The sequence below is a fragment of the Miniopterus natalensis genome, chromosome 7 (assembly GCF_054644295.1).
Source record: "Miniopterus natalensis isolate mMinNat1 chromosome 7, mMinNat1.hap1, whole genome shotgun sequence".
Classification (NCBI taxonomy): Eukaryota; Metazoa; Chordata; class Mammalia; order Chiroptera; family Miniopteridae; genus Miniopterus; species Miniopterus natalensis.
Window position 1 is genome coordinate 83485488 of NC_142087.1, and position 57595 is coordinate 83543082.

The following is a 57595-nucleotide window of genomic DNA, read 5'->3' on the forward strand; positions in this document are numbered from 1 at the left end:
GGGTGGGAGCCTGTGGGGAGGCCAGAGGTCTTGGAGATCAGCAGGCTCTGTGGGGGTGGGGTGCATACTTAGATGTCTGCCTGCAGACACTGGGGGGGGGGGGGGGGCTCCTGGAACTGAGAACTGACAATCAGGGATATACCCCTACCTTCCGGAAGCAGATGGGGGGGCAAAAGAGGTCACTGCAGCGGGTCCAGTCTGGGGGCTCTCCTGGAGGGGACAGTGGGAGGAGGGCTCCCTTCCTGTCACATGCTTTCCTGTCTTAACAGAGCTGGTGGTTCTGGGGCACACAGGCTCCCATGAGTTCAGGGTAGGGCTGGGGGGGCAGGTCAGGGGCCAGGCCAGACACAGGGAAAGGGCCCCAGGGGGCCAGCAGTTCTAGCCTGCTGACCTCTGCCCCTTAGAATCTATCCCTCCCCCTCCAGTCCTGCTCTTCCAGGGGAGCCAAAGACAGGTGAGCCTGGCTAAAGGAAAGCCAGCTGGGAGACTGCCCCAGGACAAGACTCCTGGGGAATCCGAACAAAATGTGGTGTGTCCCACGTACTGTGTGGACAATCCTCCAGGACACCCCCACTGCATCTGCTGTATATGCCTGAATTCAGGCTGAGGACACAATGAGCCCCTCTGCTCTGTTGGGGTCACTCCTCTGATCTCACAAATGAGCCTGGGTCTGCACTGTGCCTCCCCTGGCACCTGAGTTTATGAAAGAGGTTCCTGGGAGAGTAAATGCCCCTGCCCCCCCCCCCCCGCTTCCATCTCCGCCCCTAACCACAGGGCCAGGGTGGGTATTTAACAGGAAGAGGACCACCAATCCCCACGGGCACCTCCACCCATCCCTGGACCCCAGGTGTGGTACCCTGGGGGCTCCCTCTTGGGGCAGTACTCCCACTGCCCTTCAGGACCCAGTGAAGAGGTGAGATAGTTGCTGGGCAGAGGAACATTGGGGACACAGCCCTTACCCAGGTGCACCCATGGACTCTGAGATACCCTCTGGGTCCTCAGGACCTGACCAATGAGCAGAGCAGCCCAATCTGGATAAAGAACTGGAAATCTGGATCTCAGCCAGCTGAGGGGAGGGGTGCAGGGGTAGAGTTGCCAGATTTAGCAAAAATCAACAAACCTACTAACAGGATATCCAGTATGTTCCATGCAATATTTAAGACATACTTAAACTGAAAAAGGAGTTGTTCTTTTTCTGACATTCAAATTTAACTGGCTATTCTGTATTTTATCCTGAAACCCTGGGGGATAGTCAACCCTCCCGACCCACTGACCTTCCCCATTGACCTCTCCTGCCCCCAAACCCTAATGGCAGCAATGTTCTCAGCTCTGCTTCCCAAACCTGGTGGAGGCTGATTGGGCCAGCAGTGCCCAGGACCCAGACACACAGGGAAGCAGAGAGTTGCTAGTCCTGGAACCCCATCCCCAAAAGGCTGGGGACTCTGAGGGAGGCCTGGCTCTTGGGCTGCAAGGGTCTAGCTGGCTTTGCCAAATTCCTGTTTCAGGTCCAGACAACTGTTGAATGAGTGACCCCCCCCCCCCCCGTAGCCTCTAACTCTGCCACCTTTGCCCTCAGGTGGGCTGGCCCCCTCTGGTAGAGAAAAGGGGGAACCCGCCAGAGCCTTCTAGAAAAGAGGAAGATGCAGCTTGTGGGGTGGTTTGAGGCGGAGGAGGGCTCAACCAGGGGCTGAAAATGAGGAACACTGGCCAGGAAGGGCCCACCTGGAGAAGGTCACCGGCTGTGCTGGCGCCAGTGGAAAGAGGATCCAGAACCGGCGGGGATTTCCAGACTGAATTCGTCCCCTTTCCTGAGAAGGAACGTGTGGAGGGGTGGGGGCCGCAAACCATGAGCACAGGCTGCCTCCCTGCCCCAGCAGAGCCCCACCAGCCAGCAGTGTCGGGTTTCCTGGGCTGCTCAGTGCACTGGGAGGCTGGGGGCACCTAGCACAGGCCTGGGCAGGGAACCATGACACCCCAGCTTTTCCAGGAGACTACTTTGTCTTTGCAAACGCTCACACAGCCTGACCCCACAGTTGCTTAGGCCTGCCCTGGCTCCCTTTACCGCCAGTGTGGGTACCTCCAGAGGTGGGGATTTCCTGCCTCTCTGTCCACCTTCAGTTTAAGGAGGAGGAGTGGATGCTGCTCAAGGTGTGGGTGGATGAAGCAGGAACAGGGGAGATACAGGCAAAAAGGGCATAGGAAGGGTCTGGCCACCTCAGGGTCCTAAGGCTTGTGTCCCAGGGGTGGGGCAGAACTTGTGGCCCCCCCACACCTGGGAACCCTTTGTGAGCCCATCACAGGGTGTAACCCCTCCCCCCAGCAACAGTGACTCACAAAGCCAGCTGGTGAAGATGCCACGGCCCCTGGGCCCTGAAAGGCCCAGGTAATAAAGGCCGCTAAGACCAAGCCCTGAAGCGGGCCTCCCCAAGACAGCCCCAGCGGAGCTCACCTGTGCAGCCGGGCGCTGCGCGCAGGGCTGCGGAGCGCGGCGGCCTCACGCCCATGTGCGTCGTCTGCTTCGTGAAGGCGCTGCTGCACGTGTTCAAGGTCTACCTGACTGCCAACTACACCTACAACTTCCGCGGCTGGCCGGTGGACTTCCGCTGGGATGACGCGGCGGCCGCGGGCGCGGGGGGCAGCGGCCGGCGCGCGCTGACGTGCACCGCGGCGGCGGCCGGCGTGTGGCTGCTGCAGGATGCGGCGCTGGGCGGGGACGCGCCCGGGCGGCCGCTGCACGGGCCGCGAGGCCAGGTGCAGTGCCTCCTGCAGCAGCTCCGCGAGCTGCCCGGCCAGCTGGCCAGCTACGCCCTGGCGCACTCGCTGGGCCGCTGGCTCGTGTACCCCGGCTCCATGTTCCTGATGACCCGAGCGCTGCTGCCGCTGCTGCAGCAGGGCCAGGAGCGCCTCGTGGAGCGCTACCACGGCCGGCGGGCCAAGCTGGTGGCCCGTGATGGCAACGAGATCGACACCATGTTCATGGATCGCCGCCAGCACCCGGGCAGCCAGGGCCGCGGCCTGCGCCTGGTCATCTGCTGCGAAGGCAACGCCGGCTTCTATGAGATGGGCTGCCTGTCGGCACCGCTGGAAGCCGGCTACTCGGTCCTGGGCTGGAACCACCCGGGCTTTGGGGGCAGCACCGGCGAACCGTTCCCTCAGCACGATGCCAACGCCATGGATGTGGTGGTCAAGTACGCTCTGCACCGCCTGCACTTCCCGCCGGCGCACGTGGTGATCTATGGCTGGTCCATTGGCGGCTTCACAGCCACCTGGGCCACCATGACCTACCCGGAGCTGGGTGCGCTGGTGCTCGATGCCACCTTCGACGACCTCGTGCCTCTGGCCCTGAAGGTCATGCCCCAGAGTTGGAAGGGCCTGGTGGTGCGCACCGTGCGCGAACACTTCAACCTCAATGTCGCGGAACAGCTGTGCAGCTACCCCGGGCCGGTGCTGCTGCTCCGGCGCACGCTGGACGACGTGGTCAGCACCTCGGGCCACCTGCGCCCCCTGCCGTCCGGCGACGTGGAGGGCAACCGCGGTAACGAGCTGCTCCTGCGCCTGTTGCAGCACCGCTACCCGGCTGTGATGGCACGGGAGGGCCTTGCCATCGTGACCCGCTGGCTGCGCGCGGGCAGCCTGGCACAGGAGGCAGCTTTCTATGCGCGCTACCGCGTGGACGACGACTGGTGCCTGGCGCTGCTGCGCTCCTACTGCTCGCGCTGCGAGGACACGCAGGAGGACGGGGAGGCCTGGGGGCCCCATGGGCTTGCCTTCCCGTGGCAGGTGGGTCAGGGCCTGAGCCCTCGGCGGCGCCGGCAGCTCGCGCTCTTCCTGGCGCGCAAACACCTCAAGAACGTGGAGGCGACTCATTGCAGTCCGCTAGAACCCGAGGACTTCCAGTTGCCCTGGAGGCTGTAGCCAGAGGCTCCGCAGCAACCGGTCTTTGTGCTTTTGCTCACCTCAAGGGCCTCAGGGCCGCTCCCCTCCCCGCACCCCATCCAGTAAAGCTGGCCTGCCCTGGGGATCCCAGCCTAGTGTCTGCGAGAGAGTAGGGCGTTCCCCACTCCCTTTCTCTTCCTCCCTCAAACACTTGTGGATGTCCCAGTCTGCTCCCAGCTCCTAAAGGGAATGCAAAGATTAACTTGTGTGATGGGTGCTTTGAACACCTCAGAAAGATGGTGGGAACATGGGCTGTGGGGCCCAAGGAGGTGCTGTTTACCCAGCCTGGGTGACAGGATGGCTCTGGGAAAGATGAGTGTTGAAGAGTCTGTACAGTCACCCTTACCTGTGAAAGGATATTGGCGTCTATAAAGCAGGTCTTAGCAGCGGGACCTTCCTGGACCGTGATGCTGCTGCTTGTAGGGTCCTCTCCCCACCTTCACTCCTGGCTGCTGCTACAAGAGGGGTTCAGTGGGACCACAGGCTCAAAGTCACAGGTACACACCACATGGCATGTCCCTGTAGGGCTACAGGCTCACCTGCACCAACCGCTCACCCCTGAGCCAGGCCTGGGCTGGGACTTGTTCCTAGCTCAGGGATGCAATACAGAATGAGAGAGAAGCCCTCTGCTCACCATTTTCTGTGATGCAGTCACTTTCTTACTGTCTGCTCTAAACTGTGTGAAGCAGGGACTGCTGGCTGTCCCCAGCCTCTGGGCACAGGCTGGCCAGGGTGGGTAGAGCAAGAAACTCTGGAAAAAGTGAAAGTCAAGTGGGGCAAACATATAACTGATGGCACCAGAGAAGGACACGGCCATGATGCGCCCGGGAAAGTACAGGCAGAAGTAGGTACATAGGTGATCTAAGGTGCCAGGAAGACCCCTTGGGCCTGAGCTTTGAGCTGAGTCTGGAAGAGTTGGGTGGAGGAAGCGGCGTCCAAGCCTGGGGCAGAGTGGCCAGGCCGAGCTCCCCCAGTCAGATCCTGAAGGCTTGAATCCCGAGAGGATTTGCTTCCAGGGGCACTTAGAGAAGGGAGGTTACGGGACTTGTCTTTGCAGGATTGGCTGCCTACCGGTCACACACCTCTGGTTTGAGAAGTTAGGCAAGTCAGACTCCGCTGGAAGCCCCCCGACTAGCTGAACGACCTTGGCGGTTCCTCTAACCGCGGCTCACTCTCCGTGAAGCGGGAGGGCGCCCCTGGCGGGGGCGGGGGCGGCGGGGCCGGGGCGCGCCCGGCCCGTCGGCTGCGCGGCGGGCACCGCGTCGCCCCCAGCCTGATGAGGGCGGCGGTGTCTGAAGGGCAGGAGGATAGAGCATGGACACGCCTTTTTCTGCGCAACCCCCATACCAAAAAATAAAAAATCCCCTAAATAGGTGTACTAAAAAAGAAAGAACACGGACTTAGGGGAGAGGCTAACCCCAAAGTCAGGGGGTCAGGCCTCGGAGGGATCGCAAGCTGTCTGAGCCTGATCCGTCAAGATGTACGAGCTCCGGCGACGCAGGCGGCGAGAAGCACCCTCGAGGCCTCCCAGGGGCCGCGGGGAGGGGGAAGGGTTTCCGTGGCGCCATCTTGGCCAGTCCTCCCACTTCCCACCTTCCCCGGGCTCCTCCGGACCGTTCTACCTTTGCGTCTCGCTGGTGGATCCGATCTGGGAGGGATTTCCTTTGAACCCTGCCTCCCTTTCGGGCTTCTTCCGCAGCCTTAGCCAATCATATTGGAGTAGATGGACCGGGATTGGACAAACCAACGTCCTTATTGGACATCGCTCGTGGGGGGGGAAGAAGGCGGAGCACGTCTCAAAGCGGAAGTGGGCCGTCGCATCGCTGATTAGGTAATGCCACGGCGGCGGAGGCGGTTCCGCTGGCTGCTGTGTGCGCGGCGAGCGACTCCCAGCGCGGCCCGCTCGGCTCGTACACCCGCTACCCGATCTCGACTCTAGCTGCGGCCGGGCCGCCGCCTGAACATGGACTCTGCTGGCCAAGGTAGCTGCTGGCCTGGCGCCTCCGCCGCCTCCGGGTCCGACTGGCCCACGCTCCGCCCCTCCCCGGGTCGCGCGTGGAACTCGGTGCTCTCCTCCTCCGCCTGTCCCGCGGCCCCCAGGCGCCGGACCACGATGCTCCCGAGGGTCGCGGCGTGCGTCTTCCGCTCCCATCGTGGACCGCCGCGAGGACGGGGTCCCAGGCACCCTCCCCTGGTCCCCAGACTTTTGGATTTCCTCTCTCCAGGCAGCTCCCATTATGCCCCCGCCCGGCGCTGGCCGGGTCGCTCCACTGTCTCTGCGCAGGGCCCTCGGAGACACTCGATGGGGACCTGGGCCGAGGTGTTGTGCGCGGCGCCCCTGGGGTGGCGACGCTGCTCAGAGCCCAGCCTACTAAGAGCTGGTCTGGTGGGGGAGGGGAGTGCAGTGAGTCAGGGGCACACCCAGCGTACCTGGCCTGTTGACAGACACGCCCCAGACCAGTTTGAGATGGCGGGTGGGGGTGTGGGGAGGTCTCAGGAGATTAAAATCTTGAGAAGGCGATAAGTCTGCCACCCCTTATAAGGCTTTAGAGAGGGGATGGTAGATTTCTATGTTGACATAACTACACTGGATAATTTGCAGGGTGCTCTTCTACAGTTTGACCATATCAGCATATTAATTAAACATTAGAACTCCTGCGTTCTGATACTATTCTGTAGGTTTCCCTACTCTTGATGTCTATTTACAAAATAGTTGAACCTCAAAAGCCCCCGCGGTGGAGAGACTTTGATACCCTCTGGAGGCCTTTCACTCTTTGGCTTGCATCTCTAATTAGTTTAGCATCACCAGCACTGGATTCTGATCATGAGAATAACAGAGAACATTCACAGAGCACCTACTGTGTGCAAAACACCGTACAAAGCCTACTTCTCAAATGATCTTTTTCTATTTTCAGAACAGCCCTTTGAGATTGGTCCTTGTATTGCTCCCATCTGCAGGTGGTTACACAGGCTTAGAGATCAGGAGCTCTCCCAGGGTGAAGGACCAGCCCCATGCTTATTCTCTGTGCTGGCACATTTGTTGAGTACTGTTTCTGCCTGGGAGTGACTTCCATGAGACCCAGTTTTAGCTTTATAGCCAGAAACTGTCCAAGGGCCTTCATTTATTTTTTTAAAATAAAAGAGAAAAATTGTAGAGATTTTAAGGCATTTCCTGAATTTAAGTAGGTTCAACATAGTGGATACAGATGGTGAAGTAAAGTTATGTCGGTTGACCCAAGTTAAAAATCAGAATCAAAATGATTTAAAAAAGGTTATGTTTTGGGGCTTTTCCTTAATTCTCACCCAGGGGAGGATATTTTTTCCATTGCTTTTCAGAGAGAGCAGAAGGGAGAGAGAAGGCAGTTGGTTGCCTTTTACACGTGCCCCAGCCAGGGCTGGGGATCGAGCCTGCAACTGAGGTATGTGTGTTTCCTTGACTGGAATCAAACCAGAGACCCTTCCGGCTGAGGGCTGGTGCTCTAACCCCAGAGCAGAACTGGGTAGGGCCATTTTGTAAACATCTATTGAGCACCAAGGAAGTGCCCAGCTGGAGCTGTGTGGGTGGGGCATGTGAAGGGAACAGGACTGCTAAGTAGAGCACCTTTGGTTTTAAGTACATTCCATCTATTTTTAGCAAACTTCGATTTCTGTGTTAGACAGACATGTCTGCAGTTCAAGATGCATTTACTTCCCTCTAACCTTATGCTTTTTATTTCATTTACTTTTAAAGGTGCCAGACACCAAACAAAGGCTGTTTCTTCACAGTGTGCTGATTAAAGGGAAGATGTTTTTAGTGCTGATCGTATAAAAGCATTACCTGACAGTCATGTGATCAGAGTAGAAAAGAACTGAAGTGCAGATATCTTTTCCTTATGTGATGTCTTGTAAATTTTCAGTGACTGCCGAATTGAACCCAGTCTTGGTGTAGCAGAGGAGTGTGAAAACAGGTTGCGAGTCCTTGCTGATGGACGGAAGGGGATTTTTGTGCTGCCGACTCCCTGTAGGGGCTGGATGATTAGCATGTGCTCCTTGCTTGTAATTGTAGCATGGGCTCTGGCAGGTCAGTTGCTTGGAAAGTGGTGCTTGTGTTTACAGCCGTATTATGTTCCTTTGCTCTAAAAATGGCAAGTCTGTTAGATTTGCTGCTTTTTAGCAAAGTTTTTCTGTCTCAGAACATAGCATTCTCACAGGGAACCAGAGATAGGGTATGGCTGCCTTGCACCAGCATTTCTAGGCCCTGAAGCAGCATCTTGGGTGGTCTGTGGTGTGGCTGCCCTCAGTCTGATGGCCCAAACCATCTTCACAGAACCTTTCAGAGAAGAGGGATTGTTAGTCTCCACCCTCCTCCCCTGCCACCTGTCCTTTCACTCTTCTCTACCCCATGTACTTCTCCATAACTTCTTACTTGACACTTTCTGGCCTCATTTTGTCTCTGGCAGATATCAGCCTGAATTCTCCTAACAAAGGCCTGCTGTCCGACTCCATGACGGATGTCCCTGTTGACACAGCAGTGGCTGCCCAGACCCCTGCTGTGGAGGGTCTGACGGAAGCTGAGGAGGAGGAGCTCAGGGCTGAGCTCGCAAAGGTGCTGTGTCTTGGCTGGCCATGAGTCGAGGTTCTCTCAAGCTAGTGAGGGCCAGAGTGCTGGCTGTGCTCTGGAGAAGTTGGATGTCATCCCCAAGGCCCCAAAGAAACTGCTCTTTGCAGCCCTGGCTTTGTATGTGCCCGGCTCCTCCTGGGTGCTACAGAGGGAGAGTGTCCACACAGGGACAGCTGCTCTGAGCACACCATCCACTGGGAATTCCTCTTTGGAGTTAACACCTGATATTTTCAAGACCCCACAAACCTTATCACTCCTGGATCATAATTTGTCTTCCAGAAATACTTCTTTCGTGAAAAGTGCTGCTTGTGATCTTTTTAAAGTGAGGATCCCTTAACAGGAAGTAAGAGTTAAGAACAAACGCCTCCAAGTTTAATTTTTATTCAAACCAACTGCCAAGAGTATTTTTACCATGTGATGCAGAGTCTGATAGTGACTCAGCTGAGATTCCAGAGTCTGGGGAAAGAACTTGTTAATATCTGACAGTAGTGTCCAGTCAGGCAGAGGCCGAAGCCCTGCTTGTCACAGGCCTCTGCTGGGTCTCCAGAGACAGGCCCCATCTTACTATATCCTGGATCCAGTCCTAGGTCTAAACAGAGCTAGTTGTGCAGACAAACCTCAGCTCCAGGACCAGGTTTTAGATCCAGAAAGCATGTGGCTGTTTCTGAATTGAATAGCTGTTAAGAGAAAAGCAGAAGTCCAAGGACATGTATGCTTTCCCTTTTACTTAAGATATGGTGGCATTGAGACTAAAACCACCAGGTCTTTTTCAGAGTTGAATTGCAAAGTGGAACCGCTTTTGTGTTACTTAAAAGTTTCAACTTGCACGTTCCCAGGACAACTTGACCACATGCCCCTGTCAGTCATTATACCAGGAGTGGAGCATTTTGGTCACTGGTTGTAATTGCTTGAGCAACTGGTAATAGTTTGGCCTTAGATAATGCTGTGTTTTTATTTATTTTTATTGATTTCAAAGAGAGGAAAGGAGAGGGGGAGAAAGAGACAGAAACATCAACGATGAGAGTCACTGATTGGCTGCCTCCTGCACGCCCCTGCGATAGCCCACAACCCAGGCATATGCCCTGACGGGGAATCAAACCACAGTCTTCTGGATCATAGGTTGATGGTCAACCACTGAGCCATACTGCAGGGTGATACTGTGTTTTTAAATTATTTCTTGTTTCAACTGTTTTCTAAAGCAGAATCTAGGGATATACAGGGCTCTAAGCTGTTTTTAGTGCCTTAATCAAAACAAGCATTTTTTTAAAGAAAGGGGCATTTTCAGAATAGCTGTTCACATGGGAGCTGGAAATACTGAAAACTCTAAAATAGTAAGACTTTAATGCATGCTCCCTTCTAAGGTCACTGTGGTGATTTTTAAATCCTCACCTGGGGATATTTTTTTCCATTGCTTTTTAGAGAGAGTGGAGTGGGGAGGGGAGAAACATCAGTGTGAGAAAGACATCAATTGGTTGCCTCCTGCGTGCACCCAACCGGGGCTGGGGATCGAGCCTGCAACTGAGGTACATACCCTTGGCCGAAATTGAACCCAGGATCCTTTAGTCCCTGGGCCAACACTTTAAGACTTGAGGAGGTTCAGGGTTCTCTCTGTTACTCAAGCTACCTTAAACACAAAAGCAAATTTACTTTTGGCATGTGTAACTGGCTTTTGCCAAGGCCTGGAGCTGACCTCAGGAACACAGATGTCATGAGGGCTGTTTCTCTGTCACTTGGCTCTCTGGCCATTCATCTGTTTGTCAGCTCTGCTTCCTTCCTACTGCATATGGAATTCCTCCCCAGTGGAGATGGGGCTGGCTGCCAGACACTCCATCTTCTGTTACCCAGGTCCAGGGCCCAGAGGAAAGGGGGCCTCCCTCCTCTCACTCCTATGCCCAGTCCCAGGGCAGAGCTCTGGCAGGCCTTGCTTAGTTGTCAATGGGTAGGCATGGTGATTGGTAGCCCTAGCAGAACCACTTGGCTTGGGGGGCGGGGGGGCGCGAGACAGTTCTGCAGAATAAGTTGGGGGGCTGGTACCAGATAAAAACAGATGTCTGCTATAGATGCTATTTCTGAGATGAGTTATGCTTCTGTAAGTGGACAGTTTTTACATAATTGAGAAACCCCTCATTGCATTGTATAAGGATGTCAGTCACTTCCTGCGATAGTGTAGGTAATCATGTCCACTGTGTGCTTATGCAGGTGGAAGAGGAAATTGTCACTCTGCGTCAGGTCCTGGCAGCCAAGGAGAGGCACTGTGGAGAGCTGAGGAGGAAGCTGGGTCTCTCTGCCTTGGAGGGCCTGAAGCAGAACCTGTCCAGGAGCTGGCATGATGTACAGGTCTCTACCGCGTAGGTACCTGCCTGCGGCAGGGGCTCCTGGTGGTTGGAGAGAGTGATCACGGCGTGGTGCCTCTGCCCTGTCAGTGGGTGTAAGTTCTTGGGGACGAGGCTCCTCGCAGGAACGGGATCAATGTGCCTGCTTGGAAGCAGCCAGCCGGGCCTTGCGTCCTTGCTGTAGCAGCAGTACTCGGTGCTCTCATTTATTCAGCTCGGGGTCTGAACCTCCTCAGGTCTTAAAGCGTACACATACCGTAGAAGGTGGGTGGAGACGCAGCCCGTTGTCCAAGTGGAAATTGACAAGAATATGTTTTGTATCCGAATTTGAGAGAATGCTAATTAGGTCCTCGATGAGATTGACTCTCCTGTGGTCCCCATAGCTGAGTGTCTGCTCAAGTGGACATGAGTCCTTCTTGTGACTAGGATGTGGTCACAACCCAGGGCCATTGCACAAGACGTCACTCAGCTCTCTGAACTTGGGCAGTGCGGCTCCTTAGCTCCTCTGAAACATAACCTCCTAGGTGGGAGTGAGAAGTGTCCCTGCTGTCTCAAAGGCCTGTCCCACTTCATAAACCATCTGGGAAACCCGTTTCTGTCATAGGAAATCACAGGTTCTGAATTTCAAAGGGTGACTGTCATGGAAATGTTTTGGGGCCACAGGCTATGCCCTTCCTTCCCCTCAGCAGTGTTCCCCAAGAGCCATCTTACATTGAATGACCCAGGCACTCCCTTGGCCTGACAGGAAAGAACTGGTCTTTTCTGCCATCACCTCACCTGGCCTCACCTAGGGCTGCACAGCAGGCACTAAGCAGGAGCCTGGGACCCTGTTCTCAGGCAGGCTGAAGATTTCATATTCCTGCCAGTCAGTCAGTCCTCTGTTTTCCCTGGAATTTTACCTGCAGTTTGAAACCTGAGTTGAAATAATTTTTCTAAATCATTTACTACAGACTTTTTGTTTTTAGCTATGTGAAAACTTCTGAAAAACTCGGAGAGTGGAATGAGAGAATGACCCAGTCGGACCTGTGAGTGCCTTTGCCATCAGCACCTCCCTCCTCGCCTCCTGACACATCTTTTAGGGACAGGCAGGCAGCGTGCACTTGGCACAGAGCTAGTTGTGTTTCCTGGCTATTCTGTTTTTCATACAGTTCTTTCCCCTCAAACACAAATGAAACTATCCTTCACACTCACACAGCCATCAAGCCGCACAGAACACTTCTCTTTGCCTGGTATATATGCCTTAAAGAAGAGACTGAGCTAGCCCGGGCAGGATCTCTGGCTCATAGACGCTCCTTGGCTTTCAAAGTGGGCAAATGGTTGAGTGCCACCTGGACCAGTGTAGGTAGTACCTTTTTTTTTTTTTTTTGGTCCTGCTTCCTTCTCCTGCATACCTAACTCCAGCTGCTGGGGTCTCCAGAACTTCACTAGTACTTAGGGGGTTCCTTGAGTTGGGATGTAGGCCGTGCCTATGGGATCCTGAAGGAGTCCCTTTGTTCTAAGAGGACCAAGCTCTCAGCCACACAGAACTAACAGTGCAGAAGACACAGCTCCGGTTGAAAAGGACTGATGTTTTACCTGAGATCCTTAAACAAGATAATAGAACTTCATTTATACTGCAATCTGATTATAACTCTTCAAACCTTGTGAGACAGTATATAAAAACTGGTTTTCTGGGATTTTTCTGTCTCATTTAGGAGGAAGTGCTGTTATGGTTGCCCACAGAAAGCCCTTCTATGTTGGGCTAAAAGGAAACAGGTGCTACTCCGCTTATCCTGAAGGTGCCTGGGACCCCAGGTTGGCTAGCTGTGCGTGGAGCCTTTGCAGCCTGGTGTCCAGGGGACTCTGGTGGTTCATGTTTTATGCCGTTTGTGTGGTGTGATAGACAGCGGGTCGTGGCAGTGGCTGTTGTAGGAGTGTGGTGGTATTAGGCAGTACTGATAGGTCAACTTGGTGGCTGTCATCAGCCCACTCACAATGCAGATTTCACCTGAAGATAGCCTTCGGAGACTTCAGTGTGCTCTGTGAAACCAGCCAATGTACCATTTCAAATCACTACAATTTTGACTCCTCTGAGAGGAGCCTGTGGCTCTGGGTGTGGAAGTATGTAGCCGGCAGCACAGCCTTTCCACACATTTTGCCAGGCAATGGCTGTTCCCGAGGTCTCACCTCATTCTGTCAGTGGGAAAGTTGTCAGAGTGATGCTTCCAGGCTGGAGGCATTTTTCCAGGGACCATCCAGGAGGAGGGCCACATGGCCAGGGATGGGGTGGCTGGCTCTGGCTGAAGGAGCACTGGGGTGCCCAGTTGGTGCCCCCAGGGTGTCGCTGCAGGATGGCTGGCAGAGTGTCTTGATGGGCAGACACAGTGGGGGTGAACCCATCTCCCCAACTGTGGGTCAGCTGGCAGTGCTGTATGGCACTGGAGGGCCTGCCCTGGTGCTTAGTGTTATGGAACTGTGCTGGAAGGAAGCAATTTAGATGCTACTGATCCTTCGGTCAGCCAGCTGCTCCTTTTGATTTAGACAGCTGTGCTTGAGAGCAGCCATGTTTTGTTGATAGTGAAATGATCACCTCATTGGATTCATTTTATAGGTAGATCTTAGCTAAAGCCGTACTGAGAGTGGGCACCAGGTGAATTCCGCAGTCACTACTTGATTCAGTGTAGTCACTGTATTGAGATCTTTGGTTGCAGGTGACGGAAAGCACAACTAAAAATAGTGTCAACCTAAGAGGGTGGGGGAGGCCTTGCTTGTGGAAAAGCCCCTTCTCCAAGCCCACTGACCAGGGCTCCCATGGAGCGCTGGGGACCTTCCGTCCTGCCCATAGTGGCTTTCTTCTCAGCTCCTCCTTTATGATGTGAGCCCATATGTGGGTCTCACTGGACTTAGAGTAGACCTTTGGCTGTCCAGACCAAGACCTCATGCCCACCTCCATTGGGGGGTGGGGCAACCCCTGCGGGAAGGTTCCTCTAACAGATAGATGCTCCAGAGGAGGCTGGCATTTCTCAGGGCTCTACACCTGTGGTTTCCTAAAAGGTAGATGTGATCCCCAAAGTGGTGCTGACCAGGCGGCATAGACTGGCACTCAAGCATGGTGGGGGCCAACTTGCTTGGATACAGATGCTGGCTCTGTGCCAAGAGCTTCACCGTCTGAGCTTGGCCTTTGCACCTGTTTCAGTTTGGAGGTTCCTGGAGAAGTCACTGGTGACACCTGTTTGTATATCCCAGAAACGCTGAGGGCTGTGAAGGGTGGGGAAATTGTCTCCAGTTGGTCTCCGGTGGGGTGCTTGCCCGAGGAGTCACCCACAGGACGCCCTTCCTCATCACCAAGAACGCATGGCATGCGCTCATTCTCTTGGACTTCACTTTCCCAGCTTGACCGTGTGGGCACACACAGAGGTTCTGTAAGACTCTTTAAATCCTCTGCTTCTGACTGTTTTCCTTCAGCAGACCCTTGGATGTTAACGTGGTCTCTTGTACTTGCTACTTTGGGAAAGACTGGGCCTAAAGATGTGTTCTGAGTTTGTAAGGAGATGTTGGGTGTCCTTAGTTCCCTTGCACTTGGTGTTTTATCATGAATGCCTGTGGCTCCAGGTGCATAGAAGTGTGTTTCTTGCAGATAATCTTATTAGCTCCCTCTGAAATGGAAGTACGTCTTCAGGTGAACCTTGAGTTTGTAGGCTTAGCAGGCACTGCGATTCAGGCCTTAAAGAAACTCTAGTGCCTTTCCTCAGAAGGCTGTGTTGTGGGGATGTGCTATTACACCTGCCACAGGTGCCTCTTCACCTTGATTGCCACAGTTTTGCTGGACCCTGAGACAGGTCGTGGTGTAGGTGGCAGCCCTAGACAAAGACGTTGTCAGGTTCGAGGGTCACAGCAGAAACTGAGCCAGTGTGGGCAGGCTGAGTGCTCAGGAAGCTGGCCCAGGGGAGGAGGGCAATGGGCACTCACAAGGGAGGAGCGGAGTGGGCATTCACAGGAGCCTCCCACAGGTAGCAGTGTGCAGCGGATGGGCAGGAAGGGCTCAGAAGACCCACTGCTGGTGCCGTCTGACCCTGCATTCACCTGTGCCCATGTGATGCCAGCAGGGCCAGTATAGGGTGGTATTTTTTTATTGTTTTTTTTGTTTAAAATATTGCAGATGTTCTTTTTTCTCCCCAATGACCCGTTCCACCCTGTCCCTTAGGGTGGTATCTTGAGAACTCAGCTATCTGAAGCCATTATTTTCTCAGGATTGCCAGGTTGTCCAGAAAGGAGTTCTTGGGTTCAGGCTGCTGTGACTTGTTTGTGGTAGCAGCTGGAAGAGGGCTGGTAGCTCCAGGTGTTCGCTCTTGAGGTCTGCCTAGTGGTGTCCTTGTTGTGAGCCAGGAACCACCCCCTAGAACTGAGAATGGTGGCATGAGGTGTAGGTTACTGGGTTCTGAAAGGACAGAGTGAAAGTGCAGCAGGTGGAGGGCAGAAGGGGCCCTCAGTGTGAGAAGGCCGGCACTGCCCGGGCTGCACGTCACGGGTGTCAGTGGGCTGCAAGGACTGTTTTACAGGAGATTGTAGGAAGAAGCTTCCTGAAGGCAGCAGCAGGGAGCCCAGAGGACATTTCTAGCTTCTGCCCGAGATCCAGGGCCTCTGCAGCCCCAGGTGCTGCTTCCCAAGAGTCAGAGTCGCTGTGCAAATACAAAGTGGGGCAAGTAAGTTTCGAATGAGGTGGGAGAACAGATGAATATCAGATCAGAAAACAGTGCTTTTGTGGTCCAGGAGGTCACAACCTGGCAGTGCTGCTTCTTTCCCCCGGGGAACCTGGAGCTTGGGCATCTGGCTCCTCCATGGTGCTTAGGCCAGTGTTCGTGATCCACTCCTCGGTGCTGTCCAGGCGCTCTGTCCTTGGCTGTGGGTGGCGGCTGCCCCTGTGTTTGGTTGGTTTAACTGTGTATCTTTTTCCCAGCTACAAGAAGACTCAGGAAACTCTCTCTCAGGCTGGACAGAAGACTTCAGCTGCCCTGTCCACAATGGGCTCTGCCATCAGCAGGAAGCTTGGGGACATGAGGTGAGACACCCCCACCCCCCCGCCCCAGCCCCTCCACCCTGGGGCCTAGACCAGTCAGCTGAGGTTTTTGGGATTTTCGATTCCTTAGAGGTTCTGTGGGGAGGCCGCCGAGCCACAGGCTCAGATGCCCTTGCCTCAGCAGCCCCTCAGCACCCACAGGTGTGGCCATGCCAGCCCCCAACATTCAGTTCATGGACCCTTGTTTGCAGGTTGTGCCTGCTTTTCTATATTGCTCAGGGGAGGGCAGTCACTGGTGCCCTTGGCTAACTTCTGGTGCTCGGGGTCAGTGAGAGTGGATGCTGCTCTTTGAAGTTCTGTGGAGAGAGAATGGCTCCAGCCTGGAAGTAAGCATCTGCCAGGACATGTCCAGAACAAGCTCGGTGTCTCCCTTGGGGGTATGCCCATGTCAGAGAGTGTGGTTCCACGCCAGGGGCCCCCACCAAATGTTCTCTCCAAAACTGACCAGACCCTCACGGCCACCAAAGGTGGCCTGGGGGCAAGGGAGTGCAGCTTGGCTCAGGCACTTGGTGACTCCCGGCAGCACCTGCCCTCAACCTGATGGACACGACCTCTGCCACCTGGGCCTCCTCTGGGCTTTGGAGCCAGAGGCCAGGATGTGGATTCTGGCTTGGCTGTCTCAGCTGTACCCTTGGCAGGGCCTCAGTCTGGGGTTGTTAGGACGAGATGTGCATTGGTGAGTGACTGGTGTGGAGTGCAGGTCATCGCCAGTGCTCTGGCCCTGCCCCACACTTGAGACCAGGCCCCTCACTTCTCCATTTCAAGGAATGCCTCCCTGTAGCCCCCACCCCATCCTGAGAGAATCACACAGTGGTGTTACCCATGGGCTTGGCTTACTGAGCGTGGCATTGGGAGTCCACCCTGCTCTGACCCCTCACCTCTATTCTGCTTGGGTTAGGCATTTCCCCATCTCTCAGGCCTGGCAGTTGCCACTTAGCCAGAGGCAAAGACAGATGCTAACCACCCTGGGACCCACCCAGCCCAACAGATGACAACTTATGCCAGAGCCCTGCTCACCTTTTTTTTGTATGTTTGATGTAATTATTCCTCCCCCAACTTTATATTGAAAAATTTGAAGCCTCTGGAGATGCTAAACAGCCAGAAGGCAGTCTGTGTTTCCCCTGCCCCAGAGGGTTGCACCCTCCCACACTGGGCTCTGGTTGCTTCCTTAGCAGTGAGGGTCCCTGTGGGGCACCCTATAAATGCAGTCCCTGCCCACCGTGGCCATGATGTGGGCCATGTGTGCACTGCCAGCAAGGAGGATCTGCGGCCATTCCTCCACAGGCTTCACACTGCTGCCAGTACCTGACTGGGTGTGCTCCTGTGTTGAGTCTCGTTTGAAATTAGATGGGACGCCGGCACTGCTGCACTCTGGGATGCCTGCTTTGGCCATGTGAGCCGTGCTGTGGTAAGCCCGGTGACAGACTGATCATGCCACTGGTGGTCTGGTGAGGGCCTGCCAAGCAGAGCAGGCTGCCCTGGCACCACCGAGTGAGCAGTGTGCATGTTGTGCCTGTTTTTTCCTCAGATGCTGGCGTGGTAACAGCATTAAAGGAAGCAACGGGTGTGCCACACTTACGTGCATCCGCCACTGGGGAGGTGCTCTTCATGTTCTCACTCCTGAGTGTGTTCAGGATGTCCTAGTGGGGAGGGTGGAGCCCCGGTGCTGAGGAACAGGGCCACTTTGATGGGCAGTTCTGCAATGTCTTCTGCTCTGGGAGGACTGATGCGTTTGTTTGTCTGCTTGGAGAACTGGGATTGGCTGTTAACTTGTGGCATGGCCAGCAGTGAGCAGGTTTCATGTCACAGTGATGGTGAGGCTGCTCTGTTCACATGCCCTGCTTCACTGTACCTGCCATGTGTGCGGTTTGCACATGAACTCTGTGTGCCTGGGCCAGCCAGGGGGAGGAGCCAGATCATATTTAAGGTGCCTGGAGGGATCTATTTGCTGGTGTGTCTCACCCTGGGGACTCTTCCATCTTCCAGTGGTGCAGTGAACTCTGACTTCTCAGGGTCCTTGATGTGTCCCATTGTCTCTCCATGTGGTCTCAGGTGGTTGATGCTGAGGTCCATTAACTTCCCCGGTTTAGAGTTTGAGGTTGGTAATTCACCACTTCTTAAACAAAAGTCAGCTTCAGAGAGGTTTACACCATTGAGTTTAGGGCTGGGCAATCCTTAACTGGCCACTTTTGAGATGTTTGGGGCCAGGTCCTTCAGGACCACTGTCCCATGCTGGAGTCCACAATGTGCCTGGGTAGGAGCAGCCCTAGTCTGGCCTGAGAAGCCTGTTTTTTTTCGTGGTTTTTTTTTTTTAATCCTCAACTTAGGATATTTTTTCCATTGCTTTTCAGAGAGAGTGGCAGGGGGTGAGAAGGGGGGGGAGGGAGAAATGTGAGAGAGACACATTGATTGGTTGCCTCCTGCACATGCCCCAACCAGGGCCGGCGATCAAGCCTACAACCCAGGTACGTGCATGCCCTTGGCCGGAGTCGAACCCGGGACCCTTTAATCCACGGGCTGACACTCTAGCCATTGAGCCAAACTGGCTAGGGCCTGAAAAGCCTTTTGCGTGCACTGGGGTGTGAGGTGAGGGTGGGAGAGGGGACTGAATTTGGATAAAAGGTCACGCCATCACCTTCTTTGACCCTAGCCCTTCCCCCGCAGAGAGTAGCAGGTCCTACTGCCCACTGAATGGTAGGGACACATCAGGCTGTACAGCTGTGCATGTTTCACTTCCAAAACGAACTCCATGTTGGGGCAGCCTCCAGAGTGTTGTGGGTAGTGGAGGAGGTGGCCGTGTCCCTCCTGCGCCCCATCCTTGGACACATGCTCGTTTCTGGGATGGCTTCTGTCATCCATGGTGATGGAGCCAGAACCCAAAGGACTCAGCCCTGAGGGTGCTCAAGTCCTGTTGTGGTGTGTGCTTGTGTGTGTGTGTGGAGGATGCAGGGCAGTCTGCGGTGCAACGTGTTAGCCGAGTGTGGCTGGCTCAGGTTCCAGGTGGTGGAGCCCACCAGGCATATCTCACACCTTTGCACTGCTCACTTCTCTGGGGCTTTTTCCCTCCGTCCTCCAAATGGATATGACGCATGGGTCCCTCCTACGTGACTGGACCGAGGAAGGCAGAGCCACGAAGGCAGAGCCACAGCTACATAGTTTGCAGTCATATGTGGGAGGGAGTGGCAGCCTCTGGAGTTGGGACTTAGGAAGATTGGAGGTGGGGGCGCACATCCTGCCCTGCCAGCTGTGCGTCAGGACAAGAGGGTGGCCTTTTGGAGCGGAGTGGAGGGGCTGGGCAGGCACTGGCCTCCCTTCCTAACATGCGTTTCTTCTCTCCTCCTGCTGCCACCTGTCAGGGCCCGTCCATTCTCACATTCCTTTAGGTAAGACTGACGCTGGACACACCTGTACACGGCCTCTCTGCTTCAGAGAGGGTGGACTCTGCAGGCCTGTGGGAGGCTTTGCTGGACGAAGGTGGTGAGGGGCCAGGAACTGCCCCACATGGCCCCTGTCCAGTAGCAAGGCCAGCACTGCGTATGAGAGTGCGTGGTGGCTTTTCGAGCTGTGGTCCCTATGGGTCGTCCCTGGCCAAATGGTCAATGCAGCGACGCCTCTGCAACAATGTCGTGTCTATACCTAGGCCCTGTTGCTTACCTGCTCCAGCCAGCCCATGGAACATGTCCATCTAAGTCCACCCGAGTTTATTCCTGAAAAGAACCATGTCCTTGTGAGAGGGTCATGCTGACCCTGGGCTTTTGTGCTTTCCGCTGCTTCTTTCTCCTGAGAAGCAGCACTGTCCCCCCAGGTTGAGTTTTCCACCTTTGACTTGAGAGCTCTCTCTGCACCAGCACAGCACTGGCCCAGCTCGGTGTGGGCATCGCTTCTCTAGGCAGCAGTGGCACTCAGAGCCACACATTCTTCTGGCTCGCAAATTCAGAACAGTCTGTGATTTTTTTAAGTGCTTTTTACTTACTTGACTTGGTTGTTTCTCTTTTTCTAAGAAGTCCTTTAATTTGCTGGGAAGTCAAGTGAGGACATCTCATGGCCATTTCTTTCAAAGCTTTTCTGAAGCCCCAGGCCCAGGTCTCTCCCTCAGCATTGTCACACTTCTGGGACGGCTTTGGAGGGCGGAGAGGAGCTGTGGGTCGAGTTTTTCTCCTGGTGAGGGGCCTTATAAGGCTTCTTTGATCTGTTCCATCTGTGCCATCTGTGCTGGGGGAGGGGTCCTGCCACTCCTGCTGCAAAGTTGGGTTTCTCCATGATCCAGGCTGATGAGCCCGTGAATGCCAGTCTATCCTCACCTTAACTCTTGCTTCCTTCTCTGCTTTTACCATGCTTCCAAGCAGCAGCTACTCCATCCGCCACTCGATAAGTATGCCGGCCATGAGGTAATGTATGCTTTCGCCCTGAAGCTCCCAGAGCTGGGGTAGGAGCTGGGCGGGAGCAGGCAGCTTCCCATACCCCTTGAACCAGGCCCACATGCCCCTGCCTCCTCCTATCGGATAAGGGTTAGGAAAGAACCCTCCTAGGCCAAAGAACTAACGGGAATGAGGCTCAGAGACTAGTGCGCCAAACTGGGTTCCACTGGAACTTTCCAGGACTGCCTGCAGGGTCAGCTATGGAGGGGCGGAGAGGCTCCCACACATACCTGGCACCCAAGAGGCTGCAGGTGTCTCCAAGCCTTTTATGGAGACTTTTATCTGTTTTGTGACCAGTTTTCTCCTGCTTGCTCCGTGTTGTAGCCTTGGCTCTCAGTGGAGTCCCATCCTTGTTATAGGACTAGCAGCTGCATGCCACAGACCTTGCTAGGAGTCCTTGATGGATGGGTGGTCTGCAGGAACCTAGCTGCATGCCACAGACCTTGCTGGGAGTCCTTGATGGATGGGTGGTCTGGCGGCTCTGAGCAGTGAGGGGAGCTGGTTGTGTAGGAGGGTACTGGGTGGGACCAGGGCTGTGTGCCTGCTCCTCCTGCCTCTTTACCATTTTCTTGTCCCAGAATGCTTCAGTTTTCCTTTGGCTTCATTCTGAGAGAGATTTGTGTGAAGCACATAGCTTTTCTTAACCCCGGCACATTTAGGGTGTAGCAGAAATGTGTCCCGCATCTACCCACTTCCCAGGCAAGGGGTCTGCAGCTCGCCCACGTCAAGTCTGGGTCTCACCAGGTGGTGGCATGCAGGTCTCCCCATGGCTGGCGAGCATGGCTGACCTGGTTCTGACCTGGTGATGCCTCTGGAGTGACCTTGGCTGGGTTCTCTGCAGGGGGTGCCCCTCCCTTCCTTCTGGCAAGTCACGTCTGCAGTGAGACCCCAGGATGCTCTCAGGGATCTTTCCGGAGGACAACCCTAGTCCTAAGGCCCTTCAAATAGGGGGCAACACAGCTGTGGGCTCCTAACAGTGACTTCTGCTCCCTCTCTTTTTTAAAGGAATTCTGCCACCTTCAAGTCACTGGAAGACCGAGTTGGGACCATAAAGGTGACTACCTTGATCATTCCCCTTTCTTGCTGGGGGGTGCGACCTGTCACTTAGGTAGACTTATTTAATCGTAGATTCCTGTGCAGTTACGGGAGCTAACACCGAGGCTCTGCCTTTTACAGTTTCCCCAGAAGTAGCACTGCAGTGTCACAACCAGGATGTGGCATGGACACTGTCAGGGTGGAGAGCAGTCCTCCCCACAAAGATCCTTCACAGTGCCCACCCTCTGCCTGCTCTACCCCAGCATCCACTGATGTCTTCTCCACTTCTATAATTTTGTAATTCAAAAAAGTCATAAATGGAACCATACAGTGTGTTGCCTTTGGGGACTGGCTCTTGTCACTCAGCAGAATTCCCTAGAGATACGTCCAGCCTGTTGCCTGTGTCAGTGGTTTGTTCCTTTTTATTGCTAAGCAGTGTTTATGTCTCGAAAACTTGTATAGAGAATTGAACACCATCAGGGGCCCTGGGTCTGCCTGGCATTGTGGGCTCTGCCTCAGGCTTTTCCTTCTGGTCTTTTCCTGTCTGTAGTCTAAGGTGGTGGGTGGCAGAGAGAATGGCAGTGACAGCTTTCCCTCCCCGACTGGGAGTGGCGACAAGCCCCTGCCTGATCACGCGCCCTTCTAAGCCTGAAGCAGCTTTGCCGGCCACGGAGCAAGTGCGGGCACGCCCTCATCACCACGACTGCCACAGTGCAGCGGAGCAGCAGCTGCGGGAGGACACCGAGCGGCTTTGGGGACTGTCGTGCCGTCACACAGACGTGGCCGCTGCACGCGCATGACTTAGAACAGTCTTGTACACAGACGCTTCACACTAAAGTTGGCAGATGCAACAATCACTATGCCGTCCTTCCTGGGGCAGGAAGTGGGTGGGTGGGGGACAGGGCCTTTGGCAGTCTTGTTAGTTCATCAGAATGCAAACTCCTTCCGTATGTCGCAGTAGGAAGCATCTTCCAGAAGCCCCATCTGACCTGCAATTATTTCGAAATGCTAAGAAAACTGTCCATTTTCTGAGACCCTCCAGAAAGAAACTGATTATCGGCAGCTGCCTAATTATTACACTAATGATCTAGCTTTAACAAAAGCAAATTATTTTTAAATGTAGTGGATTTTTCAAAATTTAAAACTAAGCAAAGCAGCTTTAGCCTCATAGTTACAAAGTATTATTTGTTTGGATTCAAGCTGAAATACAAGCCTTATATCACCTTATGCTTTGTTTATAATGTTTTTACATGTAAAAGTGAGAGTTCTTTAGTGGGTTCTGAGTACTACACAGAATTCTGCATCTCCCCGAGGGCCGCATGCCTGTACCAGTAGTGTGTTTCATTTCACTAACTCCCACTATCCTAGTGTATGGAACTTGCCTCTTCCCTCAAGGACCCTGGCAGCTCCTGCTGCCCAAAGGGCTTCTGGGGTTCGGGGGGTGGGAGGGCAGGAGAAGAAAGCCAGCACCCATACAGTGCTGCCCAGCTGCCCTATGGGCCTGGCCTAGCCTAGCCTGACCTGACCAGGCCCGGCCAGCACATTGCTGTCAGTGGCTCCAACTGTCTGTGTGCTGCATGCCCAGGACATGCAAGAAGCGCATGGACCAGGCAGGGCAAGGCTGAGTGTGGCGTCAGCTGGACCTCTGCTGTTGCCTTTTCTCAGGAGCTACAAAGATCTCTTTCCAGTTTTGAAGCTGCCTCACCCAGGGCCCCAGGTGTCGGGTGTGACTAGAGGGGCAGCTTGTGCCTTACTGGCTCTTACTGGGCACAGACCTTGCCTGCGTGTGTTCTGTGGACCCCCTGGGGAGGAGCCAGCAGCTCAGTGTATGCTCTGGTAGACTGCTGTGCTCTTGTACCTGAGTGTGTGCGGGTCACTTCAGACACCTTGGGGGACTATGGTCCACTCTCATGTTCTTCAGAGGTAGAACCTCAGACTCCTGGTAGGAGGCAGAAGCCCGGGCTAGTCTTTTCGGTAAAGTAAATAATGAGTAATTTGTCAATAAAGTATTCCTTTGGGGGAAATGAACTTCAGCCTGTGTGGTGTGTCTTACTTCGTTCAGGAAGATGACGAAAGAGTGGCACATATCCCAGCCAGGCGTAGCTCAGCGGTTGAGCATCGACCTAGGATCCAGGAGATCAGGGTTTGATTCCTGGTCACGGCACATGCCCGGGTTGTGGGCTCGGTCCTCAGTCAGGGGTGTGCAGGAGGCAGCCGATCAATTACTCCTCTATGTTTCTCTCTCTCCTTCTCCCTCCCCTTTCCTCTCTCTGAAATCAATAAAGATATATTTTAAAAAAAGAAATGGTGGCACATAAACCACATTTGGGCCTGCACCCTAGGAAGAGGCAGGGAGGAAATAGATGATCTCAAATACAATTGCAAATCTTCGATGCTATGAAGAAAACAGCACCTGAGAGAATATAAATATGATAAACCTGTGGGTTCTCCGGGAAAGGGATGTGGAGGCTGAAGGGGAACTACCAGGTTACAGGTTGGGTCAGGGCTGAGCTGCAGGAGTTGAGCAAGCATCTAGCTGCAGTTGTCACAACTGGTGCAGAGCAAGGTAGCCAAAAGCATCCCTTGGGCAGGTGCAGGGAGTTCACTGAGTCGGGGGTGGGCTGTTGACCCTCACGACCCCACTCTAGAGCTGGAACCACATGAAGATAATGACAGGTACATGACAAAGTCCAGGAGAAGACAAGTAGGCAATGAGCTGAGGGCACGCTCCGGACAGCAGTGTAGGGTTGGCCAACAGCTGTTGCTGCAGGCCTGCCTCCGATGGGGACTCTTCAGTGACTCAGAATGACAAGGCATGCTCAGAAAACCACCTGTTCCCTGCCCATCCCGCCCAGCCAGCCTCTATTGTTCAGTGTTTCTTCATGCAAATATAAATGTGTATTCTCGTTCCCTTCCCCTTGTTCCAAAGATGTGACACTGTCCTTATTGCTATGCCCTGGAGTGCTAGCTGCACCCACCAGTAAGGCCCCTGCAGGAGAGCCTCTGTTCTTCGATGCCTGCTACTTCACAAGTGCCCATTCCTGACATCTTGGGTGTTCACAGTAGGAAACCCCTTTACTGGGTGCATTGGACTTATGTTGGTGTCAGAGAGCCAGGCTTGCCCCAGATGTAACAGGAAAAGTTGGTGACTTCCTATTGTCCCATAATCCCCAGCATGACTCCATTACAACAGTGAGCTGGCACAGAGGGTAGAGAGCCCCACAGCTGCCAGCAGTCAACATTCACCCCCATTTATACTGGAAATGGGTTTCACGTAGTCTGTTAAGTACTTAAATAGCCTGGGAGTAGAGTCTGATTCTGTGGGGTGCAAAGGTGAATTTCATGTGGACCCAGACCTCAAGGGCTTTGCACTTGCATTTTTTGGGAAGAGATGGTGTTTCCCTAGATAACTGACTTGTATGAGATGAGCTTTGAGAGCTTGGAGACAGTAGAAGCGGTGGGGTGGGTGGAGCCAAGGGCACCACTGAGGCTGCCCTTAAAGGGCAGCAAAACCTGCATCTCCAAAGCCTTGGGTGAGAACATTGTGGTCCGCCTGGTGAAGTACAGGGCCTGACTGTAGCCACTGTCCACATTTGACAGGTATTTCTCTTATTTTCTCTGAACAGGTTGACTTGTTTGTTTAGAGAAAATGCTTTCTTTAAAAAAATGTTTTAATCTTAGAGAAACATGGAATTTTTGTTTCACTTATTTGTGGATTCATTGGTTGATTCCTGAATGTGCCCTAATCAGGGATCAAACCTGCAACCTTGGCTTATCAGGACAACACTCTAACCAACTGAGCTACCCAGCCAGGGCTGGCTTGTTTGTTGGTAAACATATTTGTAATGTACTTTTTATATATCACGTATCTTGCTCATTTTACTTTCAGGGGGTATCACAAGAATTGTCTAGGTTATGTAACCTTTGTGTCCATTTTTAATAACTACACTATTTGAATGTGCCTGTAGGCAGGTTTTCATTTTCACTGTTTTAAATAACACCAATAAGAGCAGCCCAAGCCCGGCTGGGCGTGGCTCAGCGGTTGAGCATCGACCTAGGATCCAGGAGATCAGGATTCGATTCCCTGTTGGGGCACATGGCCAGGTTGCGGGCTCCATTCCCAATGACTCTCTCCTCATTGGTGTTTCTCCCTCTCCCTCTGCTGCCCTCTCTCTGAAATCAATAAAGATATATTAAAAAAAAAAAAGGAGCAGCCCAATGCACGCACCTTTTTCTGTCTTTGGGAACGTTTTCTTAAGGCCTGGTTCATTCACTCATGCTGCTCCAGCACAGGTGAGCACAGCTGCAAGCTGAAATTGGTACCAGGTCTGTTTTGTTCTCTCATTATTCCTGTGATTCTGGCCCGAAATCTCATCCTGGGTGTGTGTGTGAATCCTCACCCAAGGATATTTTCCCCCCATTGCTTTCCAGAGACGAGGGGAGACACCGATGGGAGAGAGACACATCAATTGGTTGCCTCCTGGCCATTGAACCTGCAACCCAGATACCTGCCCTTGACCGGAAATTGAACCCTGGAACCTTCTGTGGGCAGGTCGAAGCTCTAACCACTAAGCACACCAGCCAAGGCACTCTCTCATCTTCTTGAATCAAGAGATGCAGGTATCAATCTGGCCTTTCTGCTTCTTTGTTTTCGTGGGCCTTTTCTTGCGCCTGCTTGACGTTGCACAATGTATTAATGACTGCCAGGAGATGTCCTGAGCTCTCTGCCACTTCCCGAGCCTGTGACAAGCTGGACGGTTCAAGGTCAGCATGATGGCAAGAAGAGGGCAGAGGTAGAGGGGCAGAGTTGGCAAACTGTGGGTTTTACTCAGTGTGTCGTAGGAAGCCTTGGATGTCATCAGGTTTCTGAGTGGAAAACGCCCAGTGGGGCAAGAGGGGAAGCGAGGCAGGCGCGCTGACGGCAGGTCCGCTCCGAGGCTTCCAAGGTGAAGAGCGGTGACGCCGGCACGGCGGGCGGCGGGGGGAGCCTCCCAGCCCCACCCCCACCCGCACCCCACCCCCACCCCCGGCGCCTGCAGAGGGAAGGGCAGCGCTCCCCTCGCTCGGCGCCCATGGATGCCGCGGGGGCACCTGGCGGGAGGGGAGCGAGCGGAGGGTGGTCCTCCTGCCCTTCCACGCGACGGGCGGCGGCTGGACCACGGCAGGGGGCCGCGGTGGTTGAGCGGGAAGGACGCGCCATCTCTGCGCCCCAGAAACGAGCCCACGCGCCTCCCCGCGGCCGGGCGGCGGGCGGCGGGCGCGGCCCATCCCCCACCCGTTGTCCCCCGTCCTTTGACGAGGACACTTAGGTTTTCTCCATCCTACGTAATGCACCGCGCGGGCTCGGCCGCAAGACGAACGCCCGCACCCCTTCCGTGCGGCTCGCCCCGCACCGCGGCCCGCCTGGGCGCCCCCGTGCCCGCGCCGGCGCCTCCGGCTCCCGGGCGAGCCCCGCCCACAGCTCCGGGGGCTCCGCCCGCGGCTGTCACTCGGACCCCGCCCCCGCGGGCGGGGCCTCTGCCGGCACTCTGGGCGCACGCGCGGCCAACCCCGCCCGCGGCTGCGAACCGGCGGGGCCCACGTCCTTCCGGGGGCGCGCGCGCCGGAGCGGGTGCGGGTGCGTGCGTGAGCGTGCGCGCCCCCGCCGCCTCTGCCGGTGCCGCTCCCGCGCCCTCTGCCGCTGCCCCGTCGCCGCCGCCGCCTCTGCCCGGGGTCCCGGAGGCGCAGCCCCGGTGAGGAGCGCGTGCCGGCTGCCCAGCAGCGTACGGAGCGGAGCCGCGGGGCCGCGGAGCCGGCGGGCGGGCGAGGGCGCGCGGACAGGTGAGCTCGCGGCGGGCCCACGGGCCTCCCGCCAGGCCGGGCGGGCGGCGGGCGAGGGGGCGGCGGCGCGTGCTGGACGCCTGGGGGCGAGGGCCCGCGAGGGGTGTGGGCTCGGGGCGGGGGGCGGCTCGCGGCGAGGCGGGCCGCGCGTGTGCGGGGCACGGGGTGGGGGCCGGCGCGCCGCAGCCGGAAATGGCGGCGACCCTCCCTCGGGGCCGGGCCGGGCCGGGGCGCGCGGGCGGGGGCGGAGCCTCCCGGAGGCTGGCTGCTGCGGCGGGGCCGGTGGCCGCCGCGGCGGGGAGAGGCCCGGGCGGGCGGAAAGGCGTGCACGGCCCCGGCCCCACGCGTGCCTTTGTCGGGGTGGGTCCCGGGGCGCAGCGGGCGGGCGTCCACCCGCGGGGGCCGCGCTCGGGGGTCGCGGGCCGGGCGGAGCTTCCTGGTCGGTGCGGTCGCCCGGGCCCCGCCCTCCCCGGCCCGGCCCCCCCCCCCCCCCCCCGGTCCTCCTGTGAGAGTCGCGCGGCTTCCTGCTCGTGCGTCGAGCGCGGAGTGCGGACCCCGTCCCGCGGCCTCGGCAACGCGTTCTCGGAATTCGTCGGTGTGTCGCGCGGGGAGAGGAAGCAGGAGTCTCGGTTTTGTTTCCGGCTTCGGGCCCAGACTGGCTCGGGGACGCGGCCCAGTGGCCGGCGCCTGCCGGGGCCCCGGAGCGCGTCGCGGCGGGAGGCGGCGCGGCCCGGTTCGGTCGCTTCCCGCTCGGGGCAGGCTGCGGTAAGTTTCGGACGGCACCTGTCACGGAGGCGCCGACTGAGGAGCCAGGGTGTCTGGGCCTCTGGAAACGGTGACTGAGTGGCTGTCCCTGCACCTGGGCCGGGGCCGGGGCCGCGCAGGCTCGGGGGCAGGCGGTGCAGCCGCGGGCCGTAGGGCCGGCGCTGCTCGGGCGTGCAGGTGGCTCTGCCTCCCGTCGGCCACCGTGGGTGGCACGGCGACCCGTGCTGCACTCTGAAGGAGTGTCGCAGGACCCCTTGGCCCCGGGCGCCGAGGGGCTGTGTGGAGCGCAGACTCGGCTTGTGGAGACGGCTCCAGCCTTGCTGAGGGACGCCTGCTGTGGAGCCCGTGTGGCCTCTGGATGGGAACCCCTGGGGAGGGTGCCCGTCAGGCCCCCCACGACCTGTCTCCTGCCACGGCCCGACTCACGTCTCCCCACCCCTGGGCCTCCTCGCCCTGAACAGTCACGTGCTCTGCCCGCAGGCCCGCTTCCTCCCTCTGCTCCCTGCGGCCAGCTTCCCGGACTTCCCCACAGCACTGACCTACTTCATAATATTGGTGACACTCGTGTTTTGCTGTGAGGTGGGGTCTATCGGGAGGGAGGCTGTTTGCTGCAGAGAGCAGTTGCTGGCAATAGTATGTGCCCAGTTAAATACTTGTTGAATGAGTGAAAGTGATGAACCAGTGACAGCTGTGTGATAGACATGATGACCTTGCCACCTGGGACTGAGCCCTTGGGGGTATGGGTTCTGAGGGAGGTCTGCGGCAAGTCCCCTGCCTTTTGGGAAAGGACAGCTACAAAGCAGATTGGAGAGGTGCTTGGGATCACCTTGTAAACCTTTCAACTTACTCGGCTTATAAACCTATTTCAAAGTAAAAAGGTTTTAAAATCAGACATGCATTTAGAAACTTGGTCTTTGGTCCGTCCCCCCCCCCCCCCCCCCCCCCCCCCCCCCCCCCCCCCCGCATAAAACAAAAACCTACGTGCTAGTCTTAATACTCGGTGACATTTATTGATTAAGTGGATGAGTGGAGTATTCTGAAGAGCTACGTGGAAGGGAGCTGTTCCCGAGACTCGCTGCTGTGCTGCTGTGACAGCTTTGGGACTGAAGGACATGAGTCTTGTCTGGACTTTCACTGCATGCCCAGGTTCACTCACAGCAAGTGGATTTTCTTGTGTTTCAAAGGTGGCTGTCAGTGCACATGGACTGAATGGACACTGCTGGTTCTTAGCCGTTTTTGTCCTGGAGTTCCCCTCACTTGCAGAAGGAGGGTGCCACCGTGCTCTGGCATGCAGTACCCTGCAGACTAGTGCCTTGCTCACTCTCAGACCTGGACCTTGAGTTCAGGCCTCCAGTATGGGTTCCTTTTCTGACCACGCTGCAGAATCCCATAACAAACCACTCGTGGTGCGTCTCCGGAGCCCACGCTCCCATCTGCCCTGAGGTGCAGGTATTTGTTGAATGAATGACTTAAGTGCAGTGAGGCCGGGGGTTGTGATAAGGTAGAATTTTATCTGCAGTGTGAGTTTGCTTCTAAAGTCAGAGAGTAAGATGAGTGTGATGCACACAGGTACAGTGGCCCTTGGAAAATTCCTGGACTCTGTAGTCTGTGCAGGGTGTGGAGTGTGTAATGCCCTAGGCAGACTGTATCTCAGCCACAAAGGGTGAGGCCAGTGAGGAAACAGATGCCCGTGTTTTTTTCAAGGGACCTGTTGTTGCACAAGACGTAAAGAGGAGACTCTTAGGTCCTTGATGGTGCCCTCATGGGTCTCAGGTGCTCTCTGTACCACAGGTAAAACTACAGTCCTAAAATGAGGCTCATTCGTATCTTCTAATTAAATGGTCAGATCAGAGCGTTTGGGGCTGCAGATACCTCCTGCTCAGTCATAGTCCTCCTGTTTCATGTGTCAGTGGAGTCTGCATTAGGATTTCCTCCCTGACAGAGGACAAGGCTAGTGCTCCCATGATGGGCCCCATGGAGATGAGCGTACTTGCCCTGACTGAGGTTGGGGGAGTGCAGGAGGTGATAAATGGAAAGATACCTCATCAGCCGCTTCCTGAATATAAGTAACAAAGATGCTGAAAAACGATGACAGTTGTATCTTGTGAGAGGGAATTACTAGCCTCGCCTGTAGGTAATGACATCCCCTGAAGAGGATTAGCAGCTAGTCTGTTGGTCACCAAAGATTTAAGGATTAGATTACCAGACAGCCTTTAGTTTAGATTTAGTCTTTCCTTACTCTTCAGACTAATTTTGTTTGCCTAAGTTGTGCCAGTGAAATAGCATGTTCTGCCTCAGTTCTTGGTACCAGCAGACGAATAGATTTAAGTTTCTGCAGATAAAATTGTTTTAAATTCTTAGAGTTCTGCAAGCATATTGGTAGTTAACACTAAAATTGCAAAATGAAATATAACATCTCATTCTGAAGAGGGAGTATGGAGTGAGCCCCCAGTTGGGTGTCAACAAAAATGGCACGCACCCTAAGTACTTTCCTTTTCAGTAGTTTCTTTAATGTACCTGTGTACATTAAAGAGTCACTTAATTCCAGAGTCTTCTCCAGGTATCTACACAAAATGGCTTTCAAAACTTAGCTCTGTGGCAGAAACCTTTGTATATTAAACAGATAATATTTTTAAATAACATGATATATTGTGAGTGATTGTGACTATTTCTTGAATATATGAGTGTAAAGGAACTTTACTTGTCCTCATGGGTTATTTTTAATTTTATTGTCCTTTTACCTTTTCTACATTGGACATGTGTCACCAGCAAACACGGTGGTTTACAGGGTGAAATGTACAGTCATGTGGTGTCTCCATTGCTGTGTTGGGAGAAATTCTGTGCCAATTGGTTATAAAGTTGCATTCTGGGAGTCAGAGGATTGGAATGCTGACCAGCGCCCTATCAGCTGTGCCCCACCCTGCTCCCGACACGGGCCAGCCCCTTTCTTAGAGAGCTCTCCCTGCCATGTGCGCTGTTTTTCAGATGGGGTGCGGGGACATGTGTTATTGTGACACCAACAGAACCAAATCTCCTGTCTTATTCTAACCGTGGGGCTGAATTCAGATTTAGGGCCCAAGACCTCGGGCTCCCAGCAGATGGCCCCAGTTGTAATGGAGGAGACTCAGGGTTGGAGGTGCACAGCCCCCCTAGCTGCAGGCGTTGGGCAGGGGTGACCAGTGCCCCGCTGCACAGAGGGCGTGTGCCACTGATGGCCTTTACTCTTTTTTTTTAATCCTCACTGAAGGATAGTTTTTCCATTGCTTTCCAGGGAGAGTGGACGGGAGGGAGGGGGAGAGAGAAGCATCCATGTGAGAGACACATCAATTGGCTGCCTCCCACATGGGGATGGGGATTCAGCCTGAGGTTTGTGCCCTTGGCTGTTATTGAACCTGGGACCCTTCCATCCACAGCCGATGCTCTAGCCATGGGGCCAGTCCAGCTAGGGCTGGCTTTTACTTCTATTATTGGAAAGGATTAGCAGCGTAGCAAATGTTTGATTTCTAGATAGGCAACCCCATTTAATTTTTCTCTGTTAAATAGGAGTGTCTTTTATTGTGAGAGGGTTTCTCTAAGATAATTAAGGAAAAATGTTGGGTCAGAGAGTACAGACTTTATAATTTTTGCCATATACTACCAAGTTTATATCCTGTCAGCATGTCTTTTCCTCTTCACCCACATGGGATTTTAACACTTGATATTTTATATTTTGGTGCTCATTTAGTTACTGCTATAGGGTTTGATATTAAGATCTGGGACTTTTTCCCAGTTGCTGTAAATGTTGCTGTTTTCTTTAAAGTAAGAATTTAGATACATATTGGTAAAATAAAGAGTAATGAAACCTGAGATAAAATGACAATTTAATTACAAATAAAAAGTTTAGTTTAAATGGACTTGCTTAAATTCATGAAACCAGTCATCATCTCTTTTTTTAAATTAAAAAAGAAGTTATGTTCTGGATAAAGATTTTTATTGGACTGTATTCATCTTATACTTTGAATCATGAGGCTCATCACAGGCAAAGTTAACACTTTTATAACATAAAATTTAATGGTTCAGTTTCATTTTGAGATGAAACTGGAAAGTCTACAGTTTAAGGATGACAGTTATCTGTGAAGTATTTCTTAACTAGTCCAAGTAAAGTTGCTCCCTGTTTGAAATAGTATGTTTCTCATGAAATTGCTGAGAGGATGCCTCACGTCCCCCAGGCATGGGTTACTCAGCGTGCATCAGCCAGAATCCCCAGGGCAGCCTTGCAAGGTGCCTGTTATCCAATTTTATAGACAAGGAAACTGAGAGTTACATATTACCTTAGTATAAAGGTGTGGTATTGAAGAATACACACAAATAACCATCACACACATAAAAGTGACAACACACAGGATTTGCAGCTCTTAAAATGCTGGTGCAGTTTCCTCTGGCCTGGCATGCCTGGTCAGGTCTCCCTGATGGACTGGTACCAGCAGCATCCTCCCACACGCAGCTTTTCCTTTATAGGAACATCTGAGGGGGCTGTCTTGGCAGCTGTGGGCTGTGATGCAGATGTGTGGATGTCAGGGGCCTGCTCCCGATATGCTCTAGTTTGGGGAAATATGCAAACCTTCACAAGAGCCTGTGATGTGCACTTTTTACTTGTGGCATTTCTTTTTTTTTTTTTAATATATCTTTATTGATTTCAGAGAGAGGAAAGGAGAGGGAGAGAGAGAGAGAGATTAACATCAATGATGAAAGTCATTGATTGGCTGCCTCCTGCAAGCCCCCTACTGGGGATCGAGCCCACAACCTGGGCATGTGCCCTGACCCGGAAATGAACCCGATCGCCTGGATCCTAGGCCAATGCTCAACCGCCGAGCCACGCCTAGCCAGGCTACTTGTGGCATTTCTTAACCTGGTCGATCACCTCCTATGTGCACCACAACTGGGGATTGAACCCACAACCTAAGTGTGTACCCTGACCAGGAATCAAACCGGCAACCTTATTGGTATATGGGATGATGCTCTAACCAGCTGAACCACCTGGCTGGGGCATATGCATATTTTTTTATTTAAAAATAAGTAAAGGGGTAGTAAAGTACATATTAAGATAAAGCTTAATGTACAAGAAGGTAAGATCTGTGCTCAGGGCTGGGAAGAATTAGCCATTTGTACAACGGTTACTGAGAGTCAGTCAGATTGTACAGTGCTTGGGAGTCAGACTTGGATGTGAATCGCAACCCTACCAATCCCCAGCACTGAGGCCCGGAGCAGATCAGTCGGTGTGTCTTCTCATCTGTCAGTTGGAGATCTTAGTCATAGTAGCTGGTGCTTAAGCACTTTACACAGGCTGGCTCACAGGCACACTGTGGGAGACTGTTTCTGTCCATATTGGACAGAGGAGATGACAGTGAGGTGTTTGGTAGTTCCCCGGGTCACCAAGCCCGTCAGTGGCACTGCCAGATTCCAGGTACCCACCGGACTGGGTACCTATCGAGCTGACTTCTTGGGAGAGTTCCCTGGGGTTCAGAGCATGTGTGATGCCTGCACACAGTGAACTCCTTAAATTGTAGCTGCTGTGTCAGTAAAATTGCAGCAGTAATGACAAGCTGTGTCACAGCTGTACTGCCTTTCCATTTCAAGGTGTGTGCATGTGTTTTTTAAAAAATATGTTTTTGATTTTAGAGAGAGGAAGGGAGAGAAAGAGAGAAACATTGATCGGCTGCCTTCTGCCCTCCCCCCATTGAGGATCAAGCCAGGAATGTGCTGGTGACCTCTTGGTACACAGGACAGCACTCAGCCAGCTGAGCCACACCAGCAGGGCTGTGCATGCGTTTTGACACTCACTGCCTCTGACATCAAGCAGCTCTCACAGATGGCCTGTCAGAGTGTGATTGGTGCACCTTGCACTTGGTTTCAGACCAGATTTGGTGAAACAGTTTGATTCTTTTTTTTTTTTTTAATATCTTTATTGATTTCAGAGAGAGGAAGGGAGAAGAGAGAAACATCAATCTTGAGAGAGCAGTCATTGATCGGCAGCCTCCTGCATGCCCCTGACTGGGGATCGAACCGCCATCTCCTGGATCATAGGTCGATCAGTGCTCAACTGCTGAGCCCGCCCGGCCAGGCAACAGTTTGATGCTTATCATGGTTGTGGGGAGACAGTCACCATGTGGGAAGCACTACAGCCATCTGCCTGGGGACCAGGGAGTCACAGTGCGGGGACATCTGCTGTTTCCAACAGGTGCGTTTCGAGGTGTGTACCTGTTACAGATGCAGAAGACATCGTGGCCTCAACTCTGGCATTTTATGAACTCTGGACTCAGCCCTGTTGGCCCATGCAGTCCCCTTGGTGGGGGCGGAGCTGTAGTCAGCATGGTGGGTCATTGACTGTCAGCGTCACCATGAACTGCTCTGGGCCTGGGGCTCTCCCAGAACATTTGAGTAGGCGTCTTAGCCTACACTATCCCCAACTGAGTGACTGTGAGACCGCCAGTCTGATTGCAGCCATAACACTTCACGTGTGAATGTCGAGAACATTTTTCCTGGTAGCGTTCACGGGAGTGGACCCTGCACTTGGTTGTCCATCACTTTGTGCCCTTTCCTTCATGACAGTCCCTCAGGGTCCCCGGGTCTGCCTGCTGGTCCTCTGTCCCCTTGGTAGAGAGCCTGGGAACAGCAGGTGCCTGCCCGTGTTGAAAAGTACCTGGGATCCTGCCCTGGCCAGGTGGCTCAGTGGGTTGAGAATCATCACATGCACCAAACAGTTGCCAGTGATTCTGGTCAGGGCATGTGCCCAAGTTGCAGGTTCGATCCCCAGTTGGGGGCATGCAGGAGACAGCCGATCGATGTTGTGCTCTCACATCAATGTTTCTCTTTCCCTCTTCCCTTCCTCTGTCTCTAAAAATCAGTAAGAAATCTTTAAAAATAAAAAAAGAAAAATACTTTAATGTCCTGAGATGTTAGGTCTTGTGAGGTTAGAGCACCAACCACCAAAAGGCCCTAATGCTCATTTGCTTTTTTGAGAAACACTGTCTTCCACTGTCTGGTTTCGTGTTTGGACTTGGTAATAAGTTAAGGTTTTCTGGAAATCATGGTCATGGTGGTGGTTGTCCTAGAACCTCCCTTTCTCGTGTAGTGCACAGGTGAGTCCTTGCTGGCTTCAGTGCCCTGCTGGTGGAAATGTCCTACATGTGTCGTCTGTGTTGTGGGGTGAGGGTTCTAGCTCGTTAGGGTCTCTTTACAGGGATCAGACCTCATTTGTGTCATTGATTCGCTTCCCTGCTATTGACACCTCAGATGACAGGCAGGGAGGCAGGACTGGGGAATGGGCACTGCTCTGGTTCAGAGATGACCACTTCTCCGATTTAAATACATATCTATACTTATTTTGCTCAACTTCCTGCCTCTTTTCTTTTGACTTATTGCACCCTAGGCATCAATTTACTAAACAAAATCCTTGTTTGGTTTCTGGACATAAGTCACTACTACTGATAAAATTAATTCAACAAACATTTACCAAGTGCTCTCCATGGACTTGGGGCACTGGCTCAGTTCACAGTTTTGTCAGGAGCAATTTTACAGTTTAGGAATCCAGGTTCTGGGTGGCCTGGGGGCCTAGCATCAAGGCATTTCTCTTCCTCAGGTGTCTGCTGCGGCCCTCAGCCCTCAGCCCTTGGTGGTCAGGCTCCATGCTCCCTGTTAACCTTGTGAGTCAGGAGGGCAGGCTTTTACTTGAGGATACAGGACACTCTTTGTGACCGAGCACAGTGCTGTTCTTTGGTAGGTGTGCTCCTTGGCCTGGGATTTAGGTTCATTGCCTCTCTTGCACTTTGAAGATTGGGGGGAGGTTGTCCTTAAAGAAGTGATCCCTTTTACCCTTTTTTTAAAAAATGTGTATTTTTAAATATATTTTCATTGCCCTAGCTGGTTTGGCTCAGTAGTTAGAGTGTCAGCCTGCCGACTGAAGGATCCTGGGTTCGATTGTGGCCAAGGGCGTGTACCTTGGTTGCAGGCTCGATTCCCCAGCCCTGGTCAGGGTGTGTGCAGGAGGCAACCAGTCGACGTGAATCTCTCACATCGATGTTTCTCTCTTCCTCCCTTCCACACTCTCTGAAAAGCAATGGAAAAATGTCCTCAGGTGAAGATTAAAAAATTTATATATATTTACATGCTTATTGATTTCAGAGAGGGGAAGGGAGAGGGAGAAAGAAACGTAAGTGATGAGAGAGTCATTGATCGGCTGCCTCCTGCACAGCCTCCGCTGGGGATCGAGCCTGCAACCCTGTCCCTGTCCGGGAATCAAACCAGTGACCTCTTGATTCATGGGTCAGTACTCACCCGCTCAGTCATTCCGACCTGGCTCTTCCTCTGTTTTAAGGCTGTCACTGTAGCTTTTTTTCCTCAGAGTTAAGGAGGAAAGGTGAAATATTTGGGGGTTCCTATATTTCCAGTGATTTTAGGAATCATTTACATTTGAAATTCATTTGACGTTAGGAATAAAGGTAACAGGTGACTGTGACACACAGTGTCCTCTTTCATGCCATCCACATTTGTTGACTGGGTGATAACTTCGTTAGATACATCTGTGGAGTTAATTGGTGGCCAGTTCCTTCTGATCCGCAGTGTGTTATTTTTTTATTTTGAAATAAATAGTAAATTCAGAGTTATACATTCAAGCTGGTAGTTTTCCGAGCCTTTTCTCTGTGCTGTGAGCCTGTCCCCGGCACTGGTGTTAGCTGGCCCCCTTCCTGACATAGGTGCTCCAGACCCACCTGCTTCTTTAGTGCTCTTTGGCTGTGGAGTCTTACAAGTTCATCTTGGATTTTAAATGAAGATTTCTCCAAGGACTAGACATAGCTGTCTTGAGACACTGGTTGTATTTTTGTTTTTAACAGAGTTTTGATTCTATAGGGTTGGGTCCATGGGGGGTGGGGCTGAGCGGCAGTTTCTTCCCCAGAGGGGTTTGCTGGTGGTCACTGTGTGTCATGTGCCACTGTTTCCTGACTCGTCACATAACAAGTCACCTTTTTCCCCCTGTCCTGGCATAACTGCCTTGGTCTCTGTGGGACTTGGTCATGCCCCATCAGCAGTACAGTCGTTTCTGACTTAAGTATGTCGGTGTTTGTTCCTCCCTCCGTGTCTCATCTATCCTTTCCCTTTGTGCCAGTGAGGCAGAGACATGGACATTGTGTTTTGTCCATAAGCTTGAACTTACTTGTCTGTGAGTTTATTGCTGAAAATCCATGGAATTCTACATTACTTCCACTTGTGGAAACAGTGTGGATTCTAGACCAGGGTCCCTGCTCCCAGTACATTTCCTTCCCCCGCCTGTCCAGCCACATCCCTGGATGACCCATAGTAGCTGGGAGGCTGAAGGTGGGCATGGTGGCCCTGGAGGCCTCTGCATCTTGGAGCAGTGTCCCCAAGAAACAGTGAGGAACCCTAGTGTGGCCTTCATGCTGCTTCATGTCTCCACTGCTGGCTGGCATCACCCAGACTTCAGGGCATAGAGCCTGGCCTCGGGGGTGTTTGTATTACCAGTTGTTTTAAGTAGTGTTATTTAATGATGTTTATAGAAATACCAAGGAATTTGTAGCTTTTGTAAAAATTTTTAAGACTACTTCAGATAACTTCAGAGATTTTGAATAAAATATGCTAAGAATGGGACAGAATACAGTTGACCCTGGAACAACGTGGGGGTTAGGGATGCTGACCTCCTGCACAATGGAAAATCCCCCACAACTGCAGTCAACCCTCTGCAGGGAGGACTTCCAGCTGCAGCGTTGACCTTGAACAACACGGGTTGGAACTTTGCAGGTCTGTTGAAAACCCCATGCACTTTGAACCATGTTGTTCATGGTCAATGGTTAGGTGTCTGCAGTGAGCTGGGGGCACACGGGGCTCCTGGGACTTGGGCGCTGGGCTGGCTCATGACCAGACTAACTCCAGATGAAGCTGACCACCTCTGGGTGACAAAACTTTAGAAGAAAGTATAGGACAGCTTACTTATTATTATTTTAAAATATGTTTTTATTGATTTCAGAGAGAGGAAGGGAGAGAGAGAAACATCGATGATGAGACAGTCTTTGATCAGCTGCCTCCACCAGACATGTTCCCTGACCTGGAATCGAAACATGACCTTTTGGGTCAGAGGTCGACACTCAACTGCTGAGCCATGCAAGGCTGGGCTAAGACAGTTTACTTTACCTTGGGATTGAGAAGAATTTACTGAACAAAAAGGAAGGAGGGGAGAAGTGGATAAGTTCCCAAAGATTCTGTGTATTCAGTTACATGGACACTTAAGAACCTGTGAGGGTGCAGCTGTGTGTGGCAGCTAGCACACCAGAGCCATGCGCCTAAAATGGCTATGATGGGAAATCTGTTTTTTACCACAATAGAAAAAATTAAGATTTGCATTCATCAAAAGACACCATAATAAGTGGAAAGGACTATGAATTAAAATATTTGTGGCATTTATGATCAGTGAAGGATTGGTGTCCTAGACACATGGCCAGCCCCCCAGTGGCCAGCAGGTGTCACCCACAGGCTGCCAGAGCACTTAAGCTCAGCAGTGCTTGGGGGTTGTGGACCCGGGAGGCTGGGCAGAACCTCATTGTGGAGGTGCAGTGTGGGAGCAGGCAACAGCTGGCATCCTTGGCATGTCAAGCCTGCCAGGGACCCTGGAGTTCTGCAGGTAGTTCCACACCCTGCATCATTCCTCCTGAACTGTTTGTGGTGAAGGAGCGGGTTTTTGTATTTAATTCCCAGTGTCACAGATTGGTGATACTTTTGCAAACTGCAGTGAAAATGACTAACTAGAAAAATAAGTCATAAACAAAACATAAAATACAAGCCCAGATTCTTTCTTCTCTTTTACTTTTCAGTTAACATTCAGGAAAACTGACTTTTTTCATGTACAGTCTGAGATTTGTGTAACCATCACCCTGCTGGGGATATGGGCCATCCCCTAACCTGGCACTCACTGTCCTGTGTCGGCAGTTTGTCCTTTCCAGAGACTCACCTTGTGCTTGGCATGGTGTCTTGAGAGTCGCCAGGTTAGTGGGGATGGCTGTGTCCCTTGTCCTGTGTTACCTCCCACTGTCCACAGGACACATCTGTTGTTTCTGGGTCTGATAGTTAAACACATTTGCCAACAGGTTTTCTGTGTGAACACTATTTCCTTGTCTCCTGGGTAAATGCTTAGGAGTGGGATTGCTGGGTCGTGTGATGAGTCTATTTTTTACTTTATAAGGAACTTTAAGACTCTTCCAGATTGGCTGCCCCATTCTGCATCCCCCCACGGCCTGAGGTTGTGGGCACGGTTCACCCTCATCAGCTCTTGGTGTTGCTGGCCATGGTTTTTTTAAGCTGTTCTAATAGGTGTGTGGTGGTATCTCATTGTAGTTTGTTGTTTTTTTAAAAAGTATGTTTTTATTGATTTCAGAGAGAGGAAGAGGAGGAGAGAGAGAGGAACATCAGTGATGAGAGAGTCATTGATCATCTGCCTCCGCACACCTCCTACTCGGGATGCGGCCCACAAACCAGGCATGTGCCCTGACTGGGAATTGGACTGGCAACCTTTAGGTGCATGGACTACGTCCAGTCAACTGAGCCACACTGACCAGGGCTGTTTTTTAGTTTTTAAATTGAAGGGTGGGATCGTGGTGTTTACTTTATCACTATGCATCATCTAACTTACTCCATTCCTTCCTTTGTGTAAAGTTACATAATGAAATACTTAGGACAGAAAAAGCCTTATTCCTTTTAAGATAGTTTCGTATCTGTTCTTCGGAAGTTGGCACATGATTTTTTCCCCCCAACAGTAGGTTGAATTCAACAGCAATTCATTTTATAAAACATTGCTGCGTGCTTAGATGACACACAAACACAGGAGTCAGAATGCATAGTGTTCCATGGTGGTCTTTATGTCTTTGAGGGGGCATAGACATTGCCTACAGGACAGGGATGTTGTCTGTTCTGCTTATTTTGTTCGCTGCCAGATCCCAGCTTTGAGGACAGCGTGGTTCATGGCAGATGCCTCACAAACGTTTGTTGAACAAACTAATGTCACAGACATATGCCCGAGGGCCCAGCCTCTCCTTGTAAGGCAGCGGGCTCTGCTGGTTGCCCAGGGCAGGGCCCAGAGGTCTAGGCAGGAGGGAGCTGGGAGGTTGGGAGCCTCTGCCCTGGAGGGGTTGGTCCTGTCAACTTGAACCCAGGGCCTCAGTGCTGGGAGAGGCTGCCGTGGCCTGTGATATGATGCTGCAGCCAGGGGTGTCGGGGAGGCACCCGAGTGGGGTGGTGATGGGAGCAGAGCTGAGCCTCGGCCCCCTGGCAGCAGCTTGGGAGGACAGACGGAGGTGAGCCGGTGTCTTCCAGAAACCTTCCCCTCCCCAGATCCCTGCTCCTGTGTCTGCCTGGCTCTTGGTAGGCCTCCTGCTCTTTGTAGCAGCCGCACCAGGACACACTGCAGACACATGTAGGTGTGCTGTGTTTGTTCTTAAAGATGCAGTGTTACCAAAAATCCAGCCTAAAGACCCGGTTAAGCCCTCCTGGAACAAGGACTGGGAATAAACCTGTGATGTGTAGTTCGGGTGGACATGGCTGCTCCCAGACCTTGACCTGGGACTCAGAATATGGCTTTGAAATTAAATTAAAACAAAATGGTGAGGTACTGCTTCACACAGCAGGTGGGCCCTGGCCGGGGGCTCAGTGGATTGGAGCGCCATCCCCTATACCCAAAGGTTGAGGGTTCGATTTCTGGTCACGGCGTATGCCCAGGGTGTGGTCCCCGGTCCGGGCATGTATGGAAGACAACAAATTGATGTTTCTCTCTCTCCCTTTCTCACTCTCAGATCAGTCGATAAAAATTTTTTAAGAACCTCACAGAACTTTCTCCTCCACTGTTGTCTCCTCTTTGCCAACGTCACCTTCACGCGCAGTGAAACAAGATCCTCTCATTTGTGGGTTAAATCTGTCTTTTGGTTACAAGACAGGTTCCCGATGAACATGAAGCTTAAACGTGCACATCATCTCTAACTAGATCTGGCTTGAAATGTGTGTGAAAATAGTGTAAAAATTTAAATTTAGTAATTTCTGTCCTGGACAACATTTGTTTCATCTTCTGACTCAAAATATGAAACTCCAGTTTGAATAATGTTTGTAGCAGCTACTTTTATTCATGGTTACAGACATCACAGGAGTGGGTGGATGTGGCTGTGCCCAGTGAAGGTTTGTAGCAGTGGCAGCCTGTTCTAGAAGACTGGAGAATTTTATGCCTCCCTTGATTTTCTTGTATGTAATTGGCTTCGAAAACAAATACCCTAATACAACAGCTGCTCCCTTTTGTTTTTAATTAACTTCTTTTTTTAATCCTCACCTGAGGATATTTTTTCCATTGTTTTTTCAGAGAGAGTGGAAGGGAGAGAGAAAAAAAAACTATGTGAGAGAGACATCGATTGGTTGCCTCCTGCATGTGCCAGACTGGGGTCAGGAATCAAGCCTGTAGCCAAGGTATGTGCCCTTGGCCGGAATTGAACCTGGGACCCTTCAAGTCTGCAGGCCAGTGCTCTAACCACTGAGCCACATTGGCCAGGGCAACTTTTTTTGTTTTTTAAATCCTCACCAAGGACATTCTTTTATTTGTTTTGGAGGGAGAGAAACATGGATGTGAGAGTGAAACATCAATCGGTTGCCTCCCACATGTGCCCTGACCGAGAATTGAACCCTGGACCTTTTGGTGCATAGGACGACACTCCGACCAACTGAGCCGCACTGGCCAGTGCAGCTGCTCCCTTTTAAAATGCAGGTAAAATTGGCATATAGTGAAATGCACAGGTCCTAACTGTCAAGTTCACTGAGTTTTGGTGCACGTGTGTACTTGTGAAATTAAGTCACAGACTACTTCTATCACCCTAGAAGGTTCTCTTCACAGTAGATGGTTTTTCCTGTTCTTAGTCTTTGTATAAATGGAACATTCTGTGTCTGGCTCGTTTGTGTAACATTGAGTGTAGGATCACTCTACTCCATTGCTGTGTTGCTCTGTTGCCTTTTTATTGGAGAGTAGGGTCCCACATGGGACAAACTGTGCTTCTCCGTTCTCTGACAGCCCCACACATTCAGGTGATCTCACAGGTACTGTTACTGAAGCCACCCTGCTGCAGACATCTGGAAGCACTGTGAGGCAGTGTCCTGGTACTGCTTGTTTTCTCAATGACAACTTTGTCATTTTATAAAATGAAACATGGATTTATTAAAAATTCAAACAATACAGCAAATCCTAGAAAAGAACATGATGTTAACACTCGAGCAGTGGTATAGAGCTAGGGAAAGAAGTGGTCTGCACAAAGAGGAAGTGTGTGAGCCTCTGGCCCCCTCTTCTTTCCAGAAACTACCAGACACCATCTAGAGATATCCATGCAACGTTTTAAATAAAAGCATTTGCTTGAACTGGGCAAACAAATTTATATCGAGTTGATATGAAGAAATTGCTCCCTCCTCACAGCCAAACCTACACCCCTAATGAGGGAACAGGTTCAGGTTCAGACAGCGTCACTCACCCTGCTGGGTAGCGGGGGCTCTGCCTTCCCCCACTGCATCCTCTGTCCTTCTAGGTCGAGATGTTTATATTTGGATTGGACGCCATCATTCCTGCCTCTCTCCAGCCTGGTCCCTGCTTTTCCGGGGTTCAGCACCTGCCTGCAGACTCACCTCGGTTTCCATTTTAACTTCTTTGGTTTGTTTTTTCACTGGCTGGATTTGACCACCAAGTGGTTATCCTGGAAGCTCTTTGTTCCATCAGCTCTCACATCCACGTGAGCACTTGTCTGCTCCCCTGTCTGGGAGAACTTGCCTGATTATAATATGATTGTGCCAGAAATGTTTGATGTTGCTCCCTGTGTGGGGCTGTTACAGATCTTGCTGCTTGAGTTCAGAGAGACAGAGGGCTGTCACCCTCAGTGATGAAGGGCAACAGCTTTGTTTTTAAACTCTGGGTTTGAGGAGATGTTTTTTCTTATTAAGTAAGTATTAGCCTTTAAAGTTTGATTGGCAATTCATTGAAACTAAGAAAATTCTAAGGTTTTGAAAGTCTGTGATCTGTACCTATTAAGAAGCAAGTAATGAACCGGAGTGACCAGCTAACCTAGTGACTGAGCTGGGTGTGGCTGGTTTTCCTTAGGGGGTTCTGCCTGGGACCAGGGGATTCAGAAACCCGGTGCCCTCGCTGACATCGGGAGGATTCTCTTTACGCAGATTAAGCAGCTGGCTACCTCTAGAGTTTTAGATGTAGTTAGTTGCTTTTATAGAGCAGATGTAAAAGTATTAATTATCGATGTTTTCCTGTGGGTGGGGTCTAGCAGCCAAGTATTTAGCAGGCCCTGAGTAAGTGAGAATAAAATACATTTTGTCTCACTTGAGGTCTTCAGAACGGTTCCCAAAGACCAAACAGTGACATAGGGGTAGAGTTAAACTTGTGGGGCTGTGGTTCTCTGTGTGGGTTAAAATGGTCCAGTACTTAGTAGTGGAGAGTTGGCCAGAATACGCCATGTCAACATCAACCAAAATGCTGCATCTCACTGAGGGTCCCCTGACTCTGTGCTCGCCCAGCCATGCAGTGGATGTCCTTGTTTCCATCCACAGTGATGAAGGACACCCAGAGCCCTGCACTGACTTTCCCAGACTGGCCTTGGAATCATCGAATCCTGATCCCAACACATCGTCTCTCGCTGGAAGCAGACTTGTTTTATTTTCTGTGCTCAGGAAGGGACCAGGTGGCTTAGCTGGTGTCCCTAGGCCAAAAGGTCATGCCCTTCTGTTTAGTTCAGATCCCAACGTCCCCCCTCTGTGCTTCCGTCTCTTCAGCGGTGATATTGACATAGCACCTGCCTCATGAGTTGGCAGGGAGCCCTGACCCCTGGACTCAAGGCACCAGGCCGGTGGTCCAGGTGGACCCTGGAGGGAGTTGAGGGGCCCGGCACACCCTGGCTGGCTACCCCTGCTCCCTCCTCCTGTCTGTTGTTAGTGTCCTGTCACTTAACATTGGCATGTTGTGTTGTAATGAGGCCTGGGGAGGAGGCAGAGTGTGAGCAGCGCCTGGTCCCTGCCGTGGGCCCCAGCCCCTCCACTCCCTCGAGTTTCCTCCTTGGCTTCCTTCCTCCACAGAGTGTCCTGTGGGGTGCAGAGAAGCCCTGTCCTCAGACACTGCATTGCATTCTTTTGACCTCAAACTGGTTGACAGTAGAATTCTAGGCTGGAAATCTTTCTCTCTCCACAGTTGGAACTTTTTGGTGTTGGAGTCTCAGTTTTCCTGGGGGTGTAGGTGTGGCCTTGGCACTCAGGGGGGCCTTATTTTGCACACAAGTTTTGTCTCAGCTCTTGTTTGGCTATTTTCTTTCATCTTTAATTGACTTTTTTCTCAGTTGGCTGTATTCTTTGCCTTTCGAATTCCTGCTAGACAGATTTTTTTGAGAGAGATTTGAAGCCTCCTTTTTAGGGGCATCACTGAAGCCCGCCTCGGTATTTCCTGCAAAGGCAGTTTCTTATTGTTTGCTGACTTCAGCTGCGAGGAAGGTAACTTAGTTGCTCACTAGTTTAGAAGGAGCCTTTCCCTGTGGCTGGTGATGTAGATCCAGCCTTCGCTGCTGATGGCAATACACCCTGTTGTCTCTACTTCAGACTTAATTCAATGGTCTAGACCAAGCAAGTAGCCTTGAGCTGGTCCAGAAATTTGCTGTTAATTGTCATTTTAATTGAGATCATTATGGATTCACATGTATTTGTAAGAAATAACACAGTCACTACCTTGTTTCCCAGAGTGGTAGCTTTTTGCAAAACTAGTTTAGTATCACAACTAGGATACTGATGTAACTCAGATTTCCCCACTTTAACTTGACTGTGTGTGTGTTACTGCTGTAGTTTCTCACCTGTGTGGTTTGTGTGTCCACCTCTGGGGCCAAGATGCTGAACACACCAACACCATAGGGCCCTGCTGCTGCCCCTTCGCACCTCTCCCCTCCATGTGAACCTCTGTGAGGCCTATGTCATCTGTGCCTCCGCAGCTTTGTGTTTTGCTGAGTAAATGGTCCGTACTGGGTTCTGTGGTGGGTGTGCACCAGTGTTCCTGAGCTTCCTGAGCCCTTTGTAATCCTGTCCGTCTGCCACGTCCAGGCAGCCGCCATCCGTCTCCCCTCTGGATGATGCCATGTGTGCGGGAGCTTCTTGTGCGGCCCTCACCGGCTCTCAGGCCTGGCCCTTTGCAAGACAGGGCTTGTGTGTCGGCCGTGGTGTTGTGTCTGTCAGCAGCATGTTCCCTTTATGCCAAGTGTTTCCCACTGCTTGAATAGACCCCTATTGTTCCTTCATTCACTTACTGATGGACATTTGGGTTGTTTCCAGAGTTTGGATGTTGTGAATAAAGCCATTGCGAACCTCTGTATAAGTCCATGTGGGCATAGGTTTCATTATTGTAGGTAAGAGCCGTGGTGGGTGAGGTTTTTGGGGGCTTTTTAATCCTCATCTGAGGATATTTTTTCCATTGCTTTTCAGAGCGAGTGGACAGGGGAGGGAGGGGGGGGGGGAGAGAGAGAGGAGAGAGAGAGAGAGAGAGAGATATGTGAGAGAGAGAGAGATGTGAGAGAGACACATTGATTGGTTGCCTCCTGCATGCGCCCTGGCCCCATTGAGCCTGCAACTCAGTGATACGTCCCCCTGGCCAGAATCGAACTAGGGACCCTTCAGTCCGAGGGCCAGTGATCGAACCACTGCCAGACTGTCTGAGGGGTTGCACCATGTGCTCATGTGGCTTCGCATCCTCAGCAGTACTGGGTGTGCCCAGCGCTTTCTCACAGCTGTTTTAGTAGACGTGCAAGTGTCTTGTTCCTAAATGACTGGTGGACTTGAGTGTCTTTTCATGGGCTGTTGCGATTTCTAAAAAGTGTAGGTTCTGTAGATGTTGACATCTTGTAAGAATCAGTTAGGTTGTAGTGGTTGATAGTGTTCTTCAGATTGTTGGTTCCTGGGTTTTTTTTCTTTTGTTGTTCTGTCCATTTCAAAGAAAGGGGTGTTAGTATTAAGATTTTTGTGGCTGTGGAGTTTTCTGTCTCTCCCCTTAATTCTGTCTTCCTTTATTCTGATAGTTTTTTTAGTGTGTCTCTAGCAGAAGCATATAGTTGGGTCTTACATTTTTATCCACTCTGACAATCTCTTCACTTTTCTTTTAGTGTTTTAGCTATACCTCTCTGCATTTTTTTACTCAGAGGCTGCTCGAGGGGTTACAATAAATCCACTTAATTTTTACCGGTGACATAGGGTAGCTGTATTATAGCCCTCTGTATGCACGATTGAAAACTGCCCTTACCCTGGTGGGACCCCTGCCCACACTTCTGTGCTGTGGTTGAGTGCCGTGCCTGTACACTTTATACTTTCTGATTTTTCTTTGCATTTTTCTTGTAGACTAGCCTACCATGGCCGACCAGCGACAGCGCTCGCTCTCTACCTCTGGAGAATCGCTGTACCATGTCCTCGGTCTGGACAAGAACGCAACCTCAGACGACATTAAAAAGTCCTATCGGTAGGGGGCCACACTTCTAGGACCTTGTAGCTCGTGGGTGCGATTGGCAGCCACCAAGAACCACCGTGTATTTTTTTTTTTAAGTTTTTCTTGGCCAACTTAGTATTTAACATTTTTGTATATGTAGTGTGTTCCCTTATAGCTTAAAACTGTTACATTAATGTTTTCACAGACTGTCTACCCTGGAGTAGACAGGCCTGTGGGGAAGCAGATCTGACCTGCTGAGCAGGGGCTGTTGGACTTTGAATGAGTGACTCAGTTTCATGCAGTAGTGACAGGTAGTGACAGTGGGCTTGCCCTGCTGTAGCCTCCGGGCTCAACCTGAACTTAACCCTTAGGTGCGGTTTCATTGATGAAGTTGTGATTATTAAACAGGCGGTAGTGCCTTTATCAGACCCCTGCCTGTCACTGTGTGTAGCAAGTGCAGTTAACCGCTCAGACGCTAGAGGGCAGGGCAGCGTTTGCATCCGCACTGTGGAGAGTTGGAATTGATGGCAGAGGTTTCTCTTGACCTGACTTCCTGAATTCCGTGGTGAGGAGGCAAACGCGGGTAATGGGTACACGCTTCTTCCACTGGAGCCCCCATCCAGCAGGCGATGTGAAGCAGAAAGCCAAGAAATGGTTTTCGTTTGCAGGAAACTGGCCTTGAAATATCATCCAGACAAGAACCCCGATAACCCAGAGGCTGCAGAAAAGTTCAAGGAGATCAACAACGCGCACGCCATCCTCACGGACGCCACAAAGAGAAACATCTACGACAAGTACGGCTCGCTGGGGCTCTATGTGGCCGAGCAGTTCGGGGAGGAAAACGTGAACACCTACTTTGTGCTGTCCAGCTGGTGGGCCAAGGTGAGGGGCATGGAGCTGACCGGCGAGGTGGGCAGGGTGTTGGGTTCACTGGGTCCGCATGGTTGTGTGTTCTGCACGCCTGACAGTGCTGGCAAGCTGCCAGCCCCGCCTATCCCATGGGAGTGCAGGCAGAGTAGTCTGCCTGTCAACTTAACAATTTTCCTGAACTGCCCTAAGTTTTCAGAGAGAGAGATAGGAACTCATCATCATGAGCAGGGATGTCTTTTTTTTATTATTGATTTCAGAGAGAAGAAGGGAGAGGGAGAAAGAGGTGGAAACATCAATGATGAGAGTCATTGATCACCTGCCTCCTACATGCCCCCGATTGGGTGTGGAGCCCACAACCTGGGCATGTGCCCTGACCAGGAATCGAACCGCGATTTCCTGGATCCTAGGTTGATGCTCAACTGCTGAGCCACGACAGCTGAGCCACAGATATCTTTTTGTTATTGGAAGACTCATGTAAAATCTAACTTGAGACAATTTGGATGTATTTACTTGTTTTATTTTTTAACATTCTCCTTTATTCAAAGCCCCTGTCATGAGTAAGGACAAAGGATGTGGCTGATGCCAGGGTGCTGCACTGTAGGCAGCCCCATCACTGTTACCTGGGCAGCTCGCAGTCCTCCCTTTGTAAATTGTTACTCTTTACACACCTGGCCACTCTGTCTCTCCTGACCCCCGTGTCCTTTCTTACACACCTCCATCTGGAAGGGAATAGGAGCACTCTGTCTCTTCCTCTCACTGGGTGACTAGGGGTGTGGAGTGGGTGCCCTGAGGGGGTCCCTGGTCTTGAGCAGCTCCAGCCAGCACCTGCCTCGCCCCCAGGCCCTGTTTGTCTTCTGCGGGCTCCTCACCTGCTGCTACTGCTGCTGCTGCCTGTGCTGCTGCTTCAACTGCTGCTGCGGAAAGTGCAAGCCCAAGGCACCCGAGGGCGAGGAGACCGAGTTCTACGTGTCCCCCGAGGACCTGGAGGCACAGCTGCAGTCGGATGAGCGGGGTGAGTGCGCGCCCAGGGCCCAGCCTGGGTGCGTGGGGCGGCGCCAGAATGGGCCCTCAACCGTGTCAACCTGTCTTGTCAAACAGGAGGGCACTGACACGGTGCCGGGATGTTTGTGTGGCAGCTGGGCCCGTTGAGGTGTGAACGTGGACACGGAGGTAAAAGCAGACGCAGAGGGCTGTCCCCACCCGCCAGCTGCGGTAGCCGTAGTGCCCGGGGACCAAGTATGTGGGGCGGGCCGTGGGCTAGTGGTGGCCTGAGGTGACGAGGAACGTCGTGTGGGGGGAGGTCAGCAAATAGCCTCTCCCCTCCCAGCACTTGTCCTGCCACCTCTGACCCCAGCAGAGTGACCCGGCTACAGAGCATTGTCACAGGAAGACGTGTTGACGGGGCTCACTGTGCACTCGTGAGGCCACCGTCCTTGTGTGCTGAACACGCATGTGATTGCTTTTCAGAGGCCACAGACACGCCGATTGTCATACAGCCAGCGTCCGCCACAGAGACCACCCAGCTCACGGCCGACTCTCACCCCAGCTACCACACCGACGGGTTCAATTAAGTTCAGGAGAAGCTGTGATTTGCGGATCAATCAGCACCTGGCCACTTCAACCTTAGAATCATGAACTGTAGTCACAGAGGTGGGAAGGGAGCCGTTCTGGCTGTGGGGAAAGGGCTCCTCCTGCCTCTGTGCCCGCCTGCTCACCAACCCCTGACACGTGAAGTGCGTAGCATGCAGTATTTAAAGCAGTTTAGCTACGGTCGCCGTCTTCTGTTTTTCCCTTTTCTAATAGCATGTGTGGGGTTCTGTTCTATGTCTGTCTGTGCTGTGGGCGTGCTGCGGTGTGACCGTGTGGACTGAGGGCGGTGCTGCCTGGGGCCCTCTGTCAGGTCTCTGCAGTGAGCTGGCCACTTTGCCTGGTGTCCCCAGCAGGCAAGAGGGGCCGCTCTCTCCCCCTGTGCTCCTGGGCTGGGCAGGTGCTGCCTGTGGAGCTATGGGGTCTCGTCCGTCAGGATGGCCACAGGCAGGGCCTCTCAGCACTGTCATGTCCCCATGGTGTTGGTGGCAAGGGCAGGAGCACAGATTCTGTTCATCTTGTATGCGTGGCCTTGTGATGGGGCTTTTCTGAGGGTGTGTCGCAGGGACTGTGGGAGGCTCCTGAGACCACCTTTTCCTGTGTCTAGCCTGAGCCCCCTGTGCCACCAGCTGGCATGACAGCCACAACCTGGCAGTCTCCCCTCTCCCTTCTCTGCATCTCCCTCCACATTCCTCCAGGCCTTGTGCCTCTTCATAACTGTCTTTAGACATCTAAGCACCACAGTGGCAGCAGCAGCAGCCCAGTTGGTCACAGTCAGACTGAGAGTCCAGGCTGTGGTGGCGCCTTGCTGCCCAGCTTCCTCTGCTTCCAGAGCCCCTGTCCACCCTCTTTCTTCAGCTCCTCCCTGGCCAGAGCTAGAGACATCAGGGCCCTGGGGAAGGACCCACTGGATCAAAAGCACACTCTGGTCTGGGAGGCCTGGGCCCCAGGAGCCCTTTGCTTGCTAATCAGCAGCCAGACTGGGAGCCCTTCATTGCTGTCTCTGCTGTCTTGGGTAGAGCCTTTTGTGAACTGCTGGGAGTTGGTCCTTCTTGTCTGTCCCAGACCTTGTGGGTGGTACCCTCTGCTGCAGGGGTTGAGGAAATGTGGGTTACCATGTGCCCTGAAGCAGACTCCCTGTGGCCCTGCACCCAGCCTCTGGAGGCCCAAGTGTGCCTGGTTTCTGCAGGATGAATGTAATAGCTGCTGCTCCGCTGCATATCCATGAACTTCCAGGAGAGTGAAGGACAAGTGGAGAGGGCTGGGCGATGTGGTTCTCTGGCTCAGACAAACCAGAATGAGTTTCTGAGGCCACTGTCGTCTCCCCCTCCCCCCCCCCCCCCCACACAGCCCTTGCTGCCCCCAGGCTGTGCCAACGGCAGGTCATGCTGGCTGGGAGAGACAGCAGTATCAGGCTAGAGCTGGTGCACGACAGCCGGGCGGGTCTGGCAGAACCCTCAGTGTCAGGGCCCCTCCTTGCTGGCCCTCCTGCAGGCCAGCCCTGGGACCTGGCCACTGTTTGGTCCTGTATTTTTTTTTTCACTCATTGTAGTGATCATGAGACGTTCGGTCAGAGGGCATCTGCACTCTGATGTTAAGGTAGAGCTAATTTGCTGAAACCAGGCCTCTCCTAAAAGGATAAGAAACTCATTGTTTGACCCACCTGGACCGAGGGTGGGGCAGAGAACAGTGCTGACCCGAGTTCTGTAGCCTCAGGATTTGTCCTGTGTTGCAGGCCACCGTCCGCCTTGGGATGCTCCTGGAAGTAACTTAGGAAATGAGTTGCTTTTCCCCAGAATGACCAAGAGCCCAGTTTAAATCACCCAGCCAGGCCTGGCATGTGTCAGTGCGTCCCTGTAGGTGTCTGCCAGTTACAGCATCTTGTTGATCTTTTTCTAGAGACATGAAGCCCCCCGGGGCCAGGGGAGCATGGGAAAGACGGGCAGGTCTTTGCAGAATTTGTTAAAACTAGATGGGTTGTGATGGTGGTGGGGACTGCCTGTGCCTGACCTGAGGGCAGGACCCCTCCAGAGTTTACTGTGGTTGCTTCCAGGCCTCGGCTTCATTCAAGACAGGTCCCGGTGTGCTTCCCTCTTCCTGTGTGGTCTGTTTCCCTGGTGAGCAGAGTTGTTGAGTCTGTAGAGGCACCCCATTTACGTGCTAAGTGGGGGGGCGACCCTGTGCCTTACTCCAGGGCCACCCAGAGCTGGGGCCATGTGTGGCCAGTGCTGGTGTCAGATGGCAGCAAGTACATGTGTCCCAGGGGTGTTGCGCACAAGCAACCCCGTCCATTCTGCCAAGGGCAGGGCTGGCTGGCTGGGTAGCCAGAGAAGTGGGAGCCCTGAGGATCTGGCAGCACTGACATGACCTGTGGGAAGCTTGCGCCAGGCACTGGCAGGTGTCCGACCGAAGCTGCTGGTGTGTAGGTTTCTGTCCCGCTCAGTGAGGTGTCTCGTCTCGTCTCGTCTCCCTTTTGGCTTTATCATCTTTTCAAACTGCTTTAGATGTTACCACTCAGTGTGTGAGCCTTCCTCACTGTCCGATCAGTCAGTGCAGCCGCACCCGCGGGGACCTGTTAGAGGAAGCATACAGAAGTGGCTGTGGTTGGGGCAGACGGCATCTCCATGCTGTCGGCCACTGGGCTTCTTCACCAGGCTCCTGCTCGGGGTCAGGCCCTGCTAGGACCACCCTCCGTTCTAACGTGGGCAATCTGTGCCAGATGAGCTGAGGCCTGAGGAGCCCACACTGGTGCTGCCAGCAGTCTGGCGAGATGCTCCACCTCCTCCACACCAGGCTCTCGGGAGGGGCCTGGGCAGACGGGGGTGGGGTGGGGGTCTGTCTGTCCTTCCCATGCTCTCAGCACGTCCTTCTAGGGGCTGGTGTGACAGGTGTAAAACAAGTGACTGATCTTATTCCTTTCTCGTGTTCTGAGCCATGAACCCAGGTGACACAGGACTGGCCTGTTTGTTCGTTCCTTTGGTTGTGACTCTTCCTCCTGTGAAATTGGCGAAGCTACATGTTCACCGTCCTGACTGGCACGTTGGCACTGTCTGGGCTGCAGGTGTGGGCAGTGGGGGTGTCTCCATGTGTACATATGTGTATATGTATATATCATGCAGCAGGTGTGATTGCTGCTGTTCAGTGGCAAAGCAGCAAGTACAATAAAAGTTGGCTTCAAAGCAGCGTCTGTTTCTTGGCGAGTCGGGGCAGGAGGAGGGTCCCAGGAGCTCCTTTGCTGGGTGCACAGGAGATGCCACTGACACTGCCATGTACCCCGAGTTTGTGTGGATGGCTGGCGTGGCACCTGAGCACACTGGGGGGGCCATTGTCAGCTTCTCCAGGGTAGGGTGCCCATCCCTGGGGGCCCTCCCATCACAATCACCTCAACTACAGGTGAGTGTCCCTGTGTGACATTTGGGAGGTGGTAGAAACCCTTTCCACTTTGGAACATTTAAAACCAACTTTCTAAGCATCAAATACAATCAATGACCAAACTGCATTCTACACAGTCTCTGCTGGGATCACAGGTCAGCCTGGGGGGTCGTGGGGAGGGGCAGTGCTCCAGGAAGGGCGGCCAGGCTGCAGGCACACCTTTGTAGGTTTTGTTTCCCTGGAAAATAGGTTCGTTTCATACTAAATGAGGGAAGGCACTTTGTACTGAAATATATTTATGTTGTTTTTTAAAACTAAGTGCGACGCATGGAAGGCATTGTCCACACTGGTCTTGTCCTGTGAGTGGACCTGGTGGAGCTGGGTGCCTTGGGCCCTGACTCCCACGTGCACACCTGAGGGCCAGGCTGCAGGGTTATGATGGTTTCCCACGGTGATCTCCATCTTGTATGTCTGAATGTTGACCTAAAATAAAGATAACTTGTAAAATAAATGTTTTCACTGCAGACCAGGTGTGTCTTACTTAATGGTCCCTGCAGAATCCTGTTGGGGGATCTTGCACTGAGGGCCCAGCTGACCTTGGGGACTCCTCAGTCCCCTAGGGGCGGGGAAGTCACTCCCACCTGCCTTGTCCAAGTGTGGATGGATGTCCCTCCCCTCCGTTTTCTAAATACTGTGACTGGAGTGAAGGAACTGAGACTGTGAGATCCTTGAGCCAAGGGCAGTTGGGACTGGGTTCTGCAGCCCTCTGGGGACATGTCCAGGCAAGCCAGTGGCTGCAAGCCGCTATCCATCCTATTTCCACACCCCACCCCACCCTCAAGACAGCACCACCCTCCTTCCTGGTGCCCATTAGTGAAGGTCCAGCTGGATGAGCCTGCTGCCAGTGTCTGGAATGGTAGGGAGAAGTGACCTGGTTGACAGTGGTGGCTGCTCACAGCTGGGCCTGTGCTCTGTGCTGGCCTTTGGGAAGCTCCATCTTTGGTACTGGCCATTCAGAGGCCTACCCCACTGGGGCATTGTTGTGGCACAAACTCAGGTCTTCATGCCGGGACACGACTGTCCCTCTTGGGTCGTCTCCAAGCCAATAGTGACCCAGTACACCTTGGCCAAGGACATCTCCTGGGTAAGGCCCATCCTCCCACCATGTTGATAATGGCAGGAGGAGGTGTCCCTAGACTGGGGTGTCCAACCCAGACTTAACCTTCATGCCTGTTTCCTTGCCCCTGAGATAAGCATTCACCTCGGGCTCCTGCAGGAGGTGCCAGCTCTGCTTCCTTGAATGTGTATCTGGCCATGTGTTCTCTTCTGCACACATTGGGCCCTGTATTAGGTGGAAGAGGCCACCCTGGCTCAGAAGGCCCGTGGGTTGTGAACAGCAGCTGTCTTTTGCTGGGGGTGCAGGGTCTTTCTCTGTGCCCTTGGTCTTAGCTCAGGGCAAGGCAGAAACATTCTGAAAAAATCAAAGCAGCATAGGCCCTGGCCAGGTACTCAGTTGGTTAGAGCATCGTCCTGATGTGCCAAGGTTGTAGTTTTGATCCCCAATTAGTGCACATACAAGAAGTAACCAATGAATGTATACAATAAGTGGAACAGCCCCCCTGGTGTGGTTCAATGGTTGAGTGTCAAGCTATGAACCAGGAGATCACAGTTGGATTCCCAGTCAGGGCACCTGCCTGTGTTTCCAGCTTGATCCCCAGTAGGGGGCGAGCAGGAGGCAGTGGGTCAGTGACTCATCGATGATGTTTCTCTCCCTCCCCCTTCCTCTCTCTGAAATCAATAAAGACATTAATAAAATAAGTGGAACCACAAATCAATGTTTCTCTCAAATCAATAAATAAAATTACAGCAGCATAAAAATACTATGTAACATAATTTGGACATAAGAAATACTAAGTCATACAGGAAAAAAATAATTATGAAATTGTTTGGTTTAGTTTTTCCATTAAAGGAAAAATGACTGGAAACCAGTTTGTACTTCTCTCCCCTCCTTCGCAGTGGTGGCCACTCTCATTTCAGAGGTTTCTGTTGATGGTTTTCAAAAAAATGTTTCTGCCCTGGCCGGTGGCTCAGCGGTTCGCGCGTCCCGGCCGAGGCCCCGGCCCGATCCCGGCCGAGGGCACTACCTCCTGCGGGCTCCACCGACCGACCGCGGCTGGGCTCGTGGGAGCAGCCGGTCTGCCCTCATCCCGACGCTTCTCGGAAAGGCAGCGGGAAACCCGCCCTGGGCGCGGATAAAAAGCTCCTATTGATTTGTTAGGGGGAGGGAGGTGGGGAGGGAGGGGGCTGTAAGAGGGACACGGACCAGCGCCTCCCGCTCGCACCCGGGCGGGGCACGTGCAGGGACGGAGCCCGCCCCGCGGCCCCCAGGCCGATGCCAGCCCCGCGCCCGCGCCCGCGCCCTGCACGCGCTGAGTGCTGAGCGGTATCGAATCGGCCGGTTCTCACTCGGTGCGGATTCCTTTTAACGACCCAAGTGCCTCCGTAGGTCTCGTGCGTGTCCTGTCCCGGCGGAGCTGACGCCGCGCCTGGCGGCCCTCCGGGCGCGCATGCGCAGGGCTGAGCGCGGCCCACGGCCCCGCGTGGGGCCTCCCCGCGGCCCGCTGCCCCGGCCTCCCCGCTGCCCCGGCCCCCCCCGCCCCCCCCCGCCCCCCCCCCCCCGCCGCCCTCAGACGTGCTTCCTTAGCATTCACTCTCGATGGTCGTGATTAGGGAGAACCTGCTTATTTTATACTTTCTCGGGGGCGCTTCCCTACAACCCCCGGCAGCCCCCCCTCCTGGCCCGTCTGCCCCGCCCCTGCCCTCGCGCCCCAGGACCGAGACCCTGGGCTCCTGGTGGGGGCGTGCTCGCGGCTCCGCCAGGCCCCGCGCCCCCTCCTGGGCCCAGCGCCTCGGGCAGGGGCGGGCGGCGGAAAGTCCCGAAAGTCCCCGCCCGGCCCTGCGGACGCGCGAGGCGTCTGCGTCCGGCCGGACCCCCCCTCCCAGCGCCGAGGGGTGTCGCGTGGGCTCTGCAACGCCGGCTCTGCACGCTCCTGGGGCTGGACCCAGAGGGAGGGGCCACCGGGAGGAGCCGCTGGGAACGCCCGCGTCCACGTCAGGTGCGCCCCTGACCCCACGGGGTGCGCTAAGCCGCGGCACCACCCGGCCTTCTTTACTCCCCGAGCTGCAGGGGGCTGCCCGCAAGGGTCGCGCACACCCGTGGGTCCCCGCGGCGAGGGCATGCGGGGAAGATCCCCAGGACGCACGTGCGTGGCGGGAGGGGCCGCAGGGTCCGGAGCGCGGGTGTCACCGCCCCGCTGGAAGCTCGCGGAGCCAGCAGGGCGCGGCCCCGCCCCGCCAGCGAGCGCACGGCCCGGCCAGGTCCGGTCGGCGACGCCGGGGACGCGCGCCCGCAACCCCTCGCGGTGCTGCCCTGCCCGCGGCCCGCCTGGCCGCCCCCGCCCCCGCCTCCAAGTGGATGAGCGGAGGAGGGCAGCCCCGATTCAGAGGGACAAACCCTGCTGGGCTCCCCTGTTCAGCTGCTGATCACCCGGAGCTTCAGGAGAGTCTGAGGCACTGCCTCCACGCCAGGACAAGGGCCCCTCTCCGTCCAGATGCACGTCCCCTGGCTGTCTCGGTGCCTGACACTCCGCCCACTGGGACTGGGGGATCCAGTAAAGGTCAGAGCCAGAGCCAGCCCCACGCCCAGCCACGTGGCACCGGGTGGTTCTTAGCCCCCAGCTGGAAGCAAATTGGTGAGCGGATGCGCAAAGGGACCCAAATGCTAGGGGCCCACCTACCTAGCATTTGCCCCAGCGGGCGTGTCACCCCTGCACTGGCCATTGCTCCCAGCCTAGCTCCTCCTCAGGCCCCATCCTGTGGCAGTCACAGACTGGATCACAAACCCTGTGTGGGAATTGACCTATCCTCGCCCTTCTAAGCACAGCCAAATCCACCCACTACTCCCTGCTTCACCACCTCTCCCCTCTGAATCCTGTGCACCCTCCCCTCCTGCTCCCCCCAAACTCTCAGCTTGACCTTGGAGAGCCTGAACACCCCCCTCCTCCCAGTCTACAGCCTAAGGCCTGACCCAGAGACCAGAGCAAAAGGTCCTCTCCCAGGACTCCCCCTGATGCCCTTGGGGCTGCACCAGGTCCAGCGCTCAGGAACCCAGGCGTCTTGCAGGATGCTTCCTGACTTCAGGTATACCAGCTAAGGAACCATGAGGCCCTACCAACCCTCCAGACCCTACCGCTGACAACATGTGGGCACATGTGACCTGCCGAGTCAGCGTGACAACCATATGTGCCTAATGCAGGGTCTGGGCCCCATCCCCTGGCCCGGAATGGGGTACCCCAGGCTTCCTCGCCCTGTAGCAGACGCTGCTGGGGAAGGGGCAGCACCTCACAGGCTGACGAACCTGAGATTGACCCTGGAGACACCATTCTCAGGTTGGGCAGTCCTGGAGGCACTGCCCAGGGGCTGCTAGCAGAGCCCTCAGCAGGCAGGTTTCTCCCCAAGGACACTCAACCTGAGTGTCCTTGTCCAGCTTCTGGACAAGTTCAGGGAGTGGCTTCAGGTCTGCATCCCTCCCAACTGTCCCCTACCAGGTTCTGCAGATATGTCCAGGATGCAACCCCCTCACAGCTCTCTTCCCTCCTCCAGGTGAGAGGAGCTCAGGTGCCCAGAAAGGCAGCTGAAGGGCAACCTGGCTCCCAACCCCCAATCGGTCTTCCTGGGGGTGGGTGTCTCCTGGGGGTGGGTTCATCCATCCCTGAGAGCACCACTGAGTCTTCTCAAGCTGGACCCTCCTGATGTGTCCAGCAGCTGCATTGAGTGCTGTTCCCACGACAATCTTAGACCTTGGATCCTGGGACTGGGAGGCTCTCAGGGGCCAGAGGAATTGCCCCTCCTCCCATTGGCCCCAAGAGACCCTCCCCAATGACTGTTTGGAAGGTGACCCACTTCCACCACCCCATGGGGCCCTGGCAGGAAATGGGCCCAAGTCCCCTTACCTGTGAATTGGCCTCCTCCCTGAGCTGCTTCTGATGAGGGGACCCCAGCTGGAGGAGACAGGCTCCCACTGACCCTCAAGAAGAGAGGGGAGACTGTCTTCCCGCAGGGGCTGGTGGCTGAGTGGGGTGGGGGCAGCTGGCCCTCTCCTCCTGGCACACACGTGCATGCATGTCTGTGGACATGCTCTGCTGCTGCACGAGATGTTTGTGGTGGTGTTGGCACGTGCATGTGTGGAAAGTTTGCTTTCTGGGAGCTGGTCAGCCCCTAGCCGGACTCTGA

The 57595-nt window shown here is 53.6% G+C and overlaps 3 protein-coding genes across 8 annotated transcripts; all 3 read left to right on the forward strand.

The window, feature by feature from the left end:
* Nucleotides 1-2386: 2386 nt before the first annotated feature.
* On the forward strand, nucleotides 2387-3915 carry ABHD16B (abhydrolase domain containing 16B). Its single transcript, XM_087819244.1, has one exon. It carries the CDS (start codon nucleotides 2503-2505, stop codon nucleotides 3913-3915), a length of 1413 nt encoding a protein of 470 aa, XP_087675370.1. The 5' UTR covers nucleotides 2387-2502.
* A 1835-nt stretch (nucleotides 3916-5750) lies between these two features.
* TPD52L2 (TPD52 like 2) lies at nucleotides 5751-22115 on the forward strand. 5 transcript variants are annotated; one of them, XM_087819245.1, is made up of 8 exons: nucleotides 5751-5918; nucleotides 7833-7996; nucleotides 8376-8521; nucleotides 10736-10884; nucleotides 11835-11894; nucleotides 15806-15907; nucleotides 21349-21397; nucleotides 21929-22115. In XM_087819245.1, the coding sequence occupies exons 2-8, from the start codon at nucleotides 7948-7950 to the stop codon at nucleotides 22022-22024; spliced, it is 651 nt and encodes a 216-aa protein (XP_087675371.1). In that variant the 5' UTR covers nucleotides 5751-5918; nucleotides 7833-7947; the 3' UTR covers nucleotides 22025-22115. The 5 variants fall into 5 exon arrangements, with proteins under 5 accessions (XP_087675371.1, XP_087675374.1, XP_087675372.1 ...); XM_087819248.1 differs by lacking the exon at nucleotides 21929-22115 and adding an exon at nucleotides 21520-21921; XM_087819246.1 differs by lacking the exon at nucleotides 7833-7996.
* Nucleotides 22116-27139: 5024 nt separating this feature from the next.
* Nucleotides 27140-52830, forward strand: DNAJC5 (DnaJ heat shock protein family (Hsp40) member C5). 2 transcript variants are annotated; one of them, XR_015714840.1, is made up of 6 exons: nucleotides 27140-27198; nucleotides 46390-46507; nucleotides 47143-47356; nucleotides 48185-48356; nucleotides 48443-48514; nucleotides 48812-48892. XR_015714840.1 is itself a non-coding variant. In XM_087819250.1 (5 exons), the coding sequence occupies exons 2-5, from the start codon at nucleotides 46401-46403 to the stop codon at nucleotides 48913-48915; spliced, it is 597 nt and encodes a 198-aa protein (XP_087675376.1). In that variant the 5' UTR covers nucleotides 27145-27198; nucleotides 46390-46400; the 3' UTR covers nucleotides 48916-52830. The 2 variants fall into 2 exon arrangements, 1 of the variants encoding a protein (XP_087675376.1); XM_087819250.1 differs by lacking the exon at nucleotides 48443-48514 and having other exon boundaries at nucleotides 27145-27198; nucleotides 48812-52830.
* The last annotated feature ends 4765 nt before the right edge of the window (nucleotides 52831-57595 follow it).

Bases quoted from the DNA above. Each gene is read 5' to 3' on its own strand.
- ABHD16B (XM_087819244.1), top strand. From the start codon at position 2,503: ATGTGCGTCGTCTGCTTCGTGAAGGCGCTGCTGCACGTGTTCAAGGTC.
- TPD52L2 (XM_087819245.1), top strand. From the start codon at position 7,948: ATGATTAGCATGTGCTCCTTGCTTGTAATTGTAGCATGGGCTCTGGCA. The intron at 8,522-10,735 runs GTGCTGTGTCTT...GTGCTTATGCAG, and splicing joins TCAGGGCTGAGCTCGCAAAG to GTGGAAGAGGAAATTGTCAC. The intron at 10,885-11,834 runs GTAGGTACCTGC...TTTTGTTTTTAG, and splicing joins GATGTACAGGTCTCTACCGC to CTATGTGAAAACTTCTGAAA.
- DNAJC5 (XM_087819250.1), top strand. From the start codon at position 46,401: ATGGCCGACCAGCGACAGCGCTCGCTCTCTACCTCTGGAGAATCGCTG. The intron at 46,508-47,142 runs GTAGGGGGCCAC...TTTCGTTTGCAG, and splicing joins GACATTAAAAAGTCCTATCG to GAAACTGGCCTTGAAATATC. The intron at 47,357-48,184 runs GTGAGGGGCATG...CCTCGCCCCCAG, and splicing joins TGTCCAGCTGGTGGGCCAAG to GCCCTGTTTGTCTTCTGCGG.